Source organism: Eubalaena glacialis, chromosome 3, assembly GCF_028564815.1.
Source record: "Eubalaena glacialis isolate mEubGla1 chromosome 3, mEubGla1.1.hap2.+ XY, whole genome shotgun sequence".
Lineage (NCBI taxonomy): Eukaryota > Metazoa > Chordata > Mammalia > Artiodactyla > Balaenidae > Eubalaena > Eubalaena glacialis.
The window spans coordinates 87,636,948-87,709,036 of NC_083718.1; the positions used below are offsets into that span (position 1 = coordinate 87,636,948).

Here is a 72,089-nt window from a genome sequence, read left to right on the forward strand (position 1 = left end):
GACGCTATCAACAGTGAAAAGGTACCCCATGGATGGGAGATACAAATCATGTATCTGATAAGGAATTGATACCCAGAATATATAAAGAACTCCTACAACTCAACAGACACAAACAACCCAATTCAAAAAAGGGCAAAGGTGACCATATGTGCGTGGGTTTATCTCTGAGCTTTCTATCCTGTTCCATTGATCTGTATTTTTGTTTTTGTGTCAGTACCATACTGTCTTGATTACTGTAGCTTTGTAGTATAGTCTGAAATCAGGGCACCTGATTCCTCCAGCTCCATTTTTCTTTCTCAAGATTGCTTTGGCTATTCGGGGTCTTTTGTGTTTCCATACAAATTGTGAAATTTTTTGTTCTAGTTCTGTGAAAAATGCCGGTGGTAGTTTGATAGGGATTGCATTGAATCTGTAGATTGCTTTGGGTAGTAGAGTCATTTTCACAATGTTGATTCTTCCAATCCAAGAACGTGGTATATCTCTCCATCTCTTTGTATCATCTTTAATTTCTTTCATCAGTGTCTTACAGTTTTCTGTATACAGGTCTTTTGTCTCCTTAGGTAGGTTTATTCCTAGGTATTTTATTCTTTTTGTTGCAGTGGTAAATGGGAGTGTTTCCTTAATTTCTCTTTCAGATTTTTCATCATTAGTGTATAGGAATGCAAGAGATTTCTGTGCATTAATTTTGTATCCTGTTACTTTACCAAATTCATTGATTAGCTCTAGAGTCATGTACCACAATGTTCATTGCAGCTCTGTTTACAATAGCCAGGATATGGAAGCAACCTAAGTGCCCATCGACAGATGAATGGATAAAGAAGATGTGGCACATATATACAATGGAATATTACTCAGCCATAAAAAGAAATGAAATGGAGTTATTTGTTGTGAGGTGGATGGACCTAGAGACTGTCATACAGAGTGAAATAAGTCAGAAAGAGAAAAATAAGTACCGTATGCTAACACATATATATGGAATCTAAAAAAAAAAAAAAAAAAAGGTTCTGAAGAACCTAGGGGCAGGACAGGAATAAAGATGCAGACGTAGAGAATGGACTTGAGGACACAGGGAGGGGGAAGGGTAAGCTGGGACGAAGTGAGACAGTGGCATGGACTTATATATACTACCAAATGTAGAATAGCTAGCTAGTGGGAAGCAGCCGCATAGCACAGGGAGATCAGCTTGGAGCTTTGTGACCACCTAGAGGGGTGGGATAGGGAGGGTGGGAGGGAGATGCAAGAGGGAGGAGATATGGGGATATATGTATATATATAGCTGATTCACTTTGTTATAAAGCAGAATCTAACACACCATTGTAAAGCAATTATACTCCAATAAAGATGTTAAAAAAAAAAAAGGGCAAAGGACTTGAATAGACATTTCTCTAAAGAAGATATACAGATGGACCATAAGCACATGAAACAATGTTCAGCATCACTAGTCATCAGGACAATGCAAACCCAAACCACTTCACACCCATTAGGATGGCTATTATTAAACAAACAAACAAACAAACAGAAAGTAACAAGTGTTGGCAAGGATGCAGAGAAATTGGAAGCCTTGTACATTCCTGGTGGGAATGCAAAATGGTATAGCCACTGTGGAAAACTGTGTGGCAATTCCTCAAAAAAATCAAGCTTAAAATTACCATATGATCCAGCAATTCTACTTCTGTAAGTTAATGAAGTTGACTTACATTAAAGATTAATTAAAGAAAAAAAAGTTAAAGCAGGGACTCAAACAGATATTTGTATACCCACATTTATAGCAGCAGTATTCACAATAGCCAAAAGATGGAAGTAACCCAAGTGTCCACTGACAGAGGAATGGATTAAAAAAATGGGATATATACACACAATGGATATTACTCAGCACTAAAAAGGAGGGAAATTCTCATACATGCTATAACACGGATGAACCTTGAAGAAATTATGCTAAGTGAAATAAGCCAGTCACAAAAGGACAAATACTATATGATAATTCCACTTATTCAAGGCACCTAGAGCAGTCAGATTCATAGAGACAGAGAGTAGAAATGGTGGGTGCCAGGGGCTGGAGGGAGGAGGAAACAGGGAGTTATTGTTAATGGGTACAGAGTTTCAGTTTTGCAAGATGAAGAGTCCTGGAGAGGGATGGTGGCGATGGTTGAACCACGATGATATACTTACTACCACAGAATTGTACACTTAAAAATGGTTAAAATGGTAAATTTTATGTTATTTCTTTTTTACCACAATAAAAAGAAATAGGTGAAAAAAAAAGAGTAACTCTAATTGTGAGCTTCAGGACTTTATTCTGGGCCCTTTCATCACTTGGAGAGAACCAATACAAACAATGTTAGAACAATTTTCTAAGGACTTTAAGATTCTGGAATAATAGATTAAAATTAATATTGAAATTAAGGAGAAATAACTGTAAAATTCTGAATGCAGAATATAAAATAAGCAAAATTTAGGTAGGATTAGGGCAATGACTTATTTTACATGAAAAAGATCTTGGCGTTTTCATTTCCTAAAATTCCAAAGGAACCCCACAGCAGAAATATATATTTTTTAAAGATAACTTTCCCCTATTAGAAGAACCGTGTTCAGATAAAAGGAAGTAACAGTCTCACTGTGCTCGGTGCTGATCAGACAAGACTGGGTCACCACTCTCTCTTCAGTTCTCGGCATTGTACTTTCAAGGAGTTTATAAGCTGTAATAAAGCAGGATAAAACCGTGAGAACTGTTAGGGAACTCAAAACCAGATCTCATGGTTCTTGATTGATGAATAAGGGGATTTAGCCTGGGAAAAAGAGAATTAAGAGGTACAGAATAATTGTTTTCAACTATCTGAAAGGCTGGCCTGTGAAATAAGGACTGTCTTTATTCTGTATTTACTCTTAAGAGCAGAATTGGGATAGATAAAAAGCTAAAAGAAGCCTGATTCTTTGTGTGGCAGAATTTTCTAAATATTAGAACTGATGACATTCAATAGAATGGCCTCCCGGTACTGGGTGGCCACCTGTCAGGAACGCTGTAGGGCAGTAGGTGGGTCCTTTCTGACACCATGATTCTAGCTTCCTTTCATTTTCTCAGTCTTGGCATTGCTTGACTCCTTCTTCTTTCCCCCGATATCTAATGACGTCTTAAGGGCTTTTCCTTCACAGCCCTCTTGGCTTTACCCTTTACTCTTCACTGCCAGCAGCCTTACCTCCTCAACCCTGGATGACTTGTGCGTGCTGCCAGTCAGCTCTTCCAGCTTTGGGGCTGCTTGCTTCAATCCATTCTGCATGCCCCTGCCAGACTCATTTTATAAGATATTTACCATGTAATTCCCCTGATCAAGACCAAAGAGTGGTTTCCCACTGCCTCCCACATCAAAATGAAATTTCTTTTCTTGCCTTTTGGGGCCATTCTTCTTTCCCTCTCTTTTCCATCTCACATTCTATTACCCAAATGATCTACTTTGGTTAAGCTGTTCGCTTCAATGTCAACTAGCCTGATTGTCTTCGCCGGTTCATTCCCACTCCATTCCCTCATGTGTGTTGTCCTTCTGTGTAGCCCCCGCCCCCCGCTTTATTATAGAGACCACCTCATGTACCACAACCATACAAAATCTCTGAAACTCACACTGATCCTTCCTTTCTTTCATTCACTGAACAAATATTTACTGATTGCTCTCAGAATGCAGGTACTATGCCAGATGCTGGCGAACAAGTGACGAGCAAGAAAAATTCGGTTTCTGACTTCATGGAGTGGGTGAGATAGAATAAACAATTGCTACAGAGGACACAAATAGGATGTTGTGCTACAAAATGATGGTGTGTATGTGTGTGTGTGTGTGCGCATGAGCGCTGAGGATGGGTGGATATTTTGATGGGGTAATCAGAAAAGGCCTTTCTGAGGAGGTAACAATTCAGCTGAGACCTGAAGGATGTGAAGGTGTCAGCCATTGGGGAGGGCCAGAGTCGAGAGCATGCCAGTGCAAGAAACCAGTGTGTGTAAGAGTCCTGAGGAAGGAAGAGCTTGGCATGTTGGAGGTACTGGAGTTAGAATGGTTTGGCTGGAGCATAGTGAGTGAGGGGAGAAGGGCATGAGGTGAAACTGGAGAATGCCTGGGGCCTGGTAGGCCCTGTTTAAAGATCTTGGATTTTATATGAATTATACTAGAAAGCCATTAAAGGGTTTTAAGGAAGGAATTGATGTAAATGACTTATAGTTTTTAAGATAACTCTGGCTACTATGTGGAGAATAGATTGACGGAGAGCAAGAGTGGAAGTAGAAGTTAAGAAATGAATGTAATAGACGACGTGAAAGATGGTAACTTCAATTAGAGCAATGGAGAGAAGTAGATAGATTTAAGATATGTTCTGGAAAGAGACGTATAAGGATTTGCTTATGGTTTTACGTGAAGAGTAAAGAATTAAAAATGACTCCCGTGTATCTGACATGATAACTAGGTGGATGGACATGTACCATTTACTGGGATGGGGAAATGGGGTATGGAGATTAGACTTGGGGGAAATTCAGAAGTTAAATTTGGGACTTAAGTTTGAGGTGCCGGCGAGACACTCGCAAGGCAGTGTCAAAGGTGCCAGTTGACTACGAGTCTAGAACTCCTGTGGATAGGCTGAGAGGGAGATAGAAATTCTAGACTTACGATCATACAGATGGTATTTAGTGATTTGTTACTGGATGAATTAGAACAGTAAGCAGAAGGCCTAGGGCCAATCCCAGGGCATGTTTGCATGCTGATGAGAATGATCTAAAGGCAGGGGAGAGATGATCACAAGACCAAACTACATTCTATATGGCCCTAGTCTGTCTTTATTGGCTAATTTAGTAATTATTTCAATACGGACTATGAATATGGAATATGGTAATGCTGAGAATAGAATGTAGTTCTATCTTACAGCCATTGCTAGCGTATACCTCTTCAATTAGATGTAGGCTTCTCGTAGGCAGCTGTTATACTTTCCTTTTACTCCACTGTGCCCAGCACAGTGCAGGATATAAGATAAATGCTCAATGTTTCTTATAAGGCCCTTGCTGATACCATGGATTCTGTTATATAATGCTAAAGACCATTTCTTTCCGGGGCCAAGTGACGCCTAGTTCATACTTTGTATGGATGTGATCCTTGTATTTCCTTATTGGTATTATTACACTTTTAACTAATAATGATTATATTTTAAAGGCCTTGCAGACACTAAGTATAATAGGAATGAAGAGGATTGTAGGAATTCTCTAGCTTCGTTGACAAGGAAAAGACAAACTAATCTTTACGACAGTGTATTGACATTTCAAAACTAGCATTTAATTATTTGCATACTGTAGTATATTAAAAGTACATATACATTTGTATAAATAAATCTGTGTGTGTGTATAAAATTTTTTAATAGCTCAACTACTGACAGCTGTAACAGAGAACTTCACCAAAGCCTGGAAGAACTTTTGCAGTTTGGAGAACAAAATAAATCACAGTAATCCATGATTCCCTGTAACCAAATACACTTTGAGTGAAGGCAATGGTGATGACTCAGTGTCTAGCAAGGTGCTGGGTCCGGCTGGACTGTATTTGATGCTGGGAACTGAGCAGCCAGAGGCCAGCGCTCCAGAGATCTTAAAGCCCAGCCGAAAGCACATGCTTAGATCAGACTGATTCATGGGGAAGGGCGAGAGTCTCCAGGAAAAGAAACTCTTGGCGGAGCTGTGGGGTTTCTATGTGGGAAGCGGGGAAAATGAAAGCTCCTGAAAGCTTGGCAAAGACTGGGAAGTAAACACAGGCTCCCAGGAGTCTTCAACGGAAGAAACTTAGGCTGTAACAAAAAAAAAAAAAAAAAAAAAAAGCTTGAAAAGTTAAATCTACCCTCAACACTAATTAACTGGACACAATACCATTGAGATTTCTAAGTCCTTTTTGCCTTTGACCCTAGCTCCAGCCACAGGAGAAAGAAAGAGGGAGTCTAGCACAGAGCTGTGGGCAGGTTGTACAGTATGAAGAACCAAACTTCCTGGAGTCACACATCAAACCAGTCCAGTCCTGTCCCCCTCTCCCCGCCATGGGGAAGACCTGCACTTTCCTAAGGCTGGGTTTTGTCATTTTTTTTTAACCTGTTCTTTGGAACCCCGGGGTCCCTCATAATTGCTTCAGGCTCTGAGGGGGGATTTTGCAAGGGAAGCCTGAGTTCTTGTATGTTTGGTGAAATAACTGAATTTTTCCATGCTTTAAATACGCGTGAGGAACTCATTTCTGAAGCTTCTCTTTATCTTCTTTCTGTGATCATATACTCACCTTCTTCCTCTGGCAGTATTGGTTGCCAAGCACAACTAAGCACTGAGCCAGAAAGTTAACAGTTGAAGTGTGGTTACCTATAGGCAAAAAACAGATCGGGTCTGTTACAGTAACCCAGATAAGAAGCTGTGTGTGAGAGAGCGAGCGAGAGAGAGGCTTTTTTATTTACACAATCCTCATAGCATACCTTCTATTTAATCTAGTTTATGATTTAACTCCCTCCAATATAAAATATTGGGCCACAAACCGGCTTCTGGGCTCTATAAACTGTTTGCTTTAAATGTGTCATTAAAATTTTACCACCAAATTAAGATTCCTTGACTTTTCTTAAACATAAGTGTTTGTGATTTTGAAAAACATGACTGGTCTGGGTTAGAGAAAAGAAAGTGACAGGAGGCTCCAATTATTTAAGCAGCAGAAGAAATATGATGCAATTTGATGTTTTTTAAAGCAAAAGAGATGAGTCTGTGAGTTTAAAGATTTCGTAGAATAAGCAAGTTTTTGCACGTGATCTTCCTGTGGCTCTCTCACCCCTCCCCCAGCCTATCCTCCACACCCCAGGGCAGTAATCTTTCTGCAGAGCCAATCTCATCACCAGATTCCCGTGCTTAAACCTTGGAAGTTCAGACTCCTCAGTGGGCCACCCCAGGTTCTCCCGTGGCCTGTTCTCTTTCTGGGCTAATTTCTTCTCTCCACCCCCTTTGAAGAGCCCAGCCGGCTGCAACAAGCAGGCCTTTGCTGCCCCCACTTCCTGTTTAAAAGCCTACCACCACCCTCCACCAGGAAGTACTCCCTCCTTCAAGAGTAAACTCAAAACCACCTTTCGTGGAGTCTTCACCGTACCTTCTTCTCTGGCCCGTGGCACTCTGTCCGCACCTTCACTATGGCAATGATCATAGTACATGGAATGGTCAATTCACACATGCATTTCCCGGTCCCAGCCTTAGCACAGTTCTTGACACACACTAGGCACTCTCTAAATGGTTGCTGGTTGCTGAATAAATGAGTCTTTGGGTGAAATACAGCTTTCCTCTCCTCTCAGCACTTTAAAAGTAGTCAGAAAAGGAAAAGGAAGTGACTAAAGTGTAGACAGTTTAAACGGAACACAGTACCCACCCTGTCTAGGGTACTCCCGGCCACTGGGAAGGAGAAAGCAAGAATAAAGACAGAGACCAGGATCCCAGCTCTGCTGTGGATCTGCTGGAATTTTTCACAACAGCCAGGACCGGCTACTTCATCTGTGGGACCCAGTGCAAAACGGACATGTGGAGCCCCTGTTCAAAGGTTATTAAGAATTTCAACATGTGACAGCAGAGCATTAAACCAAGCCGGGCCTTGTGCAGCTGCACAGGTCACATGGCCAGGAAGCTGCCCTGATGACAGAAGTTGCATCATGATCACAATATCAAGAAGTACAGGAGAGCAGGGAGGCTGGGAGAAATTTTGGATCAATTTTTTGGATCACAGCTTTAAAATATGTAAAATTGTTTTAAAACTTATTTTCTCTTGCCCCAACCCTTCATAAGTCCCCTCCAGTTATGTTTGCTTGTTTTCATTTATAAGTGCAGATCCTTTAAAAAAGTAATTAATTTTATTTCACATTGTTTTAGGGAAAATACCACATACGCTTCATTAGTCCTTAAGAAATAATGCTATGATCCACACCTCACCACTTGGCCCAGAAATGAAGTTACACATCATTATTGTATCTCCTTCATTTAATCCCAAAATTTTGGCAGGGGCAGGAGTGGGAGAGACTGCCTTGGCTTTCACGGGATTATGTTAACATGAAACATCTTTATCACCCCTTCGCTGATTTTTAAAAAAATCTTGCATCATTAGTTCTCCATGCAAAAGCATCCAATCTCTCAAATGTGATTTTATTTCATAGCAAGAGTGGCAAATTAGAAATTGTTACATTTAAACCCCAAATGAACTTAGTTTATCAGATGTCATCATGATGAAATGTGTATGCTGATAATGTAAATGAATGAAGATTTATGAAGGGGTCTTTTCAAAACCCAGCTCCTTTGAAACGGGTAAGTTGGTCTGCACTGCTGCAAGTTCTCCAGCAGGGGGCAGCGCGCAGAGTGCCACATCCCCAGCCTCTCCCAGCAAGGGTCCACAAGACTCCTGCCTGCCTTTGGCTCCCTCCTTGGGACAGACGCAAAGGGACCACACAGCATTAGTGACCACAGCACTATGAGATGCAGCAGGAAGTGGGGCTGCCCACGAAGCCAGACCAGTGGACAAACGCCAGGTCCCAGCCTTCCTTTCAGGGCTCTCATCTCACGCTCCCCATGCCTAGCTGTTTCCCTGTTCTCTTCCATTACTTCAAAGCCAGAGAACCTAGGAACAGGGCTAAATTCATGAAACAAAATGCTCGTTGTACTCTCCTAATTTCTCCACAAGGTAAAATTTTCACCGCCCAGGACCCTCTGTAAAGATCTGATTGTGTAAGAATTCTTAAACCAGTGAGCCCAGTTTTCTCAACTGCAAATGAGATGATTACGACCTACTTCCTAGGGCCCCTCAAGACTTTGCAAGGGAACGCAAGTAGAGTGGAGGTGACTGGTAGAGGAGGTGCTCAAATTAAATCTCACTTTTGTGGTCTGGGGCTCTTGTGTTACTGAGAAGATAGGGCTGCTGAAGGTGGAAGAGAAAGTGACTCTCAAAACACTCTCGGGGAGAGAGAGAAACATTCATAGGTAAAACTCAGACTGTGGAACACCAGCAGAGCCCAATCTGTACAAGCCTGTCTGCAGACGACTCTGCACCTGCTGCTCCTCGCTTAGATTCTCTCACCTGAGAACAGACACGCACACGGACGCCCACTTGCTTAGCTAAAGACGCCTACAACTCAAATACACACAGCAGAACAAACCTAACTGCACAGAAACACAAACAGCTGGTCCCTTAGAGGCGTACCTTGCGGGACACACGCTGACGTGCCGAAGGTGTGTGCGTGGAAGTGAACTGTGTAGACTGAGCAGGGCCTGCAGAGGGGACGCGGGCAGGCAGCGAGGTGGGGAAGCAGAACGGACGACAGAGACCCACGATTGCGGGTGCAGTAAGAATACTTCACCTTGACAAGCTCCAGGGACATTTCATGGCTTTTCAAATGACTAAAAATATACCTTTGGCCTCTTAATTACTTCACACCATTACATTGGCTCTCACAAAAATTCCCAGTAAAGACCATGAATTGCCTCTAGAGGTGGGGCATGGGGACCAGGGCTGCTCTTCTGCCTATAGCTAGGATTTCCTGATTGGGACAGAAACAGCACAGGATCAGTCTACACGAGTAGTTACGCCTCAACAGCAAGCAATACGCTTCATCTGCAAAAGCGCTTTTATGTACTTCCCCTAACCTTCACCCAGATCAACTCCGATACAAAGCTACTATGCTTCTGGGTCACATGGCAACTAATATGCCCAATACTGAACAAACAGGAATCCAAATGGACAAAAAAGGCAATTCAATTTTGTAAGAAACAATATATTTTATTTTTCTGACACCACAGCTCTGGTGAGTGGTTTTGTACCAAATTTAATGGAGGTTACACAGAACGTTTGACGCATGGGACGGGGAGGAAAGGGAAGGAAACACAAAATTAAAAACAAAAACAAAATCTTGGATAGCTTTTAGCATCTGTTCCACTCCCACATTAATAAAATTCACTTGGGAATTCCTAGTAAAAGGAGAACAGAAAACAAGGTGGGCAGGGAAGGGTAGGTTGGGGAAGAAAAGACGAAGGGCAAAGAAGACCATCGAGCATCCCAAAGACAGACCTTTCCCTCCCAGAGCCGGGACAACGCTCGGCATGGAAGGCGAGGCTTCGTTAGATTTATTTCCCCCAAATAACACCGTGTATTGCAGCTGCCAAAGGGAAAAAGAGCGGAGGGAAGCAGGGGGTCACCAGTGGGGGACACAACAGGAGGAAACTCACTTAACCAAGAAGACAGGGAAGGAGAGAGGAGGGAAAACAAGAGAAAAAGGTGAAGGTGGGTCTTCAGATTGGGAGAGACAGACAGTGCTGAAGAGCACTTGAACTGAAAAACAAATGTCCTAAGCATCATTATTTTTAAAAAGAAAAATCTCCCCCCTCCCCCCACCCCTCGCTGAACTTAGTTCCTCTTTTTGTGCTTTTCATTAATACTCTGCTCTGAGGTCGTAGTTTGGTTTTTCTATACACTGGAGTTGAAAGAAAATAGTCCAAAGGTCTGAAGATGGATTCTCCACCTAAAGTAAACAGCCCAGCATTCCTGTTCTCTTGTCCCAAAGACTAAAGTCTCTGCTAAAATCCCTTTTACAATATAGTACAGTACACACAAAAAAAATAAAGCCCAAAGCCAAAACAAAACCAGAAAAGAATCCTGGGAGAAGCCAGTCCAAAGGACGTAAACATACAGAGAATGGTGCAACACATGACCCATGGCAATTCTCAAAGCACGGCTACAGATTCCCAAAAGTAGGTGCCATCATGGGATACCCAAGTCCACAAAAATAATTTTTAAAAAATAAATCTTAAAAAAAACACACCTGTTGATTAAATGAATAATTTGTTTTCAGATAAATCCATACATTCTCGAGTTCCCCCCTCCCCCAAAGCAGCCCTTGGGTCTCTGTTCTCCTATTGCATGACCAACAGTACTCCTGGAACTCCCTCAAAGCAGCTCTCAGGACCTGGAATCTCATCTTGACAAGGATCGGCACATCCAATCTTAGCAGCTTAAAACATCATGTTTCCTGGGTTGCCAGGTCCTTGGCTAAATCCACCCATGCCCACGTCAGCGGCCATGCCCCGGGGCCTCATCTGTGGGGGGATCATGATGTTCTGTTGGGGTCCCATCATGCCCTGCATGGACATCATCATGCCTGGAGAGCCCACAGGCCCAGGGTGGGTGTAGAGCCCGGCAGGCCCTCGATCCTTGCCAGGAATCATGCCCACGGCAGCAGCTGGATTGCTCATCAGGGTGGGCTGGCCGGGCATTGTAGATTGTGCTGGTGACATCATCCGATGGTGAGGTCCCATCATGCCTTGCTGGAGAAAGGCTGGTGGTCTCATTGGGTTGTGGCCTGGCATGGATGGAGCTGTACCAAGAGGGATGTCCGGAGTTCCCACTGGCCCTGGACCTCCCATGCCAGGTAATGCTAGTCCCATTCTGGGGGCTTGTTCGCCCATCATCCCCTGCATGTGCGAAAACCCAGGTCCAGGACCCTGGGGCTGTTTACGGCCTGGGACTTCCCCTCGAGGGAAATATTGCAGTGTCTGGCTAGGCTTCTCAGATGGAATAATGCGAGACAGATCAAACTCAGGTATTCCGGTGGCTCCAGGTCGGATGACCTCCTGTAGATCTGGGTCTGTGAACACTGAAGGCATGCTGTTCCCCAGGACAGCGAAGGAGTCAGGACCCCCTGGGCCTCCAGGCTTGCAAAGTGCTGCATCTGCTGAACTTTGGGGCAGGTTGCTGGGGCGGCCAAGGGGCCCTTCTCCTGGGAAACCCATCCCTCCTGGGAAGTTGCCCTGCCCCCCACTGGGGCCATTGTGAGGAAATGGAACCTGCTGTGGAGGAGACTGAACTGGAGGGAAGCCCTGGGGGAAACCCATCCGTCCTTGAGGTACCATCGGAGGCTCCTGGGACCCATGCCCCATGATAGGATTGTGTGACATCAAGCCAGGCCCCATCGGGACCCCATGAGGAGGTATGGTGGGTCCCATGGCATTCGGAGAGGGCATCTGATTGGAGTGAGAAAGTGGCTGGGTCATTCCCATTGGGCTGAGGGTTGGCATTGGAACCACGGGGTTTGGACCTGAAATTCGAGGATTCTGTGTATTAATGCCCATTCCTAGAAAAATAAAGATATCAAAGGAATCAACTTAACCAAAAGCAACTCAGGAAAACTATCATAAATCAAATTAACAAAAAAACTATTGTGCATCAAGTGTGCACGGTACTGTGCTGGGGAAACATACAATGCACAATCTCTGCCCTCAATAAGATTACAATACATTTTGGGGCACACAAACCAACAGCTCTACAAGACAATATATTATTGAGTCTTAAACTGTAGGACACAAAGGTATATAGAAGACAGCTAGGAAGAAAGTCTCCTGTGTGAAAAGTTACAAGTGAATATGCAAATGAGTACAGTCTTCTTCATTGGAGACATTTAATATAGAAGAAAACAATTTGCCTGGATGACTTAGTATGGTCCTTTTTGGAGAAAGAGGACTAATCAGTCCTATGAGTCTAAGAATCAGCAATAAGAACAAGGAAACCAAACAGGCCTTTTTCAATTGATACTTGGCATCACTATTTTATATTACCTTACAGAGAGAGCATTTCCAACTCTACGTTATATGAAATGGTAAAGAAAAGCTAATTTTTAATGGAAAAGGAAAACACACAGGTTCTGCTCTGGTCTCTGGGACATTTAAATATTTGGTCTCTCCATGGAGTTAACCACTGAGAATGGTAAGGATGGTGCTTGTGCCACCCACGGAGCATGCCCTCACCTGCCTGATGATAAAGAGCATCCCTAACAATCAGAACGAAACTGGAACCAGAAACCCATGGCTCAGAAGTCATGGTCTCTTTACTGACCACCTTCACCATACCAGATCATATCCTACTAGTGAGATTTGGGGAGACGGGAGGTGTAGGAGTGAAGGAGAACAGAATGAGTAGGGAAGGGAGGAATTTTATTCTCTCTCTAGTCCTAAAGAAAGTGATTCTCTAGGAAGTAGGGGCTTTCCATTGTCTGAAATCCTGTGGCTGCTTGTGGTTTGAAGCTGCCCTTCCAGGAAAATATCTGAGGACTAAAGACATTCCGATCAGCATGTTAAAAAGATACCGCTCTCAGTTTTGTGCCAGGAGGACCTCCCCAACCTCCACCAAAAAAAAAAAAAAAAGCATCTAGGTACACAGAAGCATCAAAACTTCCATAAGAAAATGACAAGAACTATAAAGAAACCTGCTTTCTTATCAACAAATACTGAATTAAGCTAATAAAAAATATTGTGATCATTCTCTTCCTCTAGGCAAGACACTTTAGTTTTACTGAAACTAACTCAGATGGTATACTTTTTCAACTTGGTGAACGTCCAGCCATCAAGAAAAGACTTCAAGAAGTTTTTCTTTTGTCCAGAGCTAGCTCCATATCCTATCTTCCTGATTTCTTACCTGGCATATTATTCATTGATGGCAAGTTGGGAGAACGAGCTGGAGGGGAGTCGTCATCTGAGCTGGCCACGGTCTTGATGGCATCGTGGTATAACGGGGTAGAACTGGGCATTGCAAACTTGGACATTCGAGACATCATAATAGACAGTGGGTTCTGGGAAAGGGTCGGCTCTGGAGGCATGGTGTAAGGTGTACTAGAGGGAAGACTTCCCGGGATACTCACAGAGGCAGACTGGCTGGCTGTAGGAGGTGGGGGGCCACCTAGGAGAAGAAAGCAAGACAAAACAAAAAAGGGCAGGGAATTAGATTTCTCTTGAAAGCTACTGGGCCTATCATTATGAACTAGCAGGGCCAGGAATGAGACAGATGAACAGGACAGTGTTATGAGACCCAGGACATGAATCATCAGTCTCTAGTCAAGCTCCGTGTCTGTGCAGAGGGAGACTGCAGTGTGAGATGGAGGTGACAGCTCAGCAGATGGGAACACAAACGCACCAAGAATGCGTAAGAAATATTAGTTCAAACTTGGGAAAACCATGGGTTACAGGCAACTCTTAATGGATCTCTTTCCCTTGCCAATCACAATTTAGAATTTGACTCAGGCATTAGTATGCTAGGAAGCCAGATTAGCAATCCCACCCCAGGTACTAACAGAATCGCCCTACACATGCTCTTGATTGATTTTCTGCCACCAAGATGTCTGAACTGAAAAGGTCTGAGGGGGCAACTCCACTGTACTGCTTTTGTGAACTGCTACCCAACGGAGAGACACACTTTAGCTTGGTAGGATAAATCTCGTATCTTATTCTGATTCTAGTGTTTTCTCAAGTGGAGACAGCACAGACCTAGTATTTATACCTCAGTGCTCATCTTCCACTGACCACCTCTGGTCCCGTTCACAAAACCACCATCATCAGTGAGAGCTTCTCCTAGGAAGAAAATACTAATAAATTGTAGCTGATCTGTGAGGACAGCAGTTTACCAAGGAGAATGTTTCGGTAACAGTTTCTATGGTCAACACGTATTTACGAGAACCACTCAAGTCTCTCAGCAGCCTCCCCTCTTTGCTTGGGATGATACTCAGACTCTCTTGACATGATGAAGGCAGCCCTTTGAAGTGGGTGGATCTAGTATTTAAGGCCACATTTACCCACTGTTGAGACATTCTATTCCACCACCGTGAGTTCACTGTGCAAATGTAAATCATTCAGTGAAATGACGCACATTTCCCATCTTCCTCCCAGCCCTATCTGAGAAACATATTCTGCACTAAGAGCATAACCCCATGGAAGTCCCGATTACGCACTCTGCCACAAATACGTCCATCTTGGCAAAAGCCACCTCCTTTGGTTGCATCATCAGGTTAAGACACCAGTTTTCTTAAAGTACGTAAATCAGGCTTTTGCAATCTCTGGCTTTAAGGTGCAACTGTGAGGATGAAAGCATACTGACCTGACTCTACACTTCCCAGCATGGCTGGGGAGGCCATGGTGAGGGGTGCTTTATGGTTTGGAGGGATCCCGGGACTCTGAAGGGGAGGTTTTGGAGAGGAGGTCCATCCAGGTGACGGGGCGGGAAGTGATGGAGACTTGAGGTGAACAGGCGAAGCAGCAGCAGACCCCAAGACGGGGGGGGACTTAATGGAAGCAGCAGCAGCTGGGCCCGCCAGCATGCCTGCCAGCTGCGATGGAGTCTGGGGGGACTTGAGGTTCCCCGAGGGCGAGCCCAGCATTGGCGACTGGACTTGGCGCATCGTGGGAGACTTCAGAGGGTTAATGCCTGGGGAATGCACCTGGCTGCCTGCCACAGAGAGATCCACGGGCTTCCGCCCCAGGCCGCGCTGAACGGGAGGAGCCGTGTTGAGGCTGGTGGGGTTACTAGAAGGGTTGAGAGGTAGTGGTGGCATATGACTGAGCCGGCTGTTAGTCCTTTGGTCGGGCCCAATTGGTTCTCTGAGATTCCGCAAGCCACTGTTGCCGCCTGGACCCTGAGACATGGGGAGGAACGGCCTGGGGCCCATGCCATACTCTTGCTGAGGGTGCTCGCCGAAGGGCAGGGGCACCATCTTCTGCTGAGCAGGCAGCATGTCTGCACCGCCGGCGCGGAGTTTCATCATCTCCTCGGGCCCCGCCCCAGCCTCTCTCATCTTCTGAGGTATCATCTGAGAGTTGGATCCCATGTTGACATTTAGACTGACATCTCCCTTCATCCCACTAGGAACCATCCCAAACTCGAGTTCCCGACCGGGGCCCATCTGTGGGGGCATTCCTTTTGGAAAGTCACCCCTAGAAGGGCTCAGCGGGCCCTCCACTGGTATTCGAGGGAAGATGGGATTACTCCCTGGCTCCATGTGTCGCTGGGAGCCAGGGATCATCCTGTTCATCTCCATGCCGGGCCTGATGCCTTCTATGGTCATCCCCGGGGGCAGACCCAGCTGTTTCTCTGCCAGCTGCTGTTGAAACATCTCTTCAGACAATCCTTGGGGGTTTGGGAAACGTTCCCCTCGGCCAGGACCACTGAAGACGCCCTGGCCAGGCGGGAAGTTTCGACCATCTGGGATTTTTGGCACATCGTCTGGCCAGCTGACTCCAGAAAGACCTGGTCTAGATGCCGGGTTGGGGACATTAGGCCCCTCCATTTCAGAGTTCATCATTCCTGCAAATCCAGGGAGGCGCATCTGGCTCCCTGGCATGTTGGGGTGGGGAGCCATGGCCCTCGGGGGCAGAGAATGGGGCATGTTGATCCCGTCGGCAAAGGGCTCTGCACCCCCAGGCCCCCAGGCCTCGCTGGGGGTCATCTGGTACGGAGGGGGAGGCCCTCGGACCACGCCCCGCGGCCCGTGCTGATGGACCATCATGTCCTGGAGGGAGCACTGCTGCACGACCACTTGCTCCTGCTTTCTCCTCTTCTCCTCATAGAACTCCTGCTGCAGTTTCAGCCACGCTATCTGCTCAGGGGTCATGTGATCCAGGTGGTCGGGTCCAATGGGCCCAGACTGGGAGTTCATGGAAGGTGGAACCATTTCATCCGGAGAAAAGGGCACATCTCTGTGTCCCTGAGGGCCAAATGGAGCCCCCACGTCTGTCCGGGGCCCAGGTCCCTTACCTAGGCTTTGGGATTGAGCCATCATGGCCTGTATTGGCCCTTCTGGTTTTTTCTGAGGTCCATCTAACACCCCAGTATTCTGCTGGGGCCCCCCGCTCTGCCCTCCTGGGAACTCTTTCTCGTCAGGGAAGAGCATGCGCTGGATGTCTCTGAGCGTCTGCAAGGAGCGCTCCCGGTGCTCCAGCTGCTCCTGAGACAGCCCGTCGGGGTTCTCCCCCAGTGAGGGGGGCTCTCCACTGGACACCGGCAGAGGCGGGGGGGCTTTGGGATCTGCTGAAGAGCTACTGCTCCCCTGGGAAACGGGAGTCACTGCTCGGTTGTTGGGCGTCGAGTTTGGCCCGGTACCGTCTGGCGGCAGTGGAGTGGAGCTGGCAGGGCTGCCTACAGAAGGAATCAGTTTGTTTTCTACCCCAGGACTATCCCGGTCCAGGGGACGCGGGGGGGCGGCAGGCTTGGGTGCTGGTGCCGGAATGGGTGGAGTTGGCTGCAGTCTGGTGTTCTGGGAAGAAGTCTGGTCCTGGTTGGCTGGAGCGGGGGGCTGTTGTGGGAGAGGTTTCGGATCATTCCGAAGGGCAGATATCTGTGTGTTCTGAAGATAAACGAGATTTTAAAAATCACTGGTGAACTGAACAGAAGGGCAATGAGAAGAGCAAGATATGTTATAAAGGACTTGTCCCAGCCACAGAAATCCACACTGACACTTGCCGTAGAAACTGCTCATGTACAACCCCACTCTGGACATGCAGACATTCTGATTTCTTTCTCACACTTTGCTGTCAAACGGCATCCTCTTTCCCTTGCTGAAGATTAGGTTTCAATAACTTTAAAGCATGCCAAGGGAAAGCCACGCTGCCAAAGTGAATACATTTGAGTATCTATTTCGAGGAACAGGTTTGATATCACATGTCTACTATGTGTTTCTGATTCAGGGAGAGATTAGTTTCTTGGTATGTGGGAGGCTGTACCTAACACCTTTTTCTTTCCCCGAAAGTATAACTGGGTATGTAGACTTCTCATTGTCAATCAAAAAGTCTAATGTTTTCAACTGAAAGTCGTTGTCACTTCCAGCTCTGTACTCTGCCCGTCAGAGGCGGGAGGTACGGCCGCCCCACTTCAGTGTTTCCCCTGGCACGGTGACTAGTGAAGTACTCCTCTCCTTGAGTTTCCAGGGGCCTGACATCTCCGATTTCTGTTTTCAGTTTGTGATCACTGATTCCATACGAGAATTTGTACATTAACTGTAGTAAGATCATCTGTAGGCAGGAAGGGTCTGCAGAGAAATCTGAGGCTATCTAGCTCGTGGTGTTTCTTGATCTGTTCTTTCCAACAGACAGCACACGGCCCTTTCTACAGGCTGGATGATCGCCTTATTATTATTTATTAAGTACCGATGCTATACTAAGTCCTGGGTAAAGGCACGCTCACCTACAATAGGTGACACGGATGCTGTCAGTGTCTGGAAGAGGGACTCGTAATGTTCTGGGTCTACACCTCAGCACTGCTGGAGGTACTGGTACTAGAGAAGGGTGGTACTGAAGAACAGACGGGCCCAGTCTAGTGACTCCATCAAGGGATCTCTCACCAGCCTCCAGTGAGCCGCATGATCCCTTTTTGATGTTCACTTGCTCCTACCTGTTCGCTTAATCAAGGCTGTATTTCCAAACCCCTAACGCTCTTACTTACATCCCCACCTACTCTCTGGAACGTTTATCAAGGCGCAGATTTGTACAGGAATCATCATGCGTATCCCTGAACACGAACAGTTCACGTTCCGTGGGTATGTATGCAAGTGTTCCACTTGCTGGTACTCTCCATGCATCTGTGTCTGCAGACCGAGACTGGTGGGGGTAAGACTGGCTGAACTTGGATGACTCTGGATGTTGCAGTGTCCTCTGTCTCTCTGACTCCTTAACTGGAGTGTGGAGGTCACCTTAATTTTCTCTCCAGTGCCAGTTTAAGTATGGTTTTGTTGCTAAGGGTGGTCACTGATTTCCTACAAGGTGACCGTGACAGAAGAAACAGTTTAGTACCACCCTTTTTATTTTAGATTTGGAGCAATGGTGATTGGACTATTCCCAATTCCCTCCTTATTAACTCCTTTTCTGATTTCATTTTAGTACCAGAGAAGGTGGAGGTGAAAACTGTCTTAATGACTTAAGATCTGTCATTAAGTCAATAAAATGTCGGTTTGAGTTGCAATGTACCCTGTGCATTCCAAAACAATATAAATTATAAATAAACAAATATTTTTAAAGTATAAATTTAAAAATATATACATTTAAAATATTATATATATCCATCGTCTACCCTTGAGTAGCAGAGATGCAGAGGGACATGAAATTTTTTTTCTAGGCCTAGGAAAGCCTAAGCCTGCTATGTCACAGGGGGGGACTTCTATGTTCATATACAACAAGGACGAAATGTCATCCATTCTGTATTGAATTGTCACTTCAGTTGTTTATCGTCATTTAACTTTTCCCATGTTTAAGACTCATCCAAGTTTTAGATTTTATGCTTCCTGAACGCAGGGACTGTATCTTGAACCTCTAGTGTCCCCACAGCATTTGGTGCAATGCCTTGACAACGTGAGACACAAGAAATATCTTTTGGTTCAATTTGGAACACTACATGTATTAAAACAACCATTATATGCATTTTCTAATGTAATTTATAGTAGGTGCTTAAGTTCCAGAGAGGAAACAGACTAACGCTTACTATAATTTTGGAAATATCAAGCAATTAAAAGCATTCAATGGTTCTCTCACTTTGAAATAAATAAGAATCATTTTGAAAGTCACTGAGACCTTAATTATGGTATCATCAGCATGTACTCCAGTACTGTAGTTTTTGTTTCTGCTTTTTTTCTGTTCTTCAAGTAACTCAAGAGTGTTTGCTATTTTTTAAAATCCTGCTCTGTACAGAGGGTCTGAATTCATAATTTCCCAGAGATGGCTACATGACGGAAATCCTAAGATATCTAAATATCTCCTTTTTTATTTTGTACCTCTTCTCTCCTAGTAATTCATCAATGTATCAGCATGTTAGTAGAAAAGGCCAATGCAGTGTGATATGCCTAAAACCACACAATTAGGTTAAATGCTCAGAATGTAGTTTATACCATCAAGATTATCTCCCATTGAACCTTCATACACTGTTGGTGGGAATGTAAATTGGTGTAGCCACTATGGAAAACAGTGTGGAGATTCCACAAAAAATTAAAAATACAACTAACATACAATCCAGCAATTCCACTCCTAGGTATTTATCCAAAGAAAACAAAAACACTGATTAGAAAAGATACATGTACCCTTACATTCACTGCAGCATTATTTACAATAGCCAAGATATGGACGCAACCTAAGTGCCCATCAATAGATGAATAGATAAAGAAGATGTGGTACATATATACAATGGAATATTACTTAGCCATAAAAAAGAATGAAATCTTGCCATTTTCAAAAACATGGATGGACCTAGAAGGTTTAGGCTAAGTGAAATAAGTCAGACAGAGAAAGACAAATACTGTATGATTTCACCTACATGTGGAATCTAAAAAACAAAGCAAATGAACAAACATAACTAAACAGAAACAGAGTCATAGATACAGAGAACAAACAGGTAGCTGAAAGAGGAGAGGGGGTTGAGGAGAGGAGAGAAATAGGTGAGGAAAATTAAAAGGTACAATCTTTCAGTTACAAAATAAATAAGTCACGGGTATGAAATGCACAGTGTGGGGAATACAGTCAATGATTATGTAATATCTTTGTATGGTGATAGACAGTAACTAGACTTATCATGGTGATCATTTTGAAATGTATAGAAATATCGAATCACTATGTGTATACCACAGACTAACATAGTGTTGTAGGTCAATGACCACAAACAAACAAACAAACTCATAGAAAAAGAGATCAGATTTGTGGTTACCAAAAGTGGGAGGGCTGGGGGAGGGAGAATTGGAGGAGGGTAGTCAAAAGGCACAAACTTCCAGTTATAGAATAAATAAGTACTAAGAATGTAATGTACAACATGATAAATATAATGAATGCTGCCATATGTTCTATATAAAAGTTGTTAAGAAAGTACATCCTAAGAGTTCTCACCACAAGGAAAAAATATATTTTTTTTCTATGTCTTTAATTTTGTATCTATATGAGATGATGGTAATCATTTCGTCACGTATGTAAGTTAAAGTATACAGTATATAGCACAGTAGGCTGTACACTTTTAACTTATACAGTGCTGTCGGTCAATTGTATCTCAATAAAACTGGGAGAAGAAAAAAAAGACTATCTCCCTATCAGTGAAATTCACCATCTCCCACCTTTACGGTCACTGCAGAACCTTTAAACCATTATTCCATTTCCAAAATGACGTACCAGAGGGGCTGTGCTTCTCTCTGTCTTGCTGTTAGAGATGTTCTGGATGTGGAAAGAGACAATAGTTTCAACCTGGCCCTTCAATACAGCTTCTGCAGCTCTGCAAAGACAGAAGAGATGCACACACTAGGACTTGTTCCTATTTCACTAACTGTAAATCCAAAGCACTTTAACCCGATTAAACTGGTATAAGAGAGGAAGGAGAAGTATAAAGAACCACCAGCAATGTTGAATGAGAAGAAATCAAGAGAAAAAGGTTTTCATTATTTGTCTATCATTTACCATCAAACTTCTGAAATTAAAAGATAGCCATTAGCAAATCTCAAAAGAGGTATTAAAAACCCCCAGGATTTTCTCCTTCAAAGCCATCCACTCTAGTAGGTGTTTTATAGAGAATCCTAGCTCAAAATCCCAACCTAAGAAGGGTAAAATGAATTCTCACACCTAATAATAATTAAAGGCTGCCAAGATTCATTCTATATCTTAATTTTAAAAATCTTAAATGAAAAAAACTAGGGTATATTCACATTTTAAATAAATAAATAAATATCCATTGATCCATCCATCCACTAGAGACGTATGTACCAAAATGTTCACAGTAGTTATCTCTGTAAATTCCTGAGATTTTTTTTTTTTTTAGTTATTTACATTTTCTAATTATTCCAAAATGGACATTACTTGTGTCATTTTAAAAAGAATACTAAGTTGCAGAAAAGTGTATATTGTGCAATCAATCCCTTTTGTGTTTAAAAAAGTATATATATGTATATTTGTACACGCACAAAACATTTCTGGAAGGAAAGCCAAGGAAGTATCATCAATGGTTGCCTCTGGGGAGTAGGGGTGGGGAGGTTTTATATTTTATTTTACCTCTTTCTGTAGGGTTAACTTTAAGTAATAATACAAGTGGGCAAAAAAAGGATCAATCTTCAAAGGGAATAAGAACTTAGATGCCCAAACACGCAAGCCACGCCAATAGCAAGACACAGCCATCAACTTACTTATTGGCCATCTCAGTAGAAAACACATACACCACTTTGGCGAGAGTCTTCTGAGCAGGTGTGGGCTCTGGGGCAGTAGTCTGGCCATGGGAGGGGGTGGAAGACCTGGGGACTGTAGCATTTGACGGGGTCATCGAGTGTGGCGTGTGCTGGGAATCCTGGGACTTTATGTGGTCAGCAGAATTACATTCTAAAAGAATGAAAAGAGTCATGTCATAGAAAGAATAAAACTCTTTTTTCTGCCAGCATTTACAGCATCATAATGCAAACACCTTGAGAATTTCAAGGAGGAAGTACCTTGCTAAGAGAAAACCTCTTCTATTCATAAAAACACAAATACACTTCTCCCTAAATGACTAATTACAAAGCACTCTTCCCCCACCTCCTTACTTCTCTACTATGCATTCTTCAGATACTAGCATAAATGTCCCTCCTTCCTGGAAACCCCTTTTGGATCCTCCTGGACTGGCTGCCCCTGCTAGTTGAACCCATAGCCCCCTAACTCCCCTTATTTCAGCATTTATCAAATTTTACTGTAATTGTTTAATGATCTGCTATCTAGGTGCATTCAAACCCTTGAGGATAGCAACTGTTTCTGTTTTGCTGACCATGGCACCCCCAGCCCCCAGCATAGTGTTGGCGCTCGTAACAGGCCTCCTACAAACACCTGAAGAAGAAAGGAAAGACAGGGGAACGATCATCCAGGTTCTCGTTTCAAATTTGGGTCGGGAGGTAACACTTCCACTGCTTGAATACTAGTTTCATGTTCTGGCCTATAGTTAAGATTTTTTATTTTATACTAGGAGGAAAAAAGCCTAAAACCACAGCCATTGGTCCCATACTCTTTCTGGCTCACTCCATTTTGGTGCCTACTGTATCTACTACATGTAGCCACTCGTTCCTGCCACACTGAAATTGACTGTGACAAACCTGGACTAGTGCCAGGGCTGCCTCTTGTGCCTACAACTCTGGCCAAATGGCAGCCAGAGTGCACAAAACCCAAGTCTTGAAGGATGAATTTGATGGAGAAGAGGAGTGTCAGAAAGACCGCTCCAGGGTGGACCCTGGCATAGACAAACTGGAGCTACCGGCTTGACACTTAAGTACAAAGAGAATGGAGGCCAGGAACATCCACAAGAACGTGGCTAGGGCTGTGGAACATCCTAAAACGCTTGCATCCTCAAGAGCAAGAAGTCAACAAGGTGGTTCCAAACTATTCTTCAGTCAGTAGGAAAACGACCAGAAAGAGTTCCATCTTAAACTGCGAGAACTCCTGAATCTGATGCGCCTACTCTCCCCACGTGGCTGCTATTAGGCTCTCTGGCATCCACCAATGTCAGAGGCCTTTCCTCAGGAATACCTACTTCCCTCTGAGTCTCAAATATCTTATAGACATACCTTTCATGTCAGAGTCATCGTTTGGAGTCCCAGGATCTCTCTGATCAAAGGAGTCGGCGGAAATACTTCGCTCCCTTTTCCCCTTGCCCTTGGCACCATTTCCAGCCCCATTCTTCAGCCCCATGCTCCCACCTGGGCCAGGGAGTGCTTTAGGGGTATGGCCCCCACTCTTGGAGTCACAGGGGGATGGCTGGGATTGGCTGGCTGAGCCCCCCTGTTTACCCTGATTGGAGAATTTGGAATCCAGCTGGGGGTTTCCAGATGGGGACATCACTGTAGGGGGACGGACCATCACCTCCTGCTTTGACTTAGGGCTACTAAAAGAGACAAATAACAAAGGGAGATCAGACACCGGATACAACTGGGCAGCACAAATGAGGGAGGACTGATTTTTATCATAGGTCAAGGAGACCTGGACCACTAAGTAACCACCCCACCTTTCACCTCAGCCACTTGCTTGCTCCCTCCTCCCCTGCTCTCATCTCAGAGCTCTCAACAGAGAGGAGGATCAAGCAGAGTGGCCTGCCAGGTCTTGGGAACCCTAGAGTCACATGGGGACCCATCTCTAGGGCTTCTGTCAATAAAGGACAACGGTTTCTATGTACATAGAGAAATGACTCTCACACTAAGACTAGCTCAGAGTAAACAAACAGACATCGTTAAGATCAAAATACCACCCGCCCCTCGGCTGATGACAAGGAACAGCTGTAACAAGAGACTAGCCTCCCTGCTGGAAAGTACGAGCAGGTCCAGGAGAGTGCGAGGAAACGTACCCATGACTGGCAGGTTAGGGAAACCCTCCAGGACACTACTCCCTGAACAAGCAGTATCACACCAGCGCAGACACACTAACCACTGCCGCCAGGGGAGAAGGAAAAAATTCTTTTAGGGCATCAGCTTAACTTCCATGGAACAGAGGAAAAGGCCGCACAGTGGGAGTCCAGGGGCTGGTGTTTTAGTTCTAGGACCTTAGGCCTCCTCACCATTCCAGGTCTCAGTTTCCTCATGTGCCAAGTTTAGCTCACTGTACTGGCTGGTCTTAAAGGTCTTTTTCTTTATGTTTTGGTGAGGAAAGGGGTGGTAAATTGGAGCGGCCAGGTAAAAATGGACAAATAATAACAGAGGAAAACTCTAACCTAAACTCTGATTCACTATTCTATCACAATTTACTTATCTTTTTTTCTTTCCCCATTCGCTTCTAATTCAACATGTTGTTCCACCAATGAGCGTTCATGGTCCACTATGACATCCCCAAGGGGCAGCTGGGCCAGGCCCTAGCCCTCACCTCTGTGTGTTTCCTGACGGAGAGTTCCTCACTTTAGGGTTACTGGAATGCATTGATTGAAATCCTGAGCTTGCAGCCACCAACAGGGACGGGCTCACCGAGTTCCTCTCGGGCTGCGGCAGAAACAGCTGCTGAGGACAGCGGCAGTGGCCCACTGCTTGCTGGGCGAGTCCCTTAGCGCTGGCCACCTGCACGCCTTTTTCCTCTTTGTTTTTCTCCGCTGTGGAAGTGGGTCCTGTCCCCTTGCGGCTCCAGCATTCTCTGGGTGTGTGCCTCCTGCTGCCAAAGGAAAATCTCGCATCTCCAGGGCACACTGGGAGCAAAAAGAGCAAAAACGGAGACATCAAACACCCTTACAGCAGGACCGAGGCTAAAGCACCGCCAACTTGATGGTGCAGAGCTAGATGGTTCCTCAGCTTCCATCAGGGTTAAAGGAAAGGGAGATGTGCATATTCCGGCCAAAAGGCCCTGGTGCTAAAGCAGCTGAAGAGTGACTAAGACTTTCTGCCAAGCATACAAGCCTCCCACCCAAGCTTTGTGTACCAGGCGTTTGTAAGCAGATGAGAAAGACATTTTTATCTTTAGCCATATATCCTCCCTTACATTGCTCTACGTCCAGATACAAAACCCTCAAAAACCTGGGTTTTTCTTTCTTCAAAACAATGCTTTGAAACTACTGAGTACTCCAAATCCATAGCAACTATCTGGTGTTTCACCTCTGATGGCTCTGAAATGTAACCAACCCATCCCAATTTCAAACCATGAAACAAATTACTCGCTCTTTATATTCTCAGGGCCTCAGGGTGGGGAGACATTAAAGGAGGTACTTCTGAAATCAACTATTGAGCCAATACCAAATACAATCAGTTCTGTCCCATGATTTCTATGATCTTTCTACTAAATTATGCTGAGTACGTGTCCTGTGTTCTCACTGCTTAATGACAGGAGCTGTAGGCATGGGTAAGCATGGGAATGATCCATAATGCGGAAGGTAAAAGAACATCTTTGAAGGCTAAGATATTTTTTGAGCCAATTTGCAAGGCTAATTTGAAGCATAAAGGTCAAGAAAATATTCCCAAACCTAGCCAGAGAACAAATGAGAAAGCCCTTTATTTAGGGAAGCCTAAACTGGTTCAGGGAAAACCAAGATACACTTTCAGTCACTGCTCCTTCCAGGGCAGTTCCAATGTGGTTTTTTGGTAACCATTGTCCCCCTGCACCTCCCGCTCTACCTTCTGGTATTTTACCCATGGGGTATAGGACTGAATGAGGATATTAGATGCAGGATTAGTGGCTAAAGAATCAAAGGGAGTTAGAAGTAGCTTAGGTGTTACATACACTTTGAGAGGCTCAAGAACTGGACTAAAATTGGGAGGGTCCATTATATTCTAGGACTTGGCACTGAATATGATCATTGTCAAGTGTTAGACATCTATTTCTTCATTTAGAAATTTGCAACAGTCCCAGCGATTTTACCTGAGACCATGAAAGGAATTTATGGAAGTTCTGAGTGCGTACAATCACATTTTTTTCTTTTAAATGAAGAAGTCAGGAAAAAGAACTAGAATACAATGTTATGGAATGTTTCTATGCTGACCTTGGGAGAAAGCATCCTAAAAACATTTTGGTCTTGATTATATTTAAGGTTGTATGTTTATCCCCCACCACCTTTAGCTTTTTTTTTTTTTTCCAGTTTAGACTATAAACCTGATTGTGGTTGTCAAGTTCAACATAATATATGATCATAAACCATATTGTAACCTCCCACTAAACGTCAGGAATCACTGGTAAAACAGAAGTAGTAAATGAATCTTGCATGGACAAAGCCATCAGAAAACATTTACCTCAGGAAAAAAAGAGAAGTTATCACCTATATAGTCCCCTTCTGTAACTTCTTCTGGTACTTTCTGTCTGCATCACACATTCTAGCACTCAATCATATGTCGAAATGAACAGTCCCATGTGTATTTTTTATCTGCCTATGTAGACTATGCTCTTTGAAGACAAGAACCTTCTTTTCAAGTTCTTTGATTTTTCTGTAATACTCAGCATAATGTACTAAGAATGTGGTTGGACTCTTGGTGATGTACCCAGCTCCTCTCAGAGCAGAAACACCTGGCACTTGTGTTGCACTCTCCTTCCAAAGAAACTCTAAACATATTACAAATATCAAATCACCTCAATCTGCCAGGCATTTCTGATGAGCTGGTAGCAAAGATTATTTCTAATAATAATAATCAACGGCATTTTACAGATGAATGGACGGAGCACACAGGTGTGAACAGGCTTCTCCCAGGTTTCGCATCAGTGCTCTCTGACCTGCTCTTTCCTCTAAGCCATCTCCTTACCATTACTTTATGGGTGGAAAGACAGCACAGGAGGCTGAAACAAGCTTGTGGGCTCACCCAGTGATAGGAATAAAATCCAGGTGTTTTAACCCCTAATCCAAGGGGGTTGTTGAAATAAGTCACCCTAGCTTTAGCCTGACACCAAAAACCACCAAGCAAGAAATCTGCCAGGTATCTTATCATACAACCCCAAAGAATAAAATGAGACTCTTGCAGCTCCTACATTTTCAGGTTAGTGCTCAACTGTTTACCTTTAAGGACTAGAAAAGATCTTCCACAGAATGGTTAATTGTAGCCAGAGTGAGATATTTCCCCAGTATCACTAAATCTCCTAACTCTAAGATCTGCTTATATAATTTTTCTCTCTTTTCTTCTTAAATAATACTTAAAATTTTTACTATGTGTACATACTAACTCATTCACAACAACCACAGAAGGCAGGTCTTACTACTATCCCTATTTTAGAGATGAGGAAACTGAGGCTCTGAAACAGTAAGTAATTTGCCCAAGTAACTTGGGTCGCACCCCAGTACGTGGTGGAGCTGGCATTCAGCCAGGCACGCTGGCCGTGCTCTTCATCACTGCAGTGTGCAGTGCCTGGCTAAGCACGGACTTGGTGGACAAGGTGAGCCAGTACATAGAAAATGCTTAGCAGCACAACATAAACATTCAGGTTAACCATGACTACAGCCATCCTCTAGCAAGCTCACTCATCTATCCTGCCTAATGGCACTTCTTACCTTCGCCGTCTCCAACCATCATCCTCCTCTCCTAGTGCATGGCCTTGCCCAGGACTTAACAGGGATAAGAGAAGTCACCAGGCAGGATTCCTCACCACCAAATCTGCAAATCTCTTTTTATCACCTATCCCATCTTTCTTCCTTATTAATGAAACCGAAAAAATAGCCCACTTCTCCCCAAAGGTCAGTCCTACCACAGGTGGTCTAGGTCCCATCCCTTCCAGCTTACTGAGCACCCTCACTCTCGCCGGTGGCCACCTCTCTACGTCCTGCATCTCCTGGATATTTCCAATCAGCTTTCAGACATGTTGTAGTATCTTCCAGATTAAAAAAAAAAAAAATTAAAGCAAAACAAAACCAGCTCTGGCATTCTATTCCCCTTTGGAGCCAAGATTCTCTACCAGAGTTGATAAGACACAGTCTTCAGTTCCTTACTTGCCATTCACCCTTTAACCATTTTAAACCAACTTCTACCCACAGATCACAAAAACCATGACTTTTGTTAAGGTCACCACTGACCGCTTGTCTAACCTCATCTTACTCCATCTCGTAGACTCTGCCAGTTGATCACTTCCTTCTTGAAGCTCCCCTCTCTTGGTTCCCATAATACCACACCTTACCAGTCTTCCTCCTTCAAGTCACTCTTCATCTGCTTCCTTTGCTGGCCCCTTCTCTATCCAACCTCTACAATTTTGAGTTCCTCACGACTCTACCCTGGGGCTTCTTCTCTTCTTATTCTATAAGTTCTTTACATGCCAACAACTCCCAAATTTCCATCTCCGGCTCAGCTTCTGCTCTGCTGACCTGTATACACAACTGCCAACTTGACATCTCCCTAGATGTCTGAAACCTAACAAAGACAAAGATGAATTCTTCATCTGTATACAGCCTCCCTCCCAAAAGTATTTTCCCTTCAGTTTTCTATGTTTTAGTAAATGGCACCTTCATCCACCCAGCTGCTCATGACAGAAATTTGGAGTCATTCTTGATACCTCTCTCCCTCACCCCTAACCTTCCATATCAAGTTGAATATTTTTGCTGAGTGAAGAAAAGCTCAGCTTCAGTGTTTCTTCTTCAGAGAGAAAGGATACTGTAAAGCCACTAATCTAGACAAAATTCTCCATTACACTCTTTTCATAGCATCCTGTGTTTTTCCTTCACAACATTTCCCATGTTATATGATTATGTGATCATTTGCGTAACATTCATCTCTCATGCTAGGCTCCGTGAAGGCAGGGATCAAGACTGATTTGTTCATCGCTGTATTCCTAGCACTTACTATAGTGTCTGACACATGCTATTTGCTCAAAAAATATCTGTTGAATAAAAGTTGAAGCTTTTCCCCAAGATCACCTTTCTAAGCCAGCCATGCTCTCTAGTGCTATCATCCATCAGGCTACTCACCAAAACCCCAAGGGTCACGATACGGCAGTGCTCATCCTGGAGGGGAGGAGCTTGCGGAGTCCAGAATCCCTGTCTCAAAGGTGACCCTCACCTGGATGAGGATAAAATAAAGAAGAAGAGTTTCTAAGTGATTAAAAAAAAAATCAATAGTATCATTTTGTTACTATCTTAAGAGAAGAACAGGTTTCCTATTTATTCTAGAGTATTAGTTTAGGAGGAAGTTATCACCTCCCATGTAAACAGAATCACCTTCCAATTATTAAAGGGTATATTATCCAATCTGTAGATCTCTCAAGGGCCTGGTGACTTTCCCTCCTTCCCAACTGCATATTTTCTTTTCAGAAACTGGAAAAATATTAATAGCAAATAAAATCAATTTTTCTACTTTTCTGAACATTTAGTAGGAAAAAACCCCTCACATTTTTGCTTCTTCCCATTCCTAATTAGTACAGAGAATTGAGAGCTGACTGTAAAGGTGAAAGATTCAAAATTCCAGACACACTTTTGAATTCACAAAGTGCATACCATTCACAGTTCCTCCCTACTCTCAACTGTAACTCTACATGGCAAGCATGCAGCAAGGAAATTTATTTTCACATACTTTTGGGGGAACATATGACTGAACAACAGGACCATATGATTTCCTTTGCTTGAGAGCCTACTGTGTGTGAAATGCTATACTGACTTGAGCTAGATAATTCAATAAAACACTAAGTAATTCACCAGGCAGAACAATTTCCAACATTAGTCCTTGTAAACTACAATTATAACACCAAGCCTCCCCCTTTGCCCAGAATTTATAGTTTTGAAATGGCAAGGAAGAACCAAGTTCCAGATTGTCCTAAGGCCAAATTATTCAGGAATCTTTAAAAGGAAACTCTATAGGGTTAACACAAAGTTGTAAATAAATTCACAAATTAGTCTAACTTAGGTCAGAATCACCTCTATAATTCCGATTTCAACTCTTCCAATGATCCTTTTCCACTCTCCTGCTCTAAGAAGTCAAGTTTATTACAACTATGTCATGTTTAACAAATTTCACTTCTATGCTATGACCACTACACCATAAAAGGCATAGTATCAAACTTAGAATGTGGAACTAAAAGGCCTCAGGATTCCATTCCTAGCTCATTCTTAACTTCTGGCATGCCAACTACTAAAAGGCTTCCTCTCAGAAAAAGCACACAATAGGAAGAACCAATCTTTCCAAAACATGTGGAGAAAAGAAAACTATACTATGGACTTATATAGAAAACTTTGGTTCAAACAAAATGCTAATATATGTTTTCGTACTCAAAGGGTAAAAACTCACCTACTGTCCTTCAAGCTAACAAACTTTAAGCAAGCAAATAAATTTATATCAAGCTCAAGAGTTTCGACAGAATTTAACCATTCAAAAATGAACGTCATCTATCATCATTTAGAGTAATGGCTACCCAAAGTAAAATGTCAGCACAAATATCCCTTCTTTGTGAAATTTTCCTTGATTCCAAACTATCCCCAGGAATGTCCTCCATGGCCCCACAGCATTACATTCATGACACTGTTAGAACACTTTAAAAATTGTATCCCTGTTATGTACAGTCAGGGAACCCCCTGAGGAAAGGGTCATCATCTCAGGGCCCAAAAGAAACTCAATAAATGCTGGTTGATTCGTGTATTATCATGAGCTTGAGGCTTGTGTATTGCTACTCTTGCCTCACATTCATACAAATCAATGATGACACAATAAATACTTGTTTAACTTCTTACCATCTGCCTTTCCTAGGAAATAACTTATTGCAGAAGTCCCTGTTCATAGGAAAGTATAAGGTAATTGCACTTACAGTTATGACTTGCATTTAACTTGATGACCTCTGCCTTGGGAACTGCTACAATAATGAACAAATATAGTTTTAACTTACAAGAGACCCTACAGAAGCAGAAACAAAATCCAAAATGCACAGACTGAATCACAGAAGTTACGTGCTCATCATCGGGCTCTTTACCTTTCAAGATGTCCAATTTGCTCTCTCTTCTAACATTGGGACGCAGAGGAACTTTCCAAGAGTGATCTCTGCCTCCCAAACAGAAAGGAATTTTTAGGTCAAAGTGGAGTAACACCAGCTAGTCCCACATTCAGTCCTACAGGAATGAGAAGAATGGAAAAGTTCATACCCCATCACACCATCGGCAAAGAAAACCACCCATTCCCCAATGCTCTGTGACCAAAACAATATTTGGAAGAAGGAATAGTAAGAAAATAATTAGGTCAAAAATGGGGAAAGAAGGCAAAACCACTAAAACTCAAAATGCAAGAAGCTGGAGCACTATAGCCTACTTCTATCCTACTGAAGACTGGGAAGTTTAGAAAAGCAAAATCCATCAGGCACAAAAGCCTCATTGTAATCACTGTTTTTAACTTTCTCCCCAACCAAGAACAGTTATCACAGGTTGTAAAATAGACTTTTATTTCATATCTTCTCTATGCCCTTGTTCTTAGCATGGTGAAGATGCTGAAAAAAAATATTACAAAGCTTAAAAGGCAAGTGGCCATTAGATAATTCAACTTTCAAAAATCAGCTGGTCTAGAGCAGGACCTCTTTCTTAACCTGGGATCCACGACCTCTTAAGGGGTCTCTGGAGAGACTTAGGAGGGGTGGCACCTGTGAACTTGGCTGGCGAAAATTTTGATCTTCATACTCACTAACCTCCAAGTAAAAGTTAGCACCACCTTTAACTGTGAATGTAGGTAGCAACCCACAGCAGTATTAGCAATTCCGTGACTATGTCGCCAAGAGGAACCACAAAACACTTCACATCACATTACAGTTATTGCAGATCTCTCAACATAATATTTACACTCATCACTACTTCAAAATTATAGTATCATTAGACCTGAAGCTACATTTTGTTATTTAATGTGTTATAAACATACAAACTACTGTATTACAATTGTCTAACAGTTTGATAACTGTTTCCGTGTCATTTGTAATTCTATATATTTTATGTTATACATTTAAAAAACATGATTCTCAGAAGGGGTCCTATGCTTCGTTAAATTGCCAAAGGAAAACATGGCACATAGAAGATTAAGAACTTCTGATCTAGAGCACATAAAGTTTCTATAGACCCTAACATAGTCACCAAGGCAGACAGACAAGTAAGTCATTCCATTAGCAGTACTTCATAGTTGAAAAAAATTAAGCCACCAGGAAGCCAAGTAACATGTCCAAGGTCACACAAATTTAGAGTCAGCATCAGCCTAGGTTAACACTCACAGCATGTATAGTCCCACTCTCCCATGGGGACTTTTGCTTACATTTCTACAATTGTCATCACTATCCTGTTTTACCACTAAATGGGGAAGAGGTATCACCTTTCAAAACTAATATAAAACCAAAACCTGGACAATAGAACAAGGCAGATGTATAAGGTACTCCTTTTTGTTCCTTGATCAAGCATGCTGCTGTAATTGTTACAGAAGCTGAATTTGGTCTGTTCCAGAGATAGCAGTTTTTTACAAGTGAGAAAAAAGTTGGGCTACGTAAACTTTCATTCCCAGAAGTGTCTAAGGCACTGTGCAGATAAGCATTAACTTGTTAAGCGCTGCAATGCGTTGTGAGTGGTTAGAGCAGTGGTATCCCCACTTCATAAATGGCAAAACTGGAGAATAAATATGAGAGATTTGTTTAAAGTCACACATAAGTCAATGGTAAAACCAGCTTCCTGATTCCAAGTTCAAGGCTCTAACCACTATACCAAATCACCATGATCAAATATTTAGTTGATTATAATGCGTGTGAAACCTCTGTACTTTTTTCCCCTACAAGCCAGAGAGCATTTTCTTTTGATCCACGGGAGCAGACACACTTCTGAAGGCTATGGGAAAAATATCCCATAGAATAAATTCCAAAGTACGTAAGTGCTTTTTCACTTACACTAGTCATCTAAGAATCCAGGTCAGGAATCCTTAGCTCAGGAGCCAAGTTACTAAATAAAACCTGCCTTATAAGAAGAGAGCAGTATGGAAATTGTTCCTTCATCTTTTAGTCAATGACCTTCTTATCGATCTACCGTTATGTTTAGGAACTATTATCATCTTACATTCAACACTGTTATTACAAAATAATATTCTAATGGTTCAGTACCATTAGATCCTAGATTCTAAAACTATTAAAGGTCATCCCTATCTCAACTTTGCATTAAATTTTCTCTTCTTATCCAAACCGCAAATTAATGGAATCCTCATTCCCCAAAGCATCTTTATGCCATCTAACTGCTTTTACTAACCCATTTCTGTGTCTTACAGATTGGGTCTTTTTCAATAGTTAGTAAGGAGGTCTTTCTTAAATTTGTACTTAGGACCATAACATTGTTCACACTAACTCCTTGTTAAACCTTCCCATATCATTAGTATCCAGTCAAAAACCAAAGTCAACAGAACAACCATGTTGTACAATCTCCATGAAGAGTGAAAAGTTCTTGTCTACACAGGAGTCTTATCTATCAATATTCATTTGCACCCCCTACCCCTTACTCTCAACTACTTATCCTTCCTACTTGCTAATTCTGATTCATCACTTTGTGCTCAGTGTACAAGAGTCCAGATCTCTGACCTAAGAATAAACACTTAATTCTTGAATACATCAAATGCTAACAAATACTCCATCACACACCATTGATCAAAATGTAACTCTTTACACAGCCACTCAATCATTTTCCCACTAAAGTCACTGCCAGGGATCTGTCCATGTCTGCCCTAACCAAAGTCTAACTCTGCACCAATTCTACCCCACCTTAGTCTCTAGCTACCAACACATAGTTATGTCCATTTCTCTACTTTGTCTAGTAACTTTAATAGTCCCCAACTGTCTGCAGTCTAGGCTCTAAGTCACTCCTCTCTATCACAGGGCAGGGCTCTGGAGGACAGATTTCAGACCTCCTCCTTCAGGCTTGGGAGCCTTCACATAAGGCCCCCAGCAACACTGCTACAGGCCTCTGGCCCTTCTCTCTGAACATAATAACCAACCCCACTGTTTCTTCCTTGGGATATCTCCATTTCACCAGGCTCGCCCAACACTAACCAGTGACATCTTAATAGTCTTTGCAACTTTCAAAGGTTAATGGCTACAGCTCCACTTTGGAAACCACTGGTGTGTCCACGACCCCCACAATGACTCAGTGACCTAGACACCCCCACCTCACCTGCTGGAGCCCTTTACTACACGAACATTCTTCTTCGCTTTCACTTCCCCCCAACCCTCCAACAAGTCACTGGCCTGCAAAGTCCCCTGTACCTCACTATCCATCTCCGGGGTCTAACAGACCCCACCAGACTCAACTCGAATTCCCTCATTTAGCTCTCCATCTCGCCCCTCGAATGCCCCTTCATCCCAGGACCCTGGGACCGTCCCATCTCCTCGTTTAGTCTCTCCAAGCACCGCTTGGGACACAACCTCTAAAAAATAAACCGAGAGATGCCTCCGTCTCTCCCCACCGCTCAGTGAGCGGTGGGCAGAGGACGCCCCCCCATCTCCCCACACAGGTTTCTCTAGACTCAACTCTAAATCTACGACCTCGACCCCCACCGCTTCTCTCCCCTCACCCCACCCCCCCAGCCCTTCGCGGCTTTCGCTACCCCTGCCCTCAAACCCGCTCAAAACACGCGGACGCGGACCCGGCCCCCCCACCCCCGGCTTCGGTCCTTCCCCTCCCCCTCCCTCTGAGGTGCCACTTACCCCCGAGGCACGAGTGGGGGAGGGGAGAGGAGGAGCAGAGTAGGGGAGGGGGCTTCGGTCCGGGGCGGCTCTCAGCCCCGGGGGGCCGGGGCCGGGGCCAGCGGCAGCGGCGGCGCAGCGTCTCCCCCCGGCGGCGGCAGCGGCGGCGGCGGCGCCGTCCCACTCCCGCAGGCACACATAGGCTCCATTGTCCGCCGGCACCTCCCCCTTTCCGGCACCCCCTCCTGGTACCGCCCCTTCCCCCTCCCCTCGGCCCTCCCCCAGCCGCACCGCGCCACGAAAGGTACCGCCGACCCCGCCTCGGACGCGAGCGAAGAAGTGCCCCCTCCCCCCGGCCCCGACGTCCCGCCCGGCGGGGGAAGGGGGAACGCCCCTCCCCGCCTCAGCAAGGGCCCCGCCGCCGGGAAGGGCCCGCCCCCCTCCAAGGGAATGTCACTTGTCCCCCTTCCGGAACGCGCGTAATGGTACCAACCGGCCGCTTCCTCCTCCCCCTCCCCTGCCTTCCCGAAGAGGCTCCGCCCCCTGCGCCCCGCCCACCAAGTAGCCTCGCCTCCTCGACCCCGCCCCTCCCTACAATATTTTACTATGGGGCCGCCCACCGCCGGCACCACCTCCTGCTTTGCATGGACACGCCCACCAGGTCCCCGCCCCAGTTCGTCACCCGGCCAGAGGTGACGCCTATTCCCCACCTTAAAGAGGCAGAGCCCCCTTTCTCAACTAAAAGAACCTCCCAAAAGGCTGGTGGGGTGGGAGGGGCGGCCAGGGAGGGTCTCTTCTTTCCCGCACCTTCCTCCCCACGCGCACACTCACCCGGACCTCCCCACCGCCTCTCGCAGCATTGAGAAGCAGCCCAGTGGAAAAGGCGCGGAGGGGGGAAGGGCAGCGTGGAATCTGGCCATCTTTGACAGAAATACATTGGGAGCTGCCAAAGGAAGGGGTCTTTCCCTCTCACTTCCCTGCTGTCCTGGTCCCGGCCTCAATCTTCAAGGCGACCCCCGCACACCTCCAGGATGCGGTTCCACCCTGCCCCATCCCCTCTCCCGTCCCTTGTCTTCACCCCTCAATCTCTGCACTGCCTTTGCTGTTGCCGGCTTTCTCCCCTCCCAAGGGTGCAGGCCCCTCTTGGGGTTGAACTCTCCTCCACCTTCTCCAAAGCACATTCTCGCCAGGTCCTGCAGATGCGTTGGCTGGTGCAGGGTTTCCCCTTCCTTATGGGGCCTGGCCCAGCCCCGCTCACGCATCGCTACCTAGTGCCCATTGAGGACCTCTGCCTAGATCCTCGAATCGCTTCACAACCGCTTTTTTAATCGCAGCATCACTTCCCTGATTTTTAGAAGGCCTGTGCTTTGGAGAGCTCAAAGCCCGGGCATCCCGGCACTGTCCCCTGTGAAGTGAGAGGGTAACCCATTAGACTGCACTTTTTCTTAGAAGGAAAAATGATGGCATCATGGTGAGCGCATGTTGCTGAATAAAGCTCAGATTCCCACTACTCCTGTTTTATCTTTGTGGCCCTTGTTGCTGCCCTGCCCAACTGTTATTACAGACCCGTCTGCTCCACAGCCCTCCCCAGAACACAGTGTTACATCTCTGTGTTTGTAGAGTCTTGATCTAAGATGTTTCTGCAACTATATGCACTGGCCCGGCAGCTTTTCTGAATCAGTTAAGCGAAGACTGCTTATGTTATAATGTACTGCGTATTCTCCCCGAAGATAGATGGAGGCAACATGGCCAAGAGAAGTAGATAAATTTTTTTCTGCTTTTGCTTCTACCACCATGGTTTTAACCAGGTACTTATTTCTATGTCACTTTCCCTGTCTAGAAAATAGGAAACCTTCCTTAGGGCAATCTTTTAACGAATGATGCTGGTTGTAAAGGATGGTACAGGAGAGCCCAAAATGATAAAGCTTTCGAAACCATTTAAAACTGTAAGCTGGTCATGTAAGTTTCTATACCATGGCTCCGCAGCTTAGATTCTATGAAAAACTGTTTTTTCATAGCAAGATGTTTTCTCCTTGTCTTCTGTTATAACTGAGCATATAAATAAAGAAAAAAGACAAAAGCAGGTATAAACAATATAAATTTAGGATCAGTTGAAGGATTCCAAATGGGAAATAATTAAAATGCTTTCTTGTCAAGTTTTGGTGATAGAATATTTGATGAAACATAGTAGGGACCTCTGTAAAAAGAAGGCAGGAGGAAAAAGTCAGGTATGGACATATGAAAAGACAACTAAATCCAGAAATATGCAAGAAGCATTTGGGATTGCTAAGGTAGATGGAAAGAAGGGATTCACAGACTTATCTGTAAGAGAAAACCACTACTAAAATAAATTCTGGGCTGGGGTGTTCCAGACCAGATCACCTCTGCTCAGAGAGCTCAAAAAACAAGCTCATTATAATAATGACACACATGCAAAAAAATCTTAACCATTTTACTAGGCCTTACACCCTCACTTAACTTTGACACTTTATATGTGTCAAAGTTCGGAATTATTTATTGAAAAAGCAAATGAATATTAAATGTGCAACACTAGGCTAAAAGAGCAATAATACTGAGAATTTAAGCAAGCTGTAAGTCATGTTAATTTAGCTACCTTGCACATGGGATAGAAATGCACTTTAAAATATTATTTATTGTAATGAAATAGTTTATCTATTTTTACTAGAATTTTTTTCTCTGAATTTTCTAACTTCCATGCATTTCCATCTCACTTGAGAAAGAATTCTATTTTGCTGTACAGGGATCTAGTACACTGCATATACATAAATACTAATGGATAATGATGAAATCATTGTTAAAAGCATCCTATAAATAAAAGCTTCAAACTATCTCTGTCACTCTAGAAATTCTAAGATAAATCATTTTTTAAAATCTAAATGGTAGTATTGTTAAAAATAAAAGCTTTCAACACTAAAGAGATCTGGGTTTGATTTTTTACTTTCTGAAATTTGCTTCTCATAATGATGACATGCACTCACTGTGATACAAACATGGATTGTATGTCTGGCTTCTTAGTTCTTCAAGTAATCACAGCATCTGTTATTTAAGTGTGCTGCCAGTCTTTTCTACCTGTGAACTCCACCTTCGAAACACTTTTGTTCTCTCAGCTCTTGATAAACGTATACCTAAATTTTAGGGTTGGAAAGAACCACCTCCTATTTTACAGATGAGAAATCTAAGACATAGAAGTTTAATGACTTGCCAAAATTATGCCCATTTTTAGGGACTAGAATTTAAGTCCAACACTCTTCTAACCTCCAAGGATTATTCATTCCTAACAATATTTACTATTGTAGGAGAGAACATGAAATTCTACCTTAGGAATGATGAAATCAAGACTCAGAAGGGTTGAACCCACTCAGCCAGCTGGTGCTAGGTTTATAAGAGGCCCTAATAAATCCTTGCCTTGGTCAAAGCCCTTAGTTTGTCCACGATTTCCTGCTGCTTATACTGTTTCTTACCAATTCATCTACCTCATTGCCTAAAGCAAAACTGGCAAATTTCAACCCCAAAGGAATACTACCAAGATAGTCATTTATGACTGAAAATGAGGGGTTAGAATGGAATGGCATCTTGACTTTCACAGTGCTGTAATAAAATAGTCAGGAAGGGATTTCTTCTTTAGGTTGCCCATGGAGGAGAAAAAAATCTCCCTATCCTAGCTTTCACCAGTCCATTTAAGCCAATGGGGAGTCCCAGAGCTTCATACCTGCCAGGAAAATTGAGGGCTAAGTGTCTCTTTTGTAAGGAAAAAATCAGAATTCCCACCTCCTGCCTTCCTGCAGCTCCACCTGGGGCCATTGGCACTCTGATGTGAGCTTGGGTCTTGTTCTGTGTCCCCACATATCTGCTTTCCACAACCTGGGAATTAGAGGCACCCTATCTGTAAAAGCTCTGACAGATCTGTGATGTGACACTCAGATCCCTTTAGACGGTACCACCAATGTTTCTCCTTCATTTTCACACTCAAACCTACAAGGTTGTGCCTCCTACCCTCATTGCCTGCCTTCTAAAAGTCAAGCTTTGTGACATTCAGCCCGCAAATTCCTGAGCCCTAATTGATTGATATATTAAATGCTGATCCCCTTCCCCAGCTTTCCAGTTTAGCCATAGTCCATCATGGCTTAACAACCTATGTGTTTCATGTGCTCTAACCATTTCTCCCCAGATTTCTTGGTCTTCAGGCCAGTTCTTCACATCTGTCCTTACAGTCATGTCCCCTTTCCTCTTCAGTTTCCACTAATTTACTATTTCATTTCTTATTCTTAACCTCTTTCCCAAGAATAATTCTGGGAAAATTATTTTCCCAGAATTATAGTAGAAGTATTTCTACTACTTCATTTCATTTTATTCTGCTAGACATTTCTCTAGGAATTTTGCCCTTCAGATACACCTATGTTATTTTTCCTGGGTTCTGCCTTCACTGCTGAACTCTTCCCACTTCCCACAATCTCTTCCCAGCCTCTCTGTGATTGGTACCCAACTACTGCAGCTTTGACCTCACCTCCATGGTTTGCATCCAGGTTGCTCTTATTAGCCACGTTGCCTTTTGGAATCCTTGACCACCCATCATCCCAGCAATGGAAATTCCTAAGGCTGAGATGTACCTACATTTGTTTCCACTCCTGGGCTGGCAGACATTACTAGAAAAAAACCATGAAACCAAGAAAATGGATCTCAATCAAATTTCAGGTGATGAAACCTCAATTGAACTTAATTAGTTTTTACTTGGCAATCCTTTTATGCATCCTCATTGCCTCCTATATCATTTCCCACAGCAATTATTCCAAATTTTATCCACTACTTCTCCTACATTGCAGGACCAACCTTGTCATCTCATCTCACCTCAGAAGGGTTTTGCTCAGTTCTTTCTCTTCCATTTACTTTCTCTTTACTTTAGTATCTTCAGTAAAATCTTTCTTACACAAATACTCTTTTTTTCCCCTTTCTTTTCATTCCCAACTTATCCAAAGGGTAACCTACATTCTCTGCTACCACAATTCCTTTTCTTCCTCTGTAATTAACCCAACCACTTACCAAAATTCTTTCTCCAGTATGGCCAAACCTAATCACCAAATCCATCCAATGAATATCCTTTCCTTACTCTCTTACAGTTTGAATTCCAAGATACGATGATATTCTGGTTTTGTCTCCCTCCCCACCCCCCAACTTTATTGAGATATAATTGACATATAACATTGTATAAGTTTAACATGTACATATAATGATTTGATATACGTATATGTCGTGAAATGATTACCACACTAAGTTTAGTTAACATCCATCATCTCACATAGATACAATTTTTGTGTGTGTGATGAGCACTTTTAAGATCTACTCTCCTAGCAACTTTCAAATATGCAATACAGTATTGTTGGCTATAGTCACCATGCTGTACATTACATCCCCAGAACCTATTTATCTTATAACTGGAAGTTTCTACCTTTTGAATACCTTCACACATTTCCCCCAACCCTCTACCCTCTGCCTCTGGTAACCACCAATCTGTTCTCTGTTTCTGTGAGTCTGGGTTTTTTAGATTTCACATATAAGTGAGATCACACAGTATTTGCCTCTCTCTGACTTATTTCACTTAGGATAATGCCCTCAAGTTTCATCCAAGTTATGGCAAATGGCAAGATTTCCTTCTTTTCTATGGTTGAATAATATTTCATTGTGTGTAATATATATATAGCGTATATATATAGTGTATATATATATATAGTATATATATATAGTATATCTATATGCACCACATTTTCTTTATTCATTCATCTCTTGATGGGCACTTAGGTTGTTTCTATGTCTTGGCTGTTGTAAATAATGCTGCAGTGAACATGGGGGTGCAGCTATCTCTTCAAGATCGTAATTTCATTTCCTTCGAATAGATAACTAGAGGTCTGTCTTCTTTTTTTTATTTTTAAATTTATTTATTTAATTTATTTTTGGCTGTGTTGGGTCTTCATTGCTGCACGCAGTCTTTCTCTAGTTGCGGCGAGCGGGGGCTACTGTTCGTTGCGGTGCAACGGGCTTCTCTAGTTGCAGAGCCTGGGCTCTAGGCACGTGGGCTTCAGTAGTTGTGGCATGTGGGCTCAGTAGTTGTGGCTCACGGGCTCTAGAGCGCAGGCTCAATAGTTGTGGCGCACAGGCTTAGCTGCTCTGCGGCATGTGGGATCCTCCCGGACCAGGGCTCAAACCCGTGTCCCCTGCATTGGCAGGCAGATTCTTAACCACTGCACCACCAGGGAAGCCAGAGGTCTGTCTTTATTGATTTTAATACTTCCTTGACCTGAACATTCCTTGAATGTTCCTTAAACTCCTTGGTTCTTTGATCTTTTCTTTCTCCACTTCTCCCTAGGATCTCTCTCTCTCTCACTCTCCTAACTTTAGCCATCACCTCTTTGCAGATGACCAACACATCTTCAGGTCTAGCTCAGGCCTCTCTTGAGCTTAAATCCTGCATTTCTATCCACTCAGCTTGCCCATCTAGAAGTCAGTTTAACACATCAAAAAACAAAACTCACCATCTTTCAAAATTGTCTCACTTCTGAATTCACTGTCTCTCACTTAGGCTCAAAACTTTGGAGTAATCCTGACTCAAAGTTTCCAGCTGTCTATGTATTTTTCTCAATCACCAATGTCCACAAATTCCCACTTAAATCAATTTCTTGTTTTCTGTTCCCAAGTTGAGACTGTTGTAATAATTTCCAAGTAGACATTCCTGCCTCCAGCTTTTCCCCTTATCAGTCAATTCTCCATGCTCTTTCCAGGTAGAGCTTCCTAAAAGACCTGTGTGTGTGTATATATATATATATATATATATATATATATATATATATATATATAAAATCATCATATATAATGATATATGATATATCATATATGATATCATTATACATGTGATATAATTATCATAATATATATATAATATGTATATTATCATTTGTGCAGTACCTATTCGTCTCTAATTACCCTAGCCCTACTGGTTCTTCTGGGCCCAACTAGGGGCCCTCTACCCTAACATCTCAACAATGTCGTATAGCAGGAACAATATTGGCTTTAGAGTCACCTGGACCTGGGTTTGAATATTGGACTGCATTTTACTGGCCAAATAACCTCAAACTTCAATAGGAAAAAACGTTATTTTCTTTATCATTTATTTCAGTCATAGATGTCTATATCACCAATTTCAGAACATAGCCTAGACACGCAAACTTTTAATGTCATCTACCTTTTATTGTAGTTGCCAGTCCTCCCCTATATCCTGAGAGCAGAATCTGACACCTCTTTGTGTTTTGCAGTCATTTAGTCATTGCTATATTTATTGAGCATCTACTCGGTGCAGGGCATCTTGAGGGGGACAAAAAAATGAATGAGATATCCAATTTTGTCCTCAAAGTATAATTAGACTTATATGGAAGATTCATTCATTGGGAAAAAAAAAAAAAGTTTAGTAAATGCCTAATTTGTGCCAGGTATTGTGCAAAGTACTGAAGATTCAAATAAGAGGACATGTTCCCTGATGTTAGGATCTGGGATCTATCTAGTTAGGAATACTAACAAGTAAACATTTATAATCAAGTATAGTAAATGCTGTGATATGGATAAATACCAGGAGTTTGGGGCACACAGAGGAGGGGTATCTAATCCAGACAGGAGAGTCAGGAAATGCAATAAGACCTGAGTGGAATCTTAAAGAATGCGTAGGAGTCAGCCAGGCAAAGGACTCAGCAATGTGCAAAGGCTCAGCTGTGTGACAATGTATATAAATAACCACAATACAAGATAGAAAGTAATAAATAAGTGGCAGAGCAGAGGCAAAAAGTGGCTGTCAGAGGAGATACATTATTGGGAGTTCTATGAGGTGAGCAGAAACTGCTTTGTGGAAGTGGAGGCATTTGAAGGGTGAAGTGAAGGCAAGTGAAGGGTTCAGGGGTCAGGTTCAGACATGCAGTGGGGCCAGAGGCCTCTTTGCCTTCTCAGCATTCTATGCAGTGCCCTGTACACAATGGCACAGTGCCTTGTTTGCTGTGATGATGGTGATGATTATGATGATGATGGTGATACCTAGGTTTTTCTCATGAAGTTGCCTCTTCCCTCTTCCCAGAATGTTTACAAGGGGAGACTCATGATTCAAAAAAGCCATCTCTGGGTGGAGGGACTCTCAATCAGACTGCCTAGCTTTGAATCCCAGCTCTGCCATTAGAGGGCTGTGCGGCTCTAGAAAAATTACTTAACTTCTCTAGGGTCGAGTTTTTTCTTCCATAAAACGGAGTAATGATAGTATTTCCTCACAGGGTAGTATGAGGAACAAATGAATAACTAACGTAGATGTCTAGGAATAGTGCCTGGCACACAGTAAGTGCCCAATAAATGTTGGTTATTATTATTACATTTGTTCATCTCTGGATTATCCACAATGGGATTGGCCTTCGGAGAGATTTTAGGAGCACTAAAAAGGCCATCTCCTCAATACTTCGCTTATTCTCACATCAAATCTCACTCACTGGTATCTCTTCAACTCTCCTAATACACTCCTTTAAATTCTATCATTAGAAATTCATACCTTTGGGGGACTTCCCTGGTGGCGCAGTGGTTAAGAATCTGCCTGCCAATGCAGGGGACACGGGTTCGATCCCTAGTCCAGGAAGATCCCACATGCTGCGGAGCAACTAAGCCTGTGCACCACAGCTACTGAGCCCACGTGCCACAACTACTGAAGCTCGCATGCCTAGAGCCCATGCTCTGCAAAGAAAGAAAGAAAGAAAGAAAGAAATTCATACCTTTGGATTTAAGATGTCACTTCCCCAATCCCTTGGGAAGGAACATAATAGGGCGTTCGCCCTGTTTTATTTTAATAATTTATCTGGCCAGACCTCTATCTTTCTTAACTGTCAACTGTACTGAGGAAATATTATGGAGAAGAAAGAAAAGGCTAATTCTGAAGCTTGGAGAACCTTCCCCAGAAACTTAAGCTAGAAGGAGATACTCAGAGGGCTTTCTGAGGGCAGTAGGTCCTCTGGGATTGGAGAAAGAGGTGAGGTAGGAGAGAGATGACAAGAAGTAATGAGGACAACAAAAACAAGGTCATTTGTGTCAGTAAAGACAGGCTTTACTAACTTAACAAACAGTGCTGACCTTGACTTTGGAACTCTTCATCCACCACTCCTTTCTCCACTCTGTGCTGTGTTTTGGAATAAATCATTCTTTTCAGGATACATCTTGATTCATATTAATGAAGGAGACTATGCAGGTGACCAAGTACCCCTGGTGTTAAAATTTCATAATGACTTTTACATGTTGGCTTTCTTCATGATCAAAAACTATATTGTACACCTGTAACTTATATCATATTATACAGTAACTAATAAATACCTACTATCTGTCTTAGTGCCAAATTAAGTAGAGTGAGAATTTCATTAGAGGCTGAAGAAATAATCCCTCTCAGGGACCTTACAGTCCAATTGAGGAAGCAAAAAGATTTCAATAACAATTAATTCCTAAATTGTATTACAGACATGACACAAACTCTAGACTTGCAGGAAAAAAAAAAAAAAAAAAAAAAAGCAGTGAGGAAAGTCTGGAGTAGCAAGCAATAATTTGAGGGGTCAGAAGTTGAACTGGGCCTTGAAGAACAGGATTTGGGCAGTTCCAGGAGGGGACAATGACCCCAGAGGAAGAGAGACAAGGAGCAAGCCAGGGACTGAAAAGAGAACAGCATATGTGTGGACCAAAAATTACAACAGTAAAGGTCATTTCCAACAACCGTAATGACAGCTGTCCCTTATTGAGTATTTAGTATGTGCCTGTAACAAGCACTATTCTTAGTACTACGTTTATATTGTCTCACTTAATACCCATAATAACGTCATGAGGTATGATCTGTTATTCTCATTTTACAGTTGAGGGCTCAGATGCTTCAAGGAGTATGTAACTGTCCTAAATCATGCAGCTAAGTGGGGGCTGAGATTATAACCCAAGTCAACCTGAGGTGAAAGCTCTTAACCACCCCACACTACAGCCTCTCTTCAGTGCGGGTATTAGGATGCAGTGGGCATACAATTGGTTAAATAAGTTGGGAATTCATGACACAAAATATAGTTTAGAGAAAGCATGCAAGAAGGGTACACTGTGAGTTTAAAAAAAAGCCACATAAAATAAGCTATAAGGATAGATTCTACAACATGCGGAATGTAGCCAATACTTTATAATAATTATAAATGGAGTATATATAACCTTTAATAATTGCATCACTATATTGTACACCTGTAACTTATATAATATTATACAGTAACTACACTTCAATAAAAAAAGAGTAACAAAAACCCTAGTATTATAAAAGTAACATGCTTACTTTTTCTTCATGGTTTATTCTGTTAGTAACTTTCAACCAAAAGATTGTTCATTCTAAATAAAATAATATTGTAAAAAGAAAAGTACCGTGCTTAAAAATTTACAGCTTTTCTATGAATAATTTTTATAATGTCATTTACTGGTAGACATTTAACAAAGATATGTGTATTTGAAAATACTAGCAAATATTGCAATAGATGCCTATATTTATCAAAACAGAACCAAAACATGTGTATATATGCATTTATATAGCTAAAACAACATTCTAAATCTTTACTAATAAGAAAAAGTCATAGTTTACTGAACACTGCTCGTGGAACAGGCACCTTCCTTTCAGTATCATCCTGAATGTGATTTATAATTACACCCATTTGACAGGTGAGAAAACCAAAATGAAGAGGTTAAATGGCTTGCCCAAGCCTCACAATAGTTAACCAGCTCAGTCCAGATTTGAATGCTAGGCTGGCGGCAACGCCTGTGCCCTTGCTGTTATCCTACACAGCCTCTCTCCTTGAGCAAGGGAAAAACTGTAAAAATAACACCACTGCAACATACATGGTATTTTTCAAAGCATTTTCACATTCATAGCAACAGCTGGTCCTTATGATAACCATGTGACAAGTTTGGAAGATACCTCCAGCATAGTGAATAATAATAGTAGTCATAATAATCATTAGAATAATAATATTAGCCAGCACTGATTGAGTGTTCCCCATACACCTGGCACTATGCTAAGAACTTTACATGGATTGTACGGTTGGTTCATAACAACTCTATAAGATAGGCTCTATTATTATCCTTCCTTGCACATGAGGAAACTGGGGCTCTCCTAACTGGTGTTAAGAGAGGTTAAGTAACTTAATGAAGGAGGCTGGGCTCAGATAAGTTACAGAACTAATTCAAGGTCATGTGATAACGAGTGTGATTCCTGGACTAGAGCACAGATCCCCAGATTCCACATCCACACATGCCCTTTTCATGTTACTATTCTAATAATGAATCTGCAGCTACAGGAAGGACAATTTGAAGAGAGAGCTACAACCAGCAAGAAGAGCAGCTGGAAGACTAGTGTGTAGAGATGATGCAGAGCCAGGTAGCATAGTGTGAGGGGGAATGAAGAGGTGGCAAAGCCAGGGGCTATCTGAGGAAGGTTATAGCAGCTCACTTCTGCAGCATGTAAATATAAGAGGAAGGAAAAATAGCTTAAGTTTGGCTTCTAGCCATAAAATTGGTGAAAAGAGGGGCATTGTGGCCAGAAATGAGAGTGGTTCAAAAATGGCACTGGTCCACAGTAAGATAACACTACACACCAACCTAGGATGGATTTTTAAAAAGACAGACAATATCAAGTGTTGTGACAATGGAGAGATGCTGTAACTCTCATACATTGCTGTGGGAAGGGAAAATGGTGCAGCCGCCTTTGAAAACAGTTTAGTAGTTTCTTAAAAAGTTAAACATAATTTACCATATGACCCAGCAATTTCACTCCTATATGTCCACAAAGACTTGTATGTGAATGTTCTACAGCGGCATTATTCTCAATAGCCAAAATATGGAAACAATCCAAATATCCATCAACTGATGAATGGATAAATAAAATGTGGTATATCCATACGATGGAATACATTCAACAATAAAAAATAATCAAGTACTGATACATACTATAACATGGATGCACCTCAAAATCACTATGCTAAGTGAAAGAAGCCAGATACAAAAGACTACATATTGTATAAGTTTATTAACATGAAATGTCCAGAAAAAGCAAATCTATGAAGACAGAAAGCAGATTAGTGGGACTGGGAGTAAGGATCAACTGCAAATGAGTATGAGGAATCTTTTTGGGGTGAAGCATATGTTATAAAACTGGATTTTGGTGATGGCTGCACAACACTGTAAATTTACCAAAAAATCATTGAGTCAAACGCTTAAAATGGGTGAAATTATGGTATGCAAATTATATCTCAATAAAGATGTTCTTTAGAAAGGTGAAGCTGGTTTGTGAAGGAAGAAAGAGAGTTAAGTTTTAGAATCATAAGTGACCATTAAACACTAAAGTGGAGATGTCCCACCAGGTAAGAGGGTAGGCTAGAGGTGCAGAGGTGAAAGCCAAAGCAATAAAAATGGATAAGATCACGAAAGGAAAAAAAAAAAAGCACACAAGACGAAAGGAAGAAAGGACGATGCCAATGGCAAACGTTTGGTGTCACTACCATTTAGGGGCAAGGATGATGGTTTAACTGGGCTAATGTATTTACCCTGGTAGCAACGCATCTAGCTAATATTCAGACTTACTTGTATTCTCTAAGCATACACCCACTGAGAGCAAAGGTACGTGTCCCATAGCATGGCAAACAGTAGGGTAAATCTACCTGGGGGAAAATTGCCTCTAAGTGACTAAAATACATAAGGATAACTGGGAATGGACTGAATATGTTCCCTGTATTTTGATGTTAAAAAGAGAACTGCACAAACACTTTTACCCAAATTAGAAGTAACATCAGCATTAGGGAGTGCAGTTTTCAAGAACAATGACATTTCACTTAGTCACTAACAACCAAGAAGGATGGATATTATGCTGGACCACCCCTGGAATCAGACTCTTTGGCCCCAAAATTGACTCCTGAATTTAGGAGCCAGCAGAGACTCAGGTAAACTCTACAACTGCTTTCTCACCTCAGAATTAGTGGACCCTTCCTCCTCCTGCCCCCACCCCATCCCTACCCAAAGCTTAGAACTTTGGGGAGGAGACCCTCCCAGGCTAGGAACTAAAGATGTCTTCCCTCCCCCAAGGCCTGACAATCCTTTTTGTTTCTCCTTCTGTCACATTTCTGGTGTAAATGAAGCAAAATTAGACGACAGACCTTGGCTGTGAAAATAAAGGATCAAAAAAAAAAAGATTCAAGAAATCAGGGAGCTCAAGATAGAAAAGGAAGCCCAAGGTTGGAACAACACTGGCTTCAGGACCACCTACCACCCACATTATATGGGGTTGGGGGGTCAGCTCAGCAGGGGTTCTCAATCCTGGGTGCATGGTGGACACCAAGGTAGAATTTAGATGGAGGGAAAATAAACCTTTATTTTCACTAGCTTCTAACTGAAATTTATAATTTCCTTCAATTCTGAATGTAGGCAAGAGATCAAGGTAGAGCAATTCATGACTTTTTACCAATAGAATCACAGATATTTTCACATCATCTTACAGCTGTGGCAGATATCCTAAATATCGCTTACACGCATCACTACGACAAAATTACAGTAGTTATTAGATCTGCCAGTAGACCTTTTTTATTAATGCTCTAATAAAGAAACACATGTAATACTATATCACAAATTTGATGCCTTTAATATTTTGATATTTCATTATAACTATTTTTGTTCACAATGTCTTTTGTTTTATGTGTTTAAAATCATTATTCTGTCCATAGGCTTCACCAGACTGCCCAAGGGGGTCCATGTCACAAAAGAGGTGAAGGACTCCCTGGCTGGAAAAACTCCCCAGTCCTCATCCAGCACCACCAAAAATGAGCCTACCTGCTGTGCCTGCGGTCCCACCATTAGTGAACATTTCCTTTGGGTTTTTAAGATTCCCATTAAATTGCAAATGCCCCCAAATGAGAAGAACTTCTCCAAGTGTTATTAGTTAACCCCTTAAATGGGGTTGTTTAGCAGCTAGCTGAGCACAACACCCTACAATTCAATTAAGCGAACATTTATTGAGCTCCTGCAACGGGTAAGGAACCAGGCTTGGGGATGGCAAGCGAAACTCTGCAAGGTTTCTCCCCTCAAGGGTGCCAGCAATCTAGTAGGAGGCATAAAACAAGTACAGAAAAGACAGGGGAAAGAGAAATGCTACGGGGAAAGTGCAAAGAGCAAAGATCGTCCTGGGGGAGGGATGGTTCGGGAGGAAAGAGACTCCCTCATGCTTGCATTCCAGAAGGAGTGACTGAGTATTCACTCGGTGCCAGGTCCACAGAATACAACCTTAGTCAAGGTCACTGCCTAGGGTTAAGTTAAACAGGTAAAACACGAAGTAAGCTACTGGCATTGAGTTCACTATGGGGTATAAAAGACCGGGGAAGCACAGAGGAGGGAGTAACTCAGTGCCGGTGGGGGCGGGGAGAGCCTAGAAAGACTGTTGGTTGCGATGAATGTGGCACGGAGGAAGTGACATATGAGCTGAGTCTAGTAGGATAAGTTTAAAAAAAAAGGGAGAGAGAGAGAGAGAGATGGGGGAAGGGAGGAGGAGGGGGAGGGGCACCGCATTCCTGGCAGAGGTATGTGTAAAAGGGCCTGTTCTGAGAATGCATTTTCAGTAGGAGTTTAGGGATAGTGGAGGAACCAGGCAGGGGCGGGGGGGGGGGGGGGGGGGGGGGAGGTGTGGCTGGAATTGTATAGCCGGGCTGTACTGTGTGAACGGACCTTACATTTAATGCTGAGGAGTTTGCATCCTCTCCCTCTGGAACAATCAGAAAGGCTTCTTGAAGGAGGAGACATTTGAGCTGGGCCTGAAAGCCTGAGAAAAATTTCAACAGGTGGAGATGGGGCAGGGAGAGGAGTGTTTCAGGAGAAACGAACAGCACAGCCAGGCACAGGGCCGATAGCATATGGCTTGGTCAGAACGGTGCTGGAGCCGCGCGTGATCCAGAGCGCGCGGCACGCGGCGCACCTGACGGGGGTGGGGAATGGGGGGATGGGGGGATGGGGGGGATGAGTGCTAACAGCTCAGGTTCCCGGCCGCCACGCAGACCCGCCGAGTCGGGACCTCTGCCGGCAAGCGCCTGGTTACCCATATCTTGACGCGCAGTTGTTTAGTGACTTAATAGGAGAGAAGGCTAAAAGGATGGTAGGCTTTGAATGCACGGTGAGAATCTGCATTTAAATCGGAAGGCGGTGGGGAGCTCCGGAGAATGGACCCAGAGGGAGATAGGTATTTATCAAAGCCGTGCTTACGAAGATTTAGAGACAGGAGAGATGAGGTTGGAAAGTGCGGGGACCCAGGTAAGGGCTGTTACAGACGTCCAGGTAGGGAGTATTACGAAGTATGGCAGTGGCAGGGGGAAGAGGAGGGAAGGGACAAACGGAAAGACGTCCAGATGACAGACTCTACATGGCTCACTGGGCAACTGAAGTGGGTGGAGGGGCTGAGTCACAGAGGACTCCAGGGATTTGAGTTGGGCAGTGAGGAAAACAGTAAGGCCTTTAAAAGCAAAGCAGGGGAGGAAGACGCCTTTACTATAAAGCAGGTGAGGAAGCAAGGTGTTGAGGTGTAAAGTGGCGGCACAGAGTCAGAGGCCAAGAATAGTGATGATATTTCTTTTAAGGGAGCAGCCACTGGTTAGTGGTGTACAAAATGAGGCGCAGGTCGCACACCAAGACTGGGATGGGGCAGAGGAAGGCTGCAAGGGCTGCCTTTATCACCATTTTGTTGAGGATCCCCTAACAAGGTGAAGGGCAATCTGAGCTGTAAACCCAGGCAAGCCCCTTCTCTTCTCAGGAGCTCCCGTTTCCTCCTCGTTGGAAAAGCAGATGATAATAAAACTTATCACCCACTCATCTCATGGGAGTGCTGTGGAGAGCAACCAATATACATACATAAATAAGTCCAAGGCACTCGGCAAGAACAAAGTGTGCTGGAAACGCTAAACAATAATAAATTCAGCCACTTCCTCGTCATGATAGTAAACAAGGTGTCTTTCTAAAAAGCAGATATGGTTAACCAGGTACTAAATTTGAGGCTGTCTCTAACAACAGGTAATTAAATCTAAACTCTTGATTTTCAAGAATTCCTTCATCAGAGAGTGTCAGAGTGACCCTAATATCTCTATCAAACTGAAGCCTGGACCAGACAGCAATGAATAAACATGAAAACTACTTTATCATCCCCCCTCCCATTCTTAGTATCAATATGTGACTAATATCAGCATCCAAACTATAGGCAGTCCCCACCAGCCCCCTAAGCTGTACTCTTTATCACACCCCTGAGGTCCCTCTCTTGGCAGAAGGGTGCCATATAAAATATTCAGATCCTAGGTAGGATATGCGCAACCTACATGGGAAAGAAGGCTGTCAGACAGAAAAGCACAGCACTCCTAAAACGACAAAGATAGGAAATCCATTTTAAAGGAACACATTTCTAATTATATGTTGCAGGCATAGCAAATCTCTTAATAAATCCCACCACAATCTCTGCTCCCCTAAAGAGCAGACCTGATAGGTAATAACTCCCCTCCTCTGTGGTAAAATCCAATTTTCACACCTGGTAAATGAAATAACTCCACTGTAAACCAAGGTCGGGTTGGGGTGAGCCGTTAACAGAAGGTTAGGGGCTGTGCATCATGTAGCAGCTCTTCTGGGAACCCCTTCCAGAGATTTGCTCCTTTTATGCCAGTTGATACTACTCAGCCAGAAAACCTCCAACCTCCTAGGTTACAAATGCTATTTGTCACCTGGAGTGGTTATAAATGAGTACTACGGTTCTGGGGTCACATAGGTGCAAGGCCTGGCTTTGGCCTTTATCTCTTGTTTGGTAGGAAGGTTCCTTACCATTTGTGTACTTTTAGGAGATAAGCTTATACCACATTCCTGACAAATTGACCACGAGAAGGGGAGATGCTACTGAAATTTACAATGGTAAAGGAGTAAAACACTGGAGGAACAAAAAAATATAAAGCCAAAAATCCAGCCAGGATGTGTGTACTGTACAGACTTAATCAGGAACAACAAAGTGAACATCCACAAGGAATACAGACACACACACACACTTAAAGATAACTAGAATGTGGGCCAAAAACACATCTCAGGATACATAAGAATTTAGTAAAGGGGACATCACAGATAAGTAGAAAAAGGAAGGCTTGCTCAAGAAATAATGTTGAAATAATTGTCCTACTGTTTGGGGAAAAAAATTCAGATCCTTATCTCACATCATATAATACAAAATTCCAGAGGGATTAAAGAGATAAATATAAAAGTGAATTAGTTTTTTTTAAAAAACTAGAAGAAACATAGATGAATATTTATCTCACCTTGGGGACAGGGAAAGATATTCTTAGAATAAAATCAAGGGAAAAAAATAAATAATTCAGTAGATTTGACTACATAAAAATGTAAAATTCTGTATGTTAAAAAAAATCACAAAACTAAAAGTCAAACAACCTAATGAAAACAAAATATTTCCAACAAGTAAGATTTCAACAGATATGACTGAAAAGAAGTTAATATTCTTAGTATATAAAGAACTCACACAAAGCAATATGAAAAATGTAAATACCTGAGTTGAAATTTAACACTTCATATACACAGAAAATTAACAGAAAAAAAAATCACTTGAACTTACGAAAAAATTTATTCTAGCTAGTACTCAAAAAAGTAATATAATAAATAAATCATATTTTCTATGCAGGCCTGGTACAGGATAAACATGTGGTAAATATTTGTTGACTTGTTCAAATTAACAAAAAATAAGAAAATCCCAATGTTCAGTGTGTGGTCAAATGAGTGCTCTCACATGCAACCTGTAGGATTACATACGAAAGCACGGGTCAGCAAACTGTTTCTGTAAAGAGCAGACAGTAAATATTTGGGGGTTTGCAAGCCGTACAATCTCTGTTGCAACTATTGGGCTCTGCCATCGTAGGATGAAAACAGCCAGAGACAGTATGTAAATGAATGAACATGACTGTGTTCCAAAAATATGCTATTTATGGAAACTGAAATGAGAATTCCAAATAATTTTAATGTCATGAAATATTATTCTTCTTTGGATTTTCCCCCAATCATTTAAACATGTAAAAACCATTCTTATTTCATGGACTGTACAAAAACAGACCATGGGCCAGATTTGACTTATGTGTCATAGTTTGCCCTGTCCTAGAGCAACACTTCTGGAAATCAGTTTGGCACTATATATCAAGAGCCTTTAAAAAGGCCATACACAGGCTTGCCAGTATTAAAATAATATGGTACAAATAATTTTTAAAATGAAAAGTGGAAAGTTTGTACTCTTTTCCCTAATTGCCCTGTAATTCCCTTTCTAGGAATTATTTATAAGGAAAAAGGAAATGAGGAAACTCAGACAGAAATTTATGCAAAGAAGTATCTAAACATCCAGCAGACTGGGAATGGTTAAATAAACCTTGGTACATTCATGATGAAATATGCAGCCATAAATCTTTTGCAAAAAGTATTTTATGACATTCGAAAAATGCTCGTGATAAAGTTATGTGAAAAAGTCTGGATATAAAATGTATACATTGTCCTATCCTAATTTTGCAAAACATATGTACATACAATTTATATAGATAGAAATATACATATATATGTACATAGAGAAAAGACTGAAGGAAATGCAATAAAATGTGAATAGTGCCCTGGATGCTGGGTTCATGAGTGATTAAATTTTTCTTTATTCTTTTGTTCTAGTAATTCTCTACAATAAATAGTTATTACCCTTGTACTTAGGAAGACACTAATATTATATTTAAAATAAAATAAACTGGGAAAAAAATCCAGAATCTGAAGTTTACACAGAATAGTCAGAGAAGAAAAAAAAAGAGAAAAGCCTTTCCAATGCAACCTAGATGTAAAATCTTGACAAAATCTGCAATGAAAAACAGACCCAGGCAACTGAAATTCGCCTGGGTCTAAAACTCAAGCAAAATCACCACAGGAGGAAAAAAAAAAGTTCTGATCGAAAGCAGCTGAGACCTGGAATCTATGACTGACCCTACACTGAACATATCCCCCCAAAGAAGCATAGATTAAAGGACCTGTCCTTGTGCACAGTGTGGATGGGGGCACTCAGATGCTTCTTTTTCCTCCTCTTCCAACAACCGCCCCGCCCCCTGCCCACCCCCGCCATTGCCAACAATAAACCAAAAAACAACCCCTGTCTCAAGCTTTAGAAAGACAGAATTCTATAAGGAAAGCTTGCTTCTTTCTTTTTGTTTTTAAAGAGGTATGGCTTTTGCTCTTCCAAGTGTTAACTAGCCATTTACACTTGGATGCATCTTTTGCTGGAAAGTGAGAGTGGGAAGTTAGGGCAGGAAATGGAAGGTTCCCAAGCAAACTTCAACTCTTTCAGTTTGGTCCAGAACCTGACCTACACACCATTAGTGTATGGCTATCTTTTGGGGAGGTTACTGTTTGCCACTTGATATTCTACCCCTTTATGTTGGTTGCTTCATTTAGTTCTAATAAGAAGCCAATAAGGAGGACTTTACCCAACATTATCTAAGCAATTGTCATACCAGTCAAGACCTACCAGATAAGGCCTAGAGGAATCAAATAATTTGTCCAGGGTCATCTAGGTAATAAGGGGCAGAGCCTGGTTTCAAATCTTCTAAATTTGTGGCATTGGTGGCTGAAATGTTTCTAAAGCCAGATTTTAAGGAAAGGCAGGGTCGAGCTCAAGTGTTACCATCAAACACACCTGAGTTCAAGGTTCAAGATCATAGGATGAGTTGATTTTTCTTAGCCTCAGTTTTCTCACCTATAAAAATGGGGATAATAAAACCTATTTCTCAAAACTTTTGGAAGTTCAGAAACAATATAAGGAAAATACCCAGCACATTGTAAGTGCTCAATGAATGGTCGCTATTAGGAGAACACAACTACTACTAATTTCCTTTGCTAAGTCAAAGCTTAATCAGAAGGTTTCTTCTAGGAAAACAAAGGAGAGTTAAAGTAAAGTAGGGAAATTGCTAAGGTAACCTGGGAAAAGGCTTTTCCTTCCCCTCATTTCCCAGAGAGCTTTAATTCTTTTCTATTTAAGATAAGGGAAGCATGTTTGGGACAGCAAGTTTGGAAATGGGAGAACGTTATGGCAGGTTCATGCTTTAAAAAGCAAGTCTAAACTCTTTAAGACCACAAACTATGGTGCATGGTGCTTTTCTAGAAGGGTAGGAGTAATAAACATATTCCTATAGGAAGACTCAGTCTCACAGAGCCCATGAGATGAGCCAAAGGAGAATCTTCTACCCACAAAGAGGAAGGTGGTAACGTCCTTCACTTCCTTTGTGGTTTTAACCTAAACCACAACTCCTCCCTGTTAGTTATGTCTTTTCTTTACATACATTCAGATGTGTGTTAGCTTTCTTCCACCTAATATGTCATTCCCTTCCCTGCCATATGGAAAAACAGCATATGCTTCTCTCCCTCCAAAGAAAGCTTCTCTAGCACACAGGAATGGTTTTGAGCTGCTCTCACAACCCATCTATTCTATCCAGAGCCGGTCTGTTCCCAGAGACCTCTGGAAGACTCCAGAATTCTTCCAAAGCCCGGGCCTGTGGCTTGGAGGCAGGGAGGGTGAATACATGTACTGTACATCACTTAGGCAAAAGAGGAAAAGCCTTGCTCTGAAATGAATGAGGACATCAGGGCTTTCAGTTGGGGACAAATCGAGGAAATAGAATGTCTTGTTTTGTTTTTGCTTTTTTTTTTTTTAAAGGAGGAAAGAAGAATGAATGAAAGGGGAAATAAGCACAATGTTCAAGCCAAGTAAAGGAAAATCAAAAAATACCCCAAAAGTGGTAGGTTCAGGAAGGTGGGCAGACTGCTGTCTCCTAACTGCTGCTGTGGCTCCTGAGTTAATATTTGCCAGACTGAGCATTCCTGTGAGTGCCGGTGGGATAATGGGCCCCGCTCAGCATCACGTGAGTTCTCCATCTCAGCCGAGGGACGGGATTTCAACCATATCACACACAGCTCTCATTACTTGTAAGGAAATGATCTTACTGAGGAAAGCAGCACAAACCATAAACACATTTACTTAAAAAGGCAAAGCTGTTAGGTGTACCCCTTAACTTCATGACTAATACCGTGTGCTGGTCTTAGCTGCCGATGTCCTGAGTCCAGAATAGAAATTCCCAGAGCGGATCTGAGAGCCCTTTCAGGTCATGGGCTGTGATATGAGAGGGGCACACTCGGGTTTAACTTTCTTGCCAGAAGGCGTAGAATAACGGTCATTTTCTAAGGAAGAATTTATTAAGCACCATCAATGTCAGGCAGTATATCTATTCCATATTGTAGAAAAAGGAAATTCTTTGCCTTTGAGAAGTCTATAATTTTGTTAGGGAACCAGTATGCCAAATATCAGAGTCCTAAGGCTAGAATCATTTGATTCATTCTCAACTTTTCCCTCCCTCTATCTTTTAGATTAAACAACAACAATAACATTGAAACCTAGGGAGGCTGATTGACTGTCCTTGGTCACTCAACCAGTAAATCAGCAGAGATAGAACCAACGTTTCCTAACTCCAAGTCTGGGTACCATTCCCTTATGGTTCACTTTTGATACTTCAAAAGGAACAGCTAGAACAAATAACTACACAAGTTAATATGATACAAACCATGTGTACAGAAGTACTGTGGAAGACAAATTAAAGGAATGCAAAGTCTGAATTGAGTTAGTCCAGAAAGGTTTCTTTGGAGGAAGTTCTGAAGGATGTGTTTGGTAGGAATTGTCAGAAATTCAGTTTAATTCAACAACAATTTTCTGAGTGCCTAATGTGTACCAAGCACTTGGCATATAGAGGAGGAAGCCCAAAAAATGAATATCACTGTGCGTGCCCTAAAAGACAGCAGTACTAACTAAACTTATTAATGGCAAAAGGGGAATGACTGAAGTAAGTTACACAGACAGTTATAAGACAGCAGGAGGAAAAAGCAGATTCTTGGAAATATTGTGATGGCAAAGAAAAGCTGGCCAGGAACCATGAGGAAATATACAGTGAGAGGGAGAATTCAGATTGTATTAAGGTTTTACAGACAGGCAAGTTTTTCTAAATTTAAGCTGGGTAAAAGGGAAACAATCAATTAACTTAGATTTCAAAAATTTTGGAGTTTGTCCTTATAGACATAATGTCTTGATTCATCACATGATCGTAGCCAGATTCATTCAGAGATTGATATCATGGAGACATTTTTTTTAAAACCCACAATGAGACAATAGGTAGAAAACTTTGGAAGCACTGCTCCAAAGCTCATACTAGTAAAATGCTAAAGACAAGAGGACTTAGAGATCACTTGGTCCAACGTCTCATTACAAATGGAAAGATTAAGGTCCAGAGAAACAAAACAAAAACTTACCTTTTCACTAAGGAAAGCGAGAAAGGGTTGGGCCCAAAACTAGAGCCACTTTGTTCTAGCTCTAGTGCTAATATTTTCTAAGCCAAAAATTGGGACACAAAATACAAGAGCATTTATAGGCCTAATGGAACAGAATATTTAAGATAAAAACAAAAGGTTACTGTGGTCCTTGATGATGCTTCCAGAACATTCCACTGCGTTGGTCCTCTTGTTTGCCAAAGGCACGTTTCAGAAGGGAATCACACACTACTCAGAGTCATGAGAGACTTCCACAGTTATAAGAGAAGCGACAGAGTCTGTCTCCACCCAAGGTGAGCCCTTGATGAAAAGAAATGCTAGAGGGACTACAGGCAGGTCCTTCATAAACAAAATGAGATGATAAATAACATAAGAGTATCAGTTCCCAGGGCATCAGATTTTCTGCAAAGCCTAACATGCGCAGGGCTCAATAAATTCTAAATATAAACTAAAGTAAACTGATGATGACCTTGGCCAGGGCACTCCTTGGGCATCACAAGATACTCATACAGCAGCAATTTTAACCCTGTTTATCTATTACTTGTACAAATGCAAATCCAATTATTTTAATATCATGGTTAGATATTTCTCATTATTCAAAAGCCAAAACAAAAAAAATTCCCCAGTATTAGTGTAATAACTGCCAGAAGATTTGTGGATTATTCTTGCACTAAAATAAGTCATCCAAGATATGCATCAAGCCCTGTCCTTGCAAAATAATATATAATGATGATGTCCTTTATATAGACATTTCTCTTTCGATGATAATAGATTTGTATGAATTCATACTCATTTTCTCACCTAACTCCTCTAGAGACAGAGACCAGCAGTAAGTTAAGTTGCTAACGTTAAGTGACTGGAACCTATGGCATCTGCCTCATTATGCTGATATTGAATAAACAGCCATATAGAAACATCATCCTAAGAGTTAGAACAGAACACCCAGGCCGATGCAGGACTCACACTTGATGATGTCATTATTGTCCTAAGTCACGCAGCATTTCTCATTCATTAGGACCATATTTCAAATTTCAATAACCGTGATGTTTAGTAATAGTTTCTAAGAAAATAGACTTACAGAGCTTTGTGCTTTTGGTTTCTATGTATTGAATTCCTCCCTCTCATTTCCTGTTTTTGCCTTGACTAGGAAGTGAGCTAATTCACTTTTATGATTCAGTGTGTACTATGGTGTTTTATCAAGAAATAATACCTTTTAAGGACTTCCCTGGTGGCGCAGTAGTTAAGAACCTGCCTGCCAATGCAGGGGACACGAGTTCAAGCCCTGGTCCGGGAAGATCCCACATGCCACGGAGCAACTAAGCCCGTGCGCTACAACTACTGAGCTGGCGCTCTAGAGCCCGTGAGCCACAACTACTGAGCCCATGTGCCACAACTACTGAAGCCCGCGTGCCTAGAGCCCGTGCTCTGCAACAAGAGAAACCACCGCAATGAGAAGCCCACACACCGCAACGAAGAGTAGCCCCCACTCGCCGCAACTAGAGAAAAGCCTGCGCTCAGCAACAAAGACCCAACGCAGCCAAAAATAAATAAGTGAATAGATAAATTTAAAAAAAGAAATAATACCTTTTAAAATGTATATATTTGCATATTCATCGACTATCTCCAGAAAAACATGGAAAACTGGTTATCTCTGACGTGGCTTGGGGATGGGACAAGGTGGAAGGGGGCCTTTTCATTTTTAACTCTTTGTGAACTTTATACTTTGGGTAAGTATCATCTATTCATTTAAAAAATATGTTTAAAATTTTTTAATGAATAAACAAATATTCTTGTCGAGCTTCTTAATCCCCAAATATGTTGCAGCTGTGACCAAGATTAAATAGCAGTTGATTTCCAAAGTTTTAAAGGCATTGGCTCCATTCTGATCTAGCTTGCCTCTTATTCCTCCACAATGTTTCTTGTGCCACATTTCCTTTTAAACATCCAGCAAAGTTGACTTGAAGAAAAAAATCCCAAGAATTGTGTGTCACTGTTCAAAATAACTGGACATTCTTGGAGTGTGCCAAAACTATAGTCAGGAATCAATGAAATACAGATTCTGAGAGTGCTAGTTACATTTTAAAAAATTTGCAGAATCCAGTGGTATATAAATGCACATAAGTTTTATCTGGTTTACTCCAATTCTCTTGGGCTTATTAGATTCAATTACCAATTATTTGACTATGGGCAAAAATCTCTAAATTGTAAGATAAGGTTGAAGCATTGAATAGATAAATATGGTGAATGGTTAAGGGACTTATTGCAAAATTGTAATACAGCATTTTAAAATGAGAGGAAAGAAAATCCCCTAACCTTCCCCTCCAATGTTGTACTTGTACCACCTAGAGACTTAACCTTGGAATTTTAAAAACTAAAAAAATAAGCATGATGCAATGGAAAACACACAGACTACAGGACCACACAGAGCTAAGTCTAAATCACCCAACTTATTAGTTGGGTGTCTTTGACAATTCATTTAGCTTTTATTTGTTAAATGCCTGCTATACTGCAGGCACTTCGCTGGGTGCTGGGCACTGGGCATAGAGCAGAGAACAAAGGAGAAATGAGTTTATCATTTGGTGGGGAAGATGGACAATTAAATTATAATAAAGTTTGTGAGGGAACGTGACAAGGAGCTAACCTAGTCTAGGGGTCAGAGTTGGCCTTTTGGAGGAGTGATATTCAAGGTAAGACCTGAAGGATGACCTGGAGTTAGCAGGTGAAGCAACTCCCTTATCTTCAGGTCCTTGTCTGTAAAACAGGGATTATGACTGCTATCTCAGAGGTTTTCTCTGAAGATTTAATGCGTTTTGATATCTAAAGCGTTTGGTGCAGCATCTGGCACATAGTAAATGCTCAATAAACGATAGCTATTATTATTTGTTCATTTTGTACAGCCTTCTCCAGTTTATATATGAGGCTGTGCTCAAAAGTGTAAAACTTACAAAATGAACCTTCAGCCAAATACTTATGTTCTCCTGCACGTGCTACACAGGAGGGGAAGGGATAAGCAGGCCAAGTACACATCCTCTCGGCAGGAATGCCCTCAGGCTCAGGGCAGCACGCTCACCGTGACCGTGGAGACAGGGGCCCAAATCTTCTTTGTCACAGGGTTAACATGTTATATGAGTCAGATCTGAAGTCCTGGCCCCCTAAAAGGCTGCTGGGTCTCCCTGTTTAATCAGACATGAAACAAATGGCGTGCTGCGGCAGAGGCGTACAAACACGCTTTAATTACAATATTGTAACACCAATTAGAGATCTATCTATTCGAGGACTCGGCACTTCCTGCTCAGATATTACTCCCATGTTGGGATAATTACTGCTAATTAAGCTTGGAACTAATTAGGCTAAATGATCTCATTTATACCAACAAAGATGACTTCTAGGAGTTCATAAGAAAAACTAGGGTGATTTTATCATTCCTGGACTATTTGGCATTTCACACTGGAAATGAAACACCATCCCCTGCCACCAAGGTGTGCAGATAGTTTACTCCTCTGGAATTCTGGTCCCAGATGGCAGCAGGTTCTTCATTTGTCTACGCAGATTCTCCTACACAGTGAAACAAATACTGTAGAAATGCTGTCCACTCAAATCATCATGCTGTGTCCTTCCACAGATGACAGTCATCTCCCCATGAAGGGGCAGCCACTGAGATCAGTGACAGTAGCAAAGGGTGACTACTCACAGCCTTGTTCAGAGTCCCTTTTGCTTTCCACGTACATTTCATGTACAATCAACAGTCTTACCACAGTCTTCAGAGCATACAGTATGACTTGGGTTTGGGTAACTTATTTATTCTACCTAAGTCTCAGTTTGACAGCTCTAGTGTAGGGCTAATGATAATGCCATGCAGCATTTCTGTGAGGATTAATAAGGTAACACATACGGAATGCAGGATGGTACTTGGGACATGGTAGCCCTCAATAAGCAATAGGACTTTTTTTTTCTTTAAGGCACCATAATACTCACTTCTGATCTAAGTCCTCATGTTACCTGTCTTGCTACTCTTTTCTGGCATGGTGCAGTGGTGGTGGAAAAAGCACATGACAGGGAGTTAGGAAACCTAGTTATTTTCAGGTTTATCTCTAACTAGCTGTGTGACTTGAGCAAGTCACTTCTCCTTCCTGGAAAATAACAACATTTGCTGCATGTACTGAGCCAGGTCCAGTATTGACTGTTTCACATGAATTTTTTGACTTAACCTTTATAGCAATACTCCTCATTTTAGAGATGAGGAATCTGAGACCTAAATAAATAATTTTCAAAAACAAAAACAATCTGTCACTGTTGTTATATGACAAGGTCAGGAATTGAACCCATGTCTTACTCCAGAGCCTGCCCTCTTAATCACTGTTACACTGAATTGCCTTTTTTTTCCTTCCCATTTGTAACTGAAGCAACTAGAGAAGGCTTCTCTGAGAATCTGTGGTTCTGTCCAATGGGGTGAGCCTCTCAACCTTATTTTTAGCCAGCAATACTAATCAATTATGAAGTCTTTATTGTGTGTCTAATATATGCGGCATTCTAGGGAAAATAAGATGCTCCCTCCCCAACACAAACACCTGACGAACTTCATTATTAGACTACCTGCCTTAGAGTTCCTGTGCTTTGACAAATGTTTGCCCCTAACAGAATTACATATCTTAACTCTTTTCACAACAATGAAATAACTTCCATCTTGTGGAAAATCCTCACTTATGCTATCTTCTTTGGGCTCTACCACTGGGGCTTTTGTTTTTTTCCCTCTGAGAAAAAAATTCATGTGAAACCAGGGACTCTGGTTCTCTTTTATCCTCAGAGTCTAAGTAGAGACTCCATAAATATTGAATACTTATACGCAGATATTCTTTGCTGGATTGTTCTATTGGGGGAAACAAAACCCATAAATAAAAGCCCAAACCTCTGTTCTTAAATAATAGAGAGAATTGAAACCTTCAAACCATGCACCTTTTCTTCTAGAGAAGTGTTAAGGCGATCAAAATGCAAAGGCTGGCTGGTCACCTATGGTCAGCTCAGATCAAGAATTTCCTGCAGCCTATCTTGGAAGTGATTTCTGTTGTTGCCAGAAGAGCCTGGAATGGAAACACACTGGCCACCTGACTCTTAGGGGCCTTTGCAGCAAAAGCCTGCTCTAAACCTGGCCTCCAGTCTTTACCCCACTAGAAGGTAAACTCCAGGAGGGCAGAATTGTTTTGTACCGTGTTTCATCTCCAGTACCCAGAACAGAGCCTAGCATACAGTAGATGCTCAATAAATGTATGTGGAGCACTGGGTTCCAGTGCAGGAGTTTGGGGCAAAACCAAAGAAGCTTCTACACCTTTTCAGACATGTGGAGCTCTGGGAAGGTGCATCTTTCCTCCCTTTTGGTGCACGCTTCTGGCATCTCCTCAGGAGGTAACCTTAAATAGTCTGGGCTGTTCTTTGACTCCTATGTCTGCAGAGCTGCCCACGGCCACATCCTGTGGTGAAGGCAGTCCCTGGGTCTGATTCCCTCACTCCAGGGTCTCTCTGTGGAGGAAAATGGCATGGGACGAGGGAAGAGGATGCTTTCTCACCTGCTGAGGAAGAATCCAAGGACCTCAACATCACCCTGCGGAGGGGCTGGTGGGTAGACCCTGCCTGAATGCCCAGAACACTGAGCATTTCGCAACCCAGGAGCTTGGCTTTGACGGAAAAGTGGGTCTCTGTCTGCAGCTAACTCTTTGGAGGTTGAAAAACACTTAACTACCCTTGCCTCTGTCTGAAATAGACTGCCCAGGGGCAATGTCAAGTTGGTTCCTCACTTGTAAGGTGAGAGCCTTAGTTATGGTTGGTCAGAAAGCACAAAGAGAAGGAAGAAACAATGGAGTTGGGAGCAGAAAACTCAAGTCTCAGACTGGGTAGCTTAACTTTCTTCCTGTGTAAAATGGGGATAATAAAAGCAATCCTCCCCACCTCAGTTATAAGGACCAAAAGGGGTAATGAATGCTACAACTGACCGCACACTGCAAATGTCACATAACAGTGAGTTATTACCTCTTGCCCACTAATTAATTGTCTCTAATTGTAATGGGACCTGCTTAGGAATGTCTGTGACCCACTGTGTCCTCAGGGACACCTGGGTGGGCCCCATGGTGTATAGCTGGTGGATGGGAGATGCGCAGGCAGGTTCCCTGAGACCAAGTGTGAGTCTGTCTTTGCCAGAGATTGGTTGGGCTGCTCATCTGGCAGGATGTTTCCAGAGATTTACACCTAAGCAGCAGATGGCACACACAAGGCCTTCCTGGCCTCCATCTCTTACTTTGCTGGAGACGGGTTTATATGGCTGAAGACCTATGGGAGCTAAGGAGTCCTTCCTTATTTTCTACCGGTCACAAGGATTGGTTCCTTACCATTCCTAAGAGCATGGGCAACCCTAGCAAGTGAAGGACTTAGAGAAAGGCCCTTGGTCACAGGGAACCCCAGTTTGACATATTAGAAGAGCACAATTTTAAGGAATTCTGAAAGGGAGCAAAAATTAGCACAGGCCTTAAGACATAATAGGTGATTAATTTGAGGATGAAAAATGAATATATTAATGAATAAGTAAATATTTGGGTAAAGTGAAGAAACCTTTTATAAGAGGAATCATCATGCCATTCTCCTGATTCTCATTTTGTCTTTTGTGTGAATACCGTTTCAATGTATCATTTTTGTTTTCTTAATACAGCTGAGATAACTCAGCTTCCGGTGCTATCTAGGGCATGCCAGACAGAGAGCCAGGGCCTCTGTGGCTAGGTTGGTGAGGGAAATATTCTGAATCCCCAAATCACAGCATAGCAGGTCTAAGAGAGAATTTGGGTAAGTCAGCCAACCCCTTCATGTGACAGATAAGAAAACTGTGGGGCTTCCCTGGTGGTGCAGTGATTAAGAATCCATCTGCCAATGCAGGGGACACGGGTTCGAGCCCTGGTCTGGGAAGATCCCACATGCTGCGGAGCAACTAAGCCCGTGAGCCACAATTACTGAGCCCGTGCTCTAGAGCCCGTGAGCCACAACTACTGAGCCCACATGCCACAACTACTGAAGCCCACGTGCCTGGAGCCGGTACTTTGCAACAAGAGAAGCCACTGCAATGAGAAGCCCGCGCACCACAACGAAGAGTAGCCCCCGCTCGCTGCAACTAGAGAAAGCCCGTGCACAGCAACAAAGACCCAACACAGCCAAAACTAAATAAATAAAATAAATTTATAAAAAAAAAAAAAGAAAGAAAACTGTGGATCAAAAAGGTTACATGATGTGCCCAGGTCCATAGAACTATGCCCCTCTGAAGAGAGCATGTTGGGATATTTGCCTGAGAAAACATACCAGCTTTCCTCATCTGAGGCAAAAGAAAAACAAAAGTGTTTTACATTTGTTGCTACAGAAGGGAAAAAAAAAAATCAGTGAAGTTGCCAAAAAACAAGGCCTCCCATTTAAAGGCGTCAGAGAAATGGCCCAGTGAATATGGGCCTCCGAGCAACCCAAGACTGGTTCCTACAAACGACAGAGGTACCGGGAAGTCGCCTGAGGCAGAGGTGTCAGTGAGACCGTGTCTTGTCTATTCTTTCACCCCATTTAGCCAGGAAAAGCCCCAAATGGGGCTGGTATCTTTAGGACTACATATGTCCATCCATTCCCCTTTAACGAATATGACTGTCCCTGAAAATATGATCCACTCTTGCTTCAAGTTAAAAGAATATGATCACACATCTGGAGGGTTGAAGGGCTGGAATCTCCCTAGTAAGAACCTCACCATGAGGCCTAACTTTAAAATGGGTCTTCCTAAAAAGTCCTTGAAGTTAGTCTTCCCTGGTAGAAAGAAAGTGGTCCTTCTTTGAGGTTGGGGGTCTGATTGACATTTCTCTGCATTCAAGCTTTTGCTTATTCATTTATTCATTCATCCACCTGGCACTTACTGGGTTTCTATTCTGGGCCACAAAATAGGGTAACTTTGGGAAGACAGAATCCCTGAAATGAAAGGGTCATTACTCTGCAGTAATTACCCATACCTCTATACCCCTGAAGACTAGATTATCTATCCCTCTTCTTATCTGAGAAATGTTTTCCTCTGTTGGAGGGGTGAAGAGGGGCAAATTTTAACTGGTTGGTTTAATGCATCTGATCATCTTCAGGCAAAGGTCACATGTCATCCAACTGGAGCTAAAGTGAAGAGGGAGGTTGGCAGGCAGATCAGAGAGCAGAAAGGGCAGACCACAGGCAGAGGAAGGGTTCCATAAGCTTCTGGACAGTAAAGCAAATGTCAAATATGAAAAGGTCTTGCCATTCATTCATTCAACAAACACGTGTTGAGCATCTACCGGGTGCCTGATACTACACTAGGGGCAGAGTTATAAAATTAAATAAGTGGACAACCTTATTCTCAAGGATCCCAGGATTTAGAGGAAGAAACACGAACATACACAACATTATGATGAAATGAAATAAGTTCTAGAAGAAATATGTACACAGTGCTAGATGGAGAGAGAAAATGCTGAATTTGGATATATTTTTAAGGTAGAGTCAGTAGATTCTCATGACTGTTTGGAAGTAGAAGGTGAGGAAGACAAAGAATTCAATGAGCCCAAGAGTTCTAGCTTAGGGGACCAGATGAAAGGTGGGATTATTTAAGTAGGAAAGGGAATACAGGAAGAGATTCTGGCTTTTTAGATGAAAGTGCATGCATTTTGTTTTGCTCGTGGTGTCCATGGGTGGTTGTAAATGTGTCTGGAATTGAGGAGAGAAATCAGAAAATAATGTTGTATTTGGGGAGGGGGGTGCAAAGGGATAGGATGAGGAAGAGAGACAAACGTAGAGCATAAATATATAAGAATTTGAAAACATGATCCCTGACCCTAAGAAGATAATGCAAAGTTCCCATCTACCCCATTGCTTTCATGTAGGTCACAAATGACTTCAAACTGTCAACTGCAGAAGGCACTTTCCACCCTATCTCCTGCCTGATTCACACTATTGACTCCTCAAGGCCTCTTGCAGTTGTCTCCCTGTAGCTTCTGTGATGCCACCTTTCTAATTCTCCTCTCACTTCCCATTTTTTTCCCAGCTTTCTTCTACTTTTCATGAAGTATCAGGGATCCCCAGACTTCCATCTCAAGACTTCTCTTTTCATTCAACATGCTCTTCCTGGGTGATATCCCATAGCTTCAATTGCCACTTACAAACAGATGGTTCTCAAGCCAATATCTCTATCCCAGACACCTCTGAACACAATAGGTGACATATAGAAAGTATGTAATCAACATTTGTCTGTTGAAACTAACTGAGCTTTAGCCAGACTTTTCCCAACCACAGGCTGCATTAGGACATCAGGATGTCCCATAGTCTTCAGATTCAGCATAAACAGAAGTAATCTTCTCCTGTGGCTGATCTTCCTTTTTTAACCCCTATTCTTTTTTTTTTTTTTAATACAGAAAATGGCACCTTTAATACCCAGGTACCTAAACCAGAGTCCAGAGTCATCCCAGGATCTACTGTCTCACTACCACGTTGTCTTTCAGATTCTACCTCCAAAATGTTTTAAATACACCCCTTCCTCCTCATTCTCACTGCCAATGACCTTCACCCCTTCCCCCCCAGTTTCACTGTGAGAGTCGGCTATTTAATATCTCTGGCTCTAGTCTTGCCCTGGTCCAAAGCGCTGTCAGAATGATCTTACAGGATAAATTTCAAAGTCCTTGTTGTGGGACAGATCCTTTCTCTCCTGACCCCTTGCTCATTTCCGTCTACTCTCTCCAAAAAGAATCCTTTTTAAGAAAATAATTATTTACTAAGAAGGCTTGGTTCTCGAGTGGCTTTATGACCTCACACATTCTGTTCCCCCTTAGTGGGTGCCCTTCCTCCACTTGCCTCCCTTCCCCATTTGTTCACCCAGAAGGCTCCTCTAGACCTGTAAAGCTCACTGTAAGAGTTTTCTTCTTCCCCTGCTTCCCCCAGCTGCCTGGTGGTCACCTTCCCTCCTCCAGGATTCTGTTTATCATTTTTGCCACTTTATATTGGACTGTTTATTCATCACTACACTACACAGTACTCTCCCTGAAGGGAAGACAATTTATCTATGATTCCTAGGGATCCCTAGCACCTGGAACAGTGGTAGGTACTCAGGGAGTGACTGAATAAATGAATGAATGGACGAGAATGATGGGAAACGGGACACACGTATAAGAAAGCCGTGGGAAAAATGTAAGCATGTATACAACGATACATATAAAGAAATGCACCTTCTCTTGGAAAACCTCTGCTCTGGGCCTAGATAGAAGGTGGCCTTTCTTCAAAGATGTCCTCAAGTCTAATTATTTCACTTACTATGTCTTTTAGAAAGACTGTGGGAAAGAGGGAAGCTAAAGTAAAAGGGACATCAAGTAAAAGAAGTCTGCTAAAAGTCCTCTTGAATTTGCCCTCCCATTTCATCTGATCCGTTTCTATATTTGAAAAAAAGAAAAAAAAAAAAGTAAAAGGTTCCCACTCAGATAGGTGTATAGAAACCACAAACTATTAATTTTTGTTCTGTTTGGAACCAAGTAAAATGACAAAGAGACTGGCTTGTTTTTGCCTTTTTTCCCCAACAAGCTTTCTGGTTCAACATTGCCCAGGTATGAAATTTAATGAGAGAAGGGTTTTAAGCATTCAGTGAGATGTTGGACCAAATGTGATTCCTTGCAACTCTGAAATTTTGTGATTCCATGAAGTCCAGCATTCTAGGTTGAATGGTCAACGGGGTATTTGTTAGGAAGAATTTGTTCTGTTAGGTTATAAAGCCTCTAAAGGCTGTGGAACTCACCTTTTACGAGATAATTCGACCACATTTTTGCCCTAAAGCACTTAAAACAGAGCCCTATTGGGAGAAGTAACGTGACTAGAACTTTCTTGGGATGAGTGGGTCCCTTGGAAGTCTAAATAGATAAGGCATTGGCTACAGAGGTCAGTGGGATCATTAGCATATCAAAAGCTTGATACGCAAGGCCTTCCAAAAGAAAGGAGACAGGAGGCTTTATCAAGGAGAGTGAGTGGGGTTTACCAGTGTTCGTGTGCACAAGTGAGTTACAGAGCAGTATGCGTGCAATTTGAAAGTGCGAGATTATTAGAGCTGAAATGAAACATAAAATTTGAAATAGATAGCCAGCAGTTGAGCAGAAAGGCAGTCAGACCTGCTGGGTCACTAGCAATGCCACCCTCAAAGTAAATAAGGGTATCTCTGCATTAGGAGGAGGAAGAGATTGATTCTTGAGATTGGGGTGGGGGTCGAGGTCGTAGGACAAGAACGGATTTAGGTTTCATTATGCAGGAACACTATTTGCTTTCACTTCTTTCTTCTTTTTTTTAATAAATTTATTTAATTTATTTATTTTTGGCTGCATTGCGTCTTCGTTGCTGCACGCAGGCTCTCTCTAGTTGCGACGAGTGGGGGCTACTCTTGTTGCAGAGCACGGGCTCTAGGCAAGCGGGCTTCAGTAGTTGCGGCACGTGGGCTCAGCAGTTGTGGCTCGCGGGCTCTAGAGCACAGGCACAGTAGTTGTGGTGCACAGGCTTAGTTGCTCCGCAGCATGTGGGATCTTCCCGGACCAGGGATCGAACCTGTGTCCCCTGCACTGGCAGGCGGATTCTTAGCCACTGTGCTACCAAGGAAGCCCGCTTTCACTTCTTATATTCTCATTATTTCCTCACATATTTTCCTTCAACAGAGTTAGGCATTATTCCCTACTGAGTGTCAGTTACAAGCCAAGTTTGATGCTTTAAAAAAATATTGATTTTTGTACCACTAATTGTTGAACATATCTGGTTTTTTAAAATAAAATATTTTCTCCTTGCTCTTACTGGACTCAAAAATAAATGAAAAAAAAATGAATGGGTTCCATATTGGTCTTCCCTCCTAAATTTCCCTTAGACATATATCAAGTATGTGTGAAATGTCAACTCAATTAGAATATTTTGGAAATAAATTATCTATGATGGTGAAAAGCAGGCCAGAGTAGAATTGCTATTGTAATAGTAACATGTTAAGGAGATTTTAAAAATCTTACCCTGATTTCCTAGCTTCTGTACAGTCAATGAATTCACTTTTACAAGAATTCATTATCAAAAAGCCAATGGGTTTGTAAAATCCACTTGTTGGAGTGGTGTGTGTGTGTGTGTGTGTGTGTGTGTGTGTGTGTGTCAGGTGAGGGAGGGTTAGGAAGGGGTTGCTTTTTTTAGAAAACAAGAGAGGAGAAAAAGAATACAATATCACTTCATTGAGTCAAACACAACTGCAAACAGACAATGTTAGTATTTGCCCCTTTCCCACATTGGAAGATGTTCTTTTCGCCCCTTCAGCTTCCTAACCACCCAGACTCTATTTCCCACAGGGTCCAATTCAGCCTTTTTTTCTAGCTTCCATACAAGATTAGTTAATAAAAGATGCCTGATGCAATAACCTCCCATATCCAGAATCCTTCTCTGATTAGCTTTCTCCCAGCATCCCCACTACGCCTCCCCCTCCCCCATGGGATATCATAAACATAAAGAAACCCTCATAGTTAGGTCTTAAACCTATAAACAAAAGACAAAAGACAATGAAGCTTTAGCCTCACTTTCACAGCTCCCCTCCAGGGTCCTGCGCCTAATTAATTTTGAATATTCTTTTCTTCAGGAGAGTCCCCCAAATTGAATAAACTTCAGGTTCCCCCAAACCTGGACCCACCTTTGCCTATACATATATTTGGTTCTCAAGTACCCAGCTAACCCCTTTCCCAATAAGGCCCCAATGGCCATTTCACCTGAAGAATGGAACCCACAGTTGTTTAATTAATCCACACAGATGTATGAAGGGGCAGGGCAACCACACAGCGCAGATTTTCTGGCATGCTTCCTACTTCAAATGTACCCTCTTGTCTCTAGAAATGCTTTTATACCAACCACATCCTTTGTCTTGATAAATTCTTAAAATATCTCCCCCCCCATACCTTTACAACTGTTCATATACAGGGCCCTTGATTGTAGGCTCTCAAAGAAGGTTGATCAAAGGGATAAGAATTAAAAAAACAAAACAAAACAGGAGTTTGGGGTTCTAGCAGCTTGGAAATTGCAAGTGTTATGTTGGTTATCTAGGAAAGGGCCAGCAGCTGGTAAGAGGATGGGTGTAGAAGTGGGTGGAGCTGGAGGGAAGGGAATTAAACGTCTACTGAGCACCTACCATATACCAAGAGCTGTTTACCATTTTACAACCATATTGCATATAACCCTGGGAACAACAATCCCCATTTTAAATTCCCTTGCACTTTGCTTAAAGATCCAATATTTTTATGATTTAAATGAGTGTGGAGGAAGTGAGGCCAGTCTCATGGAATTTGAGCTGATCTGGGGAATTTATTCAAATTCTCAGTCACAGAATATCTGGTTCTCAATCACAGAATACTCTGGTTCTCAAGGCAGCCAGCCTTCTAGGGCCCATGTAACTTAACAGAGGCAGTCGTGGAAGGGTGTGCTCCCCAGCTTTCAGCATATCTTCACTGTGACATAGGAAGGGCTCACCAGCAGCATTTGGCCAGGCAGGAGAAGGATGCTGAATGACAATAGCAAGCAACTTGTAAATTCTGTCTCAGGCATATTTTCTTGAGATGGATGGTATTAGCATCCCTGCAAGAGGAAAAGAAGCCTACTCTACTACTTATGTGTCCACAGTTAAACTGTGAAAAGAACAGTGGAAATCCACTGAAGAGTTGTATGAGCTCAAGCAAATGATCTCACTTCCTTGGGCTTAAATTTTCTATTGTATAAAATTAGGAATTTGGAATAGATGACGGCCAACTTTCTTTCGATCCTTGATATTCTATCATATGGTTGTTTGCAAGTACATTGGGTCTCAATTTCCTCATCTGAAGAACATCTAGCTTGGTTTTATCATGCCTATAGGGCTATGAGAAAGAATGGAAAAATGGAACTCAAGAAAATCAACAACAGTGCTACCCAATGAAACTTCCTGCAAAGATGGAAATGTTCTCTATCTGCACTGTCAAATTTGGTAGCCGTTAGCTACACGTGGCTATTGAGTGCTTGAAATGAGGCTAGTGTGACTGAAGAACTGAATTTAATTTTATTAAATCAAATGTAGATGGCTACAGGTGAAACTTGGCTACCATACTGGATAGGGCAGATGTAAACTTCATTTAAGCCAGAACTTTATAAAAACAAAAGAATACGAGAGTGGTTTGAGAATTATTTCAATGGAAGAATAAAAGAAGGCATGAGTTTAATTCAGGCAGTTTACAGTCAGAGCACTATTATTGTTTTAGACCTTCTAAAAAGAAGGATGGACTCTCATTTTGTAATGAAGGCAATAATAGTACCTTACAATTATATATGACTTTATGCTCTCCAGAGTTCTTTCGTGACAATAATTTGGTCCTCACAACAACGCTGTGATGTAGAAGACAAATAATATGATCTCATTTTACAGAGGAGCAAATTGAGACCCGGATGCTTGCCTAAGGTCACAGATTTCAAACAGTAATGAAGCAATAATTTAAATCAATCAATACAGACTTCATTTCTCTGGTTCCTTTCACAGACAGTACAACCTCCAATCCTACCTCTTGCCTAAATTCATTGTGGAAGTGGTAACAAATTATACAATACTCTTAAATATGATAATAGGAAAGATGAAGAAAAGCAAGGGACTCAATAATCTACCAACTAGACCATCAAACCCTAAAAGAATCAAAAGTTAGTTGTGTCTCTTGTGAGAAAAAGAAAGGAGTGAAAAGTTAAGTCCCACTGTGTGCCA

The 72,089-nt window shown here is 42.5% G+C and overlaps 2 protein-coding genes across 2 annotated transcripts; both read right to left on the reverse strand.

Moving 5' to 3' along the window:
* Window positions 1-9,796: 9,796 nt before the first annotated feature.
* Window positions 9,797-24,713, reverse strand: BCL9 (BCL9 transcription coactivator). Its single transcript, XM_061183596.1, has 7 exons — window positions 24,635-24,713; window positions 23,350-23,666; window positions 21,952-22,141; window positions 20,951-21,050; window positions 14,919-17,160; window positions 13,467-13,727; window positions 9,797-12,129 (listed from the first exon to the last, which is right to left on the reverse strand). The coding sequence occupies exons 1-7, from the start codon at window positions 24,685-24,687 to the stop codon at window positions 11,012-11,014; spliced, it is 4,281 nt and encodes a 1,426-aa protein (XP_061039579.1). The 5' UTR covers window positions 24,688-24,713; the 3' UTR covers window positions 9,797-11,011.
* A 15-nt stretch (window positions 24,714-24,728) lies between these two features.
* On the reverse strand, window positions 24,729-35,029 carry LOC133086882 (uncharacterized). The gene is made up of 4 exons (XM_061183597.1): window positions 34,847-35,029; window positions 31,115-31,250; window positions 29,127-29,217; window positions 24,729-24,947 (listed from the first exon to the last, which is right to left on the reverse strand). The coding sequence occupies exon 4, from the start codon at window positions 24,933-24,935 to the stop codon at window positions 24,729-24,731; it is 207 nt and encodes a 68-aa protein (XP_061039580.1). The 5' UTR covers window positions 24,936-24,947; window positions 29,127-29,217; window positions 31,115-31,250; window positions 34,847-35,029.
* Window positions 35,030-72,089: the final 37,060 nt, after the last annotated feature.

Coding starts and splice junctions, on each gene's coding strand:
- BCL9 (XM_061183596.1), bottom strand. CDS start 24,687: ATGCATTCCAGTAACCCTAAAGTGAGGAACTCTCCGTCAGGAAACACA. Junction 23,667..24,634: donor CCGTCAGGAAACACACAGAG/GTGAGGGCTAGG, acceptor TGTCTCTTTTAG/TAGCCCTAAGTCAAAGCAGG. Junction 17,161..20,950: donor AGAGAAGCACAGCCCCTCTG/GTACGTCATTTT, acceptor GTTTATCTTCAG/AACACACAGATATCTGCCCT.
- LOC133086882 (XM_061183597.1), bottom strand. CDS start 24,935: ATGCGAGATTTTCCTTTGGCAGCAGGAGGCACACACCCAGAGAATGCT.